General features: G+C 45.2%; 2 protein-coding genes across 3 annotated transcripts; both read right to left on the minus strand.

The window, feature by feature from the left end:
- Positions 1–29589: 29589 nt before the first annotated feature.
- Positions 29590–31205, minus strand: LOC123396579 (cysteine protease XCP1-like). Its single transcript, XM_045091476.1, has 2 exons — positions 30096–31205; positions 29590–29995 (listed from the first exon to the last, which is right to left on the minus strand). The coding sequence occupies exons 1-2, from the start codon at positions 30942–30944 to the stop codon at positions 29774–29776; spliced, it is 1071 nt and encodes a 356-aa protein (XP_044947411.1). The 5' UTR covers positions 30945–31205; the 3' UTR covers positions 29590–29773.
- Positions 31206–34839: 3634 nt separating this feature from the next.
- LOC123396577 (putative receptor protein kinase ZmPK1) lies at positions 34840–38211 on the minus strand. Of its 2 annotated transcripts, XM_045091475.1 has the most exons (2): positions 37234–38211; positions 34840–37137 (listed from the first exon to the last, which is right to left on the minus strand). In XM_045091475.1, the coding sequence occupies exons 1-2, from the start codon at positions 37509–37511 to the stop codon at positions 35067–35069; spliced, it is 2349 nt and encodes a 782-aa protein (XP_044947410.1). In that variant the 5' UTR covers positions 37512–38211; the 3' UTR covers positions 34840–35066. The 2 variants fall into 2 exon arrangements, with proteins under 2 accessions (XP_044947410.1, XP_044947409.1); XM_045091474.1 differs by having other exon boundaries at positions 34840–38211.
- Positions 38212–72089: the final 33878 nt, after the last annotated feature.

A 72089-nucleotide genomic window follows, 5' to 3' on the forward strand; every position in this document is an offset into this window, starting at 1 on the left:
ACACATGGATCCTCTCTCAGATTTCATGACCTTCGGCCAGTCGTCGGAATCCAAGCCCACCGTCGCTTCTCCATAGCTCGTAGGTTCATTGTTGTCTAGCAACATGACCTCCAAGACAGTATTACCGTACCACTGTGGAGCAGTACGCGACCTACGAGGTATGTAGTAACTTGATCCGAAGCTTCATGATCACTATCATCAGCTTCCACTTCAATTGGTGTAGGCGCCACACGAACAACTTCCTGCTCCCTGCTACACACCGGTTGAAGTGACGGTTCAATAACCTCATCAAGTTCCACCATCCTCCCACTCAATTCTTTCGAGAGAAACTCTTTCTCGAGAAAGGACCCATTTCTAGAAAAAACACTTCGCTCTCGGATCTGAGATGGGAGGTATACCCAACTGTTTTGGGTGTCCTATGAAGATGCATTTATCTGCTTTGGGTTCGAGCTTATCAGGTTGAAACTTTTTCACATAAGTTTCGCAGCCCCAAACTTTTAAGAAACGACAACTTAGGTTTCTCTAAACCATAGTTCATACGGTGTCATCTCAACGGATTTATGTGGTGCCCTATTTAAATTGAATGTGGTTGTCTCTATTGCATAACCCAAGAACGATAGTGGTAATTCGATAAGAGACATCATAGTATGCACCATATCCAATAGGGCGCGGCTACGATGTTTGGACACACCATCACACTATGGTGTTCCAGGTGGCATGAGTTGAGAAACAATTTTCACATTGTCTTCAATGTTTACCAAACTCACAACTAAGATATATTTACCTCCACGATCACATTGTAGACATATTATCCTCTTGTCACGACGATCTTCAACTTCACTCTAAAATAGCTTGAACTTTTCAATATTTCAGACTTGTGATTCATCAAGCAAATACTCCTTTATCTACTCAAATCATCAGTGAAATAAGAACATAACGATATCCACTACGTGCCTCAGCACTCATTGGACTACATACATCAAAATGTATTATTTCCAACAAGTCACTTGCTCATTCCATCTTACTGAAAACGAGGCCTTCAGTCATCTTGCCCATGTGGCATGATTTGCATGTCTCAAGTGAGTCAAAATCAAGTGGGTCTAAACAATCCATCTGGACGGAGTTTCTTCATGCCTTTATACCAATAGGCATGGTTCACATGTCTCAAACGTTTCAAAAACGAGTGAGTCAAAGATCCATCAACATGGAGCTTCTTCATGCCTTTTTATACCAATATGACTCAAGCGGCAGTGCCAGTAGTAAGTGGTACTATCATTACTACTTTTGCATCTTTTGGCACAATACCATGAACATGTGTATCACTAAGATCGGGATTCAATAAACCATTGAAGGTATTTATTCAAGCAAATAGAATAACCATTATTCTCTTTAAATGAATAATCATATTGCAATAAACACGATCTAATCATGTTCATGCTCAACGCAAACACGAAATAACATTTATTTAGGTTCAACACTAATCCCGAAGGTAGAGGGAGTGTGCGTTGTTTGATCACATCAATCTTCGAATTACTTCCAACACACATCGTCACCTCACCCTTGCTAGTATCCGTTTAATTTGTAGCTATAATTTCAAGTTACTAAAACTTAGCAACTGAACCGGTATCTAATACCCCGGTACTACTAGGAGTACTAGTAAGGTACACATCCATATCATGTATATCCAATATACTTTTGTCGACTTTGCCAGCCTTCTCATCTACCAAGTATCTAGGGTAGTTCCGCTTCAGTGATTGTTCCCCTCATAACAGAAGCACTTAGTCTCGCATTTGGGTTCAACCTCGGGTTTCTTCACTAGGGGAGCAACTGGTTTTCCGTTTCATGAAGTATCCCTTCTTGCCCTTGCTCTTCTTGAAACTAGTGGTCTTACTAACCATCAACAATTGATGCTCCTACTTGATTTCTACTTTCACGGTGTCAAACATCGCGAAGAACTTAAGGATCATCTTGTGCATCCCTGATATCCTATAATTCATTATGAAGCTACAGTAGCTTGGTGGCAGTGACTTTGGAGAACCATGTCAATCATTATCTTATTTGGAAGATCAACTCCCACTCGATTCAAGCGATTGTATTACTCAGACAATTTGAGCACATGCTCAACGATTGAGCTTTTTCTCCCTTACTTCACAGGCCAAGAATCTTGTCGTAGGTCTCATATCTCTCAACGCGGGCACGAGCCTGAAATCCCAATTTTAGCTGTTGGAACATCTCATATGTTCCGCGATGTTCAAAACTTTTTTGGCGCCTAAATTCCAAGCCGTTAAGCATTACACACTATACTATCACGTAGTCATCAAAAACGTGTATGTCAGATGTTCGCAACATCCATAGACGATGCTCGGGGTTCAGCACACCAAGCGGTGCATTAAGGACATAATCCTTCTGCGCAGCAATGAGGACAATCCTCACTTTACGGACCCAGTCCGCATAATTGCTGCTATCATCTTTCAACCAAGTTTTCTCTAGGAACATACCAAACACAATAGAACTACAACGCAAGCTACAACATAATTTGCAAAACATTTTGACTATGTTCATGATAATGAGTTCAATTAATCATATTACTTAAGAACTCCCACTCAAATTGACATCCCTCTAGTCATTCAAGGGTCACATGATCCAAATTCACTAACTCAAGTCTGATCATCTCGTGAGTTGAGTTTAGCTTGATGCACGACCTTTCGGTCTCTTGTGTTCCGAGGCCATGTCCGTACATGCTAGGTTCGTCAAGTTTAACCCGAGTGTTCTGCGTGTGCAACTGTTTGCACCTGTTGTATCTGAACGTTGAGTCTATCACACCCGATCATCATGTGCTGTCTCGAAACGACGAACTATTGCAACGGTGCACAGTCCGGGAGAACATGACTTTATCTTGAAATTTTAGTGAGGGATCACCTTATAATGCTACCGTCATCCTAAGCAAAACAAGGTGCATAAAAGGATTAACATCACATGCAAATCATAAGTAACATGATATGGCCATGAACTTGTGCATCTTAATCTCCATCACCAAAGCACCGGCATGATCTCCATCGTCACCGGCACCGCACCATGATCTCCATCATCATGATGCCATCGAGGTTGTCGCGCTAACTATGCTTTTACTACTAAAGCTACTACTAGTGATAAAGCAAAGCATCTCCAAGCGCAAAAATAATTAAAGACAACTCTATGGCTCCTGCCGGCTGCCGTAGCATCGGCGTGCAAGTCGATATTTAACTATTACAACATGATCATCTCATACATCCAATATATCATATCATGTATTTGGCCATATTAAATCACATGCATACCCTCCAAAAACAAGTTAGACGTCCTCTAATTTGTTGTTGCAAATTTTACGTGGCTGCTATGGGTATCTAGTATGATCGCATCTTACTTACGCAAAGCCACAACAGTGATATACAAATTGCTATTTAACCTTCTCCAAGGACCGCTTCAGTCAAATCCAATTCAACTAAAGTTGAAGAAACAGACACCCACCAGTCATTTTTATGCAACAAGTTGCATGTTAGTCGATCAAACCGTTCTCTCGAAAGCATACGAGTAATGTTGGTCCGGACCGTTTCGATCCAACAATACCGCTAAATGAAGAAAAGACTAAGGAGGGCAGCAAATTGAACATCAAAGCCCAAAAACTCTTTTGTGTTCTACTCGAGATATCATCTACGCATAGACCTAACTCTGATACCACTGTCGGGAAATGTTGCATGGGAAACAAAAAAGTCCTATGCACACATAATACCTATCCATAGTGATGATCATCTATGAGAGGGGAGAGTGAATCTACATAACCTTGTAGATCGCTAAGCGGAAGCGTATATAACATGTTTGATGTAGTGAAACATCTTTGCTATCCAAATCACAGCCCGTCCCGCGATCTCATCATGATCCGTCCCACGATCCCATCATGATCCATCCCGATCCAGTGCCGAACAAACGACACCTAAGCGTCCAGCACACGTACAGCTCAATGACGATCCCCGCCTTCTCAATCCAGCAAGAGGGTAGGAGAGGTATATGATTTCTCCAACACAACGGCGTGCTGGTGGTGGTGAACTAATCCAGCAAGGCTTCGCCAAGCAATGTTGAACTAGACTAGAGGAGAAACAGATCTAGATGAAGTAGAGGGAGCACGTGGCAATTAGGGTTAGCCCTCACCTCTAAAACCTCAAGTATATATAGGAGGAAGGGGAGGGGAGGCTGCCTTGGCCACTCTTCCAAGGAGGGCTTCGGGCGAATCGAAGAGGGATGAGTCCTCCCCCAACTAGGACTCCTTCCCCCACAAGGGAAGTTGAGTCTTGGGAGGACTCCTTCCCCTTTGGTCTCCTCCCTTCCAGTTTTGCATGGGCCTCCTGAGGGGCTGGTCGGCCAGCCCACCACGAGCTAGTGCGCTACCCCTTAGACCCATGTGGCCCTTGGGGTGAGTGGGCCCCTCCCGATGGAACCCCGGAACATTACCGGTGACGCCCAAAACTTTTCCTGTGACCAAAACGGGACTTCCTATATATCAATCTTCATCTCCGGACCATTCCGAAACTTCTTGTGACATGTGGGATCTCATCTGGGACTCCGGACAACTTTAGGTTACCAACACACATAACTCAATAATACGGAAACATCACCGAACCTTACGTGTGCAAACCCTGCGGGTTCGAGAACTATGCAGACATGACGTGAGATACTCTCCGGTCAATAACCAATAGCGGGTCCTGGATGCCCATATTGGCTCCTACATATTCTATGAAGATCTTTATCGGTTGAACCTCTATGTCAAGGATTCAGTTAATCTCGTACGTTGTTCCCTTTGTCCTTCGGTATGTTACTTGCCCGAGATTCGATCGTCGGTATCTCTATACCTAGTTCAATATCGTTACCGGCAAGTCTCTTTACTCATTTTGTAAAACAAGATCCCGTGACTAACTCCTTAGTCGCATTGCTTGCAAGGCTTGTTGTGATGTTGTATTATCGAGTGGGCCCTGAGATACCTCTCCGTCAGACGGAGTGACAAATCCCAGTCTTGATTCACGCCAACGCAAGAGACACCTTCAGAGATACGTGTAGAGCACCTTTATAGTCACCCAGTTACGTTCCGATGCTTGATACACACAAGGTATTCCTCAAGTGTGTGGGAGTTGCATGATCTCATGGTCATAGGAACAGATACATTGACATGCAGAAAACAATAGCAATAAACTGACGCGATCATATGCTACGTTATTAGTTTGGGTCTTGTCCATCACATCATTCTCCCAATGATGTGATCCCGTTATCAAGTGACAACCCTTGTCTATGGCCAGGAAACCTTGACCATCTTCGATCAACAAGCTAGTCAAATAGAGGCTCACTAGGGATATTGTGTTGTCTATGTATCCACACATTATCTGATTTTCTATTTAATACAATTCTAGCATGGATAATAAACGATTATAATGAACAAGGAAATATAATAATTGTTGGAAATATGCCCTAGAGGAAATATTAAATTAGTTATTATTATATTTCCTTGTTCATAATAATCGTTTATTATCCATGCTAGAATTGTATTGATTGGAAACTCAAATACATGTGTGGATACATAGACAACACACTGTCCCTAGTGAGCCTCTAGCTGACTAGTTCGTTGATCAAAGATGGTCAAGGTTTCCTGGCCATAGGCAAGTGTTGTCACTTGATAACGGGATCACATCATTAGGAGAATCATATGATGGACAAGACCCAAATTATATACGTAGCATATTGATCGTGTCATTTTGTTGCTATTGTTTTCTCCGTGTCAAGTATTTATTCCTATGACCATGAGATCATATAACTCACTGGCACCGGAGGAATACCTTGTGTGCATCAAATGTTGCAACGTAACTAGAGCTCAACAGATCGTGGGACGGATCACGGGATGGTTCGTGGGACGGTTCGTGGGGCTGATCGAGGGACGTGAAGACGTTCCACTACATCAACCGCGTTTCTTAACGCTTCCTGCTGTGCGATCTACAAGGGTACGTATATCCAAATCTCCTCTCGTAGATGGACATCACCATGATAGGTCTTCGTGTGCGTAGGAATTTTTTTATTTCCCATGCAATGTTCCCCAACAGTGGCATCATGAGCTAGGTTCATGCGTAGATGTTATCTCGACTAGAATACAAAGGGTTTTGTGGACGGTGATGTTTGATTTGCTGCCCTCCTTAGTCTTTTCTCGATTCGGGGGTATTGTTGGATTGAAGCGGCCCGGACTGACATTATTCATACGCTTACGAAAGACTGGTTTCATCGATTGACATGCAACCTCGTTGCATAAAGATGAATGGTGGGTGTCGGTTTGTTCTACTTTAGTTGAATTGGTTTTGACCGAGGCGGTCCTTGGAGAGGTTAAATAGCAATTTGCACATCTCCGTTGTGGTTTTTGCGTAAGTAAGATGAAATCATACTAGATACCCATAGCAGCCACGTAAAACATGCAACAACAAATTAGAGGACGTCTAACTTGTTTTTGCACGGTATGCTTGTGATATGATATGGCCAATGACGTGATGTGATATATTGGATGTATGACATGATCATGTTGTAATAGTTAATATTGACTTGCACGTCGATGGTATGGCAACCGGCAGGAGCCATAGGGTTGACTTTAAACTAACGTTTGTGTTTGCAGATGCATTTACTATGTTTCTAGGACGTAGCTTTAGTAGTAATAGCATAAGTAGCACAACAACCTCGATGGGACACATTGATGGAGATCATGATGATGGATATCATGGTGTGGTGTCGGTGACAAGAAGATCATGCCGGTGCTTGAGTGATGGAGATCAAGAAGCACAAGATGATGGCCATATCATGTCACTTATGAATTGCATGTGATGTTAATCCTTTTATGCACCTTATTTTGCTTCGAACGATGGTAGCATTATAAGGTGATCCCTCAGTAAAATTTCAATATAAAATTGTGTTCTCCCCGACTGTGCACCGTTGCAACAGTTCATCGTTTTGAGACACCACGTGATGATCGGGTGTGATAGACTCAACGTTCACATACAACGGGTGCAAAACAGTTGCACACGCGGAACACTCGGGTTAAGCTTGACGAGCCTAGCATGTGCAGACATGGCCTCACAACATATGAGACCGAAAGGTCGAGCATGAATTGTATAGTTGATATGATTAGCATAGAGATGCTTACCACTAAAACTATTCTCAACTCACATGATGATCGGACTTGAATTAGTGAATTTGGATCATGTACCACTCAAATGACTAGAGAGGTGTACTTTTTGAGTGGGAGTTCTTAAGTAATATGATTAATTGAACTAATTATCATGAACATAGTCTAATGGTATTTGCAAATTATGATGTAGCTTGCACTATAGCTCTACTGTTTTTATATGTTCCTAGACAAAATTTGGTTGATAGTTGATAGTAGCAACTTTGCGGACCGAGTCCGTAAAACTGAGGATTGTCCCCATTGCTGCGCAGAAGGCTTATGTTCTTAATGCACCACTCGGTGTTCTGCACCTCGAGCATCGTCTGTGGATGTTGCGAACATCTGACATACACGTTTTTGATGACTACGTGATAGTTCAGTGTGTAATACTTAATGGCTTAGAAGCAAGGCGCCGAAGACGTTTTTAAAAATGTCGTGGAACATAAGAGATGTTCTAAGAGATGAAATTGAGATTTCATGCTCGTGCCCTTGTTGAGAGGTATGAGACCTCCGACAAGATTATTTGTCTACAAAGTAAAGGAGAAAAGCTCAATCATTGAGCATGTTCTCAGGCTGTCTAAGTATAACAATCTCTCGAATCAAGTGGGAGTTAATATTTCAGATGAGATAGTGATGGTTCTCCAAAGTCACTGCCACTAAGCTGCTAGAGCTTCTTGATAAACTATAAACATATCAAGGATAGATATGATGATCCTTGAATGATTCACAATGTTTGACACTGTGAAAGTAGAAATCAAGAAGGAGCATCAATTGTTGATGGTTAGTAAAACCACTAGTTTCAAGAAGGGCAAGGGCTAGAAGGGATACTTCATGACACGGCAAACCAGTTGCTGCTCTAATGAAGAAACCAAAGATTGTACCCAAACCCGAGACTAAGTGCTTCTGTTATGAGGGGAACGGTCACTGAGGCGGAGCTACCCTAGATACTTGGTAGATGAGAAGGCTGGCGAAGTCAACAGAAGTATATTTGATATACATGATATTGATGTGTACTTTACTAGTACTCCTAGTAGCACGAGGGTATTGGATACCGGTTCGATTGATAAGTGATTAGTAACTCGAAATAATAGCTACGGGATAAACGGAGACTAGCTAAAGGTGAGGTGACGATAAGTGTTGGAAGTGTTTCCAAGGTTGATGTGATCAAACATCGCACGCTCCCTCTACCATCGGGATTGGTGTTAAACCTAAATAATTGTTATTTGGTGTTTGCATTGAGCATGAACATGATTGGATCGTGTTTATTGCAATACGATTATTCATTTGAAGAGAATAATGGTTATTCTATTTGCTTGATTAATTACCTTCAATGGTTTATTGAATCTCGATCGTAGTGTCACACATTTTCATAATATTGGTGCCAAAAGATACAAAGTAATAATGATAGTACCACTTAGTTGTGGCACTGCCACTTGAGTCATGTTGGTATAAAATGCATGAAGAAGCTCCATGCTGATGGATCTTTGTACCCACTCATTTTTGAAACGTTTGAGACATGCAAATCATACATGTTGGTATAAATGCATGAAGAAGCTCCATAGAGATGTATCGTTTGGACTCACTTGATTTTGAATCACTTGAGACATGCAAATCAAGCACATGAAACAAGATAGTAACTTGTTGGGAGTAATACATTTTTGATGTGTGAAGTCCAATGAGTGCTGAGGCACGCAGTGGATATCGTTATGTTCTTACTTCACTGACGATTTGAGTAGATACATGAGTATTTACTTGATGAATCGCAAGTCTGAAATATTGAAAAGTTCAAAGCTATTTCATAGTGAAGATCGTCGTGACAAGAGGATAATCTGTCTATGATATGATCATAGAGATGAATATTTGAGTTGCGAGTTTTGGTACACAGTTAAGACAATGTGGAAATTGTTTCGCAATTCATGCCACCTAGAACACCATAGTGTGATGGTGTGTCTAAACGTCATAGCCACACCCTATTTGATATGGTGCATACTATGATGTCTCTGTTGGAATTATGCCCTAGAGGCAATAATAAATATAGTTATTATTATAATTCCTGTATCAAGATAATCGTTTATTATCCATGCTATAATTGTATTGAATGAAGACTCATTTACATGTGTGGATACATAGACAAAACACCGTCCCTAGCAAGCCTCTAGTTCGCTAGCCAGTTGGTCAAAGATAGTTAGTGTCTTCTGATTATGAACAAGGTGTTGTTGATTGATAACTGGATCACGTCATTAGGAGAATCACGTGATGGACTAGACCCAAACTAATAGACGTAGCATGTTGATCGTGTCATTTTGTTGCTACTGTTTTCTGCGTGTCAAGTATTTATTCCTATGACCGTGAGATCATATAACTCACTGACACCGGAGGAATGCTTTGTGTGTATCAAACGTCGCAACGTAACTGGGTGACTATAAAGATGCTCTACAGGTATCTCCCAAGGTGTTAGTTGAGTTAGTATGGATCAAGACTGGGATTTGTCACTCCGTGTGAACGGAGAGGTATCTCGGGGCCCACTCGGTAATACAACATCACACACAAGCCTTGCAAGCAATGTAACTTAGTGTAAGTTGCGGGATCTTGTATTACGGAACGAGTAAAGAGACTTGCCAGTAAACGAGATTGAAATAGGTATACGGATACTGACGATCGAATCTCGGGCAAGTAACATACCGAAGGACAAAGGGAATGACATACGGGATTATATGAATCCTTGGCACTGAGGTTCAAACGATAAGATCTTCGTAGAATATGTAGGATCCAATATGGGCATCCAGGTACCGCTATTGGATATTGACCGAGGAGTCTCTCGGGTCATGTCTACATAGTTCTCGAACCCGCAGGGTCTGCACACTTAAGGTTCGACGTTGTTTTATGCGTATTAGAGTTATATGGTTGGTTACCGAATGTTGCTCGGAGTCCCGGATGAGATCACGGACGTCACGAGGGTTTCCGGAATGGTCCGGAAACGAAGATTGATATATAGGATGACCTCATTTGATTACCGGAAGGTTTTCGGAGTTACCGGGAATGACGAATGGGTTCCGGGAGTTCACCGGGGGGGCAACCCACCCCGGGGAAGCCCATAGGACTTGAGGGTGGCACACCAGCCCTTAGTGGGCTGGTGGGACAGCCCAAAAGGCTCTATGCGCCAAGGAGAAGAAAATCAAGAGAGAGAAAAAAAGGAGGAGGTGGGAAGGAAGGGGGACTCCCTCCCACCAAACCTCGTCCAACTCGGTTTGGGGGGGAGAGTCCTCCCCCTTGGACTCGGCCGACCCCCTTGGGGCTCCTTGAGCCCCAAGGCAAGGTCCCCTCCCTCCCACCTATATATACGGAGGTTTTAGGGCTGATTTGAGACGACTTTTCCACGGCAGCCCGACCACATACCTCCACAGTTTTTCCTCTAGATCGCGTTTCTGCGGAGCTCGGGCGGAGCCCTGCTGAGACAAGGTCATCACCAACCTCCGGAGCGCCGTCACGCTGCCGGAGAACTCTTCTACCTCTCCGTCTCTCTTGCTGGATCAAGAAGGCCGAGATCATCGTCGAGTTGTACGTGTGCTGAACGCGGAGGTGCCGTCCGTTCGGTACTAGATCGTGGGACTGATCGCGGGATTGTTCGCGGGGCGGATCGAGGGACGTGAGGATGTTCCACTACATCAACCGCGTTCTCTAACGCTTCTGCTGCACGATCTACAAGGGTACGTAGATCACTCATCCCCTCTCGTAGATGGACATCACCATGATAGGTCTTCGTGCGCGTAGGAAAATTTTTGTTTCCCATGCGACGTTCCCCAACAGTCTCTTATCGAATTTCCACTATCGTTTATGGGTTATGCATTAGAGACAACCGCATTCACTTTAAATAGGGCACCGCGTATTTCCATTGAGATGACAAAGTATAGTCTATGGTTTGGAGAAACCTAAGCTGTCGTTTCTTGAAAGTTTGGGGCTGCAACGCTTATGTGAAAAAGTTTCAGTCTGATAAGCTCGAACCCAAAGCGGATAAATGCATCTTCATAGGATCTCCAAAACAGTTGGATACATCTCCTATCTCATATCCGGAAGCAAAGTGTTTGTTTCTAGAAACGGGTCCTTTCTTGAGTGGGAGGGTGGTGGAACTTGATGAGGTTAGTGAACCGTCACTTCAACCAGTGTGTAGCAGGGCGCAAGAAGATGTTCGTGTGGCGCCTACACCAATTGAAGTGGAAACTAATGATGGTGATCTTTAAGCTTCGGATCAAGTTACTAAAAACCTCATAGGTCGACAAGGTCGCGTACTACTACAGAGTGGTACGGTAACCCTGTCTTGGAGGTCATGTTGTTGAACAATAATGAACCTACGAGCTATGGAGAAGCGACGATGGGCCCGGATTCTGACAAATGGCTGGAGACCATGAAATCTGAGAGAGGATCCATGTATGAAAAACAAAGTGTAGATTTTGGGAGAACTAATTGATGGTCGATTGATGACCCACAAGTGTAGGGGATCTATCATAGTCCTTTCGATAAGTAAGAGTGTCGAACCCAACGAGGAGCGGAAGGAACTGACAAGTGGTTTCCAGCAAGTAAAGATGGATCTTTAAAAGGAAGACAGACGATTCATGACCCACAAGTGTAGGGAAACTATCATAGTCCTTTCGATAAGTAAGAGTGTCGAACCCAATGAGGAGCAGAAGGAACTGACAAGTGGTTTCCAGCAAGGTATTCTCTAAAGGCACTGAAATTATCGGTAACAGATAGTTGTGTGATAAGATAATTCGTAGCGAGTAGCAAGTAACAATAGTAACAAAGGTGCATCAAGATGACCCAATCCCTTTTGTAGCAAGGGACAAGCCTGGACAAACTCTTATATGAGGTAAAGCGCTCCCGAGGACACATAGGAATTTCTGTCAAGCTAGTTTTCATCATGTTCATATGATTCGCGTTCGCTACTTTGATATTTTGATATGTGGGTGGACCGGTGCTTGGGTGTTGTCCTTACTTGGACAAACATCCCACTTATGATTAAACCCTCTTGCAAGCATCCGCAACTACGAAAGAAGAATTAAGACAAAGTATAACCATAGCATTAAACTAGTGGATCCAAATCAGCCCCTTACGAAGCAACGCATAAACTAGGGTTTAAGCTTCTGTCACTCTAGCAACCCATCATCTACTTATTACTTCCAAATGTCTTCCTCTAGGCCCAAATAATGGTGAAGTGTCTTGTAGTCGATGTTCACATAACACCACTAGAGGAAAGACAACATACATCGCATCAAAATATCGAACGAATACCAAATTCACATTACTACTTATAGCAAGACTTATCCCATGTCCTCAGGAACAAAAGTGACTACTCACAAAGCATAATTATGTTCATGACCAGAGAGGTATTGAATAGCATTAAGGATCTGAACATATGATCTTCCACCGAGTAATCCAACTAGCATCAACTACAAAGAGTAATTAACACTACTAGCAACCTTACAAGTACCAATCGGAGTCGCAAGACGGAGATTGGTTACAAGAGATGAACTAGGGTTTGGAGATGATATGGTGCTGATGAAGATGTTGATGGGGATGAGTCCCCTTCGATGAGAGGAGTGTTGGTGATGAAGATGGCGACGGTTTCCCCCTCCGGGAGGGAAGTTTCCCCTACAGGACGGCCCTGTCGGAGCTCTAGATTGGTTCTTCTCAAGTTCCGCCTCCTGACGGCGGCGATTCCTCCCAAAAGCCTCCTCTTCATTTTTTCTGGGACGAAACCCTCCTTATAGCAGAAGATGGGAGCCATAGGGGCAACAGGGGGCCCACAAGCCACCCAAGAGCGGCCAGGGGGTAGGCCGCGCCTGGCAGGCTTGTGGCCTCTTGGTGGCTCCCCTCCGGTACTTCTTCCGCACAGTATTTTGTATAAATCCAAAATAATTCCTCATTGATTTTCACGGCTTTTGGAGTTGCGCAGAATAGGTATCTCAAACTTGCTCCTTTTTCAGACCAGAATTCCAGCTGTCGGCATCTCCCTCTTCATGTAAACCTTATAAAATAAGAGAGAAAAGGCATAAGTATTGTACCGTAAAGTGTAATAACAGCCCATAAAGCGATAAATATCAACATAAAAGCATGATGCAAAATGGACGTATCAACTCCCCCAAGCTTAGACCTCGCTTGTCCTCAAGCGGAAGACGAGATCAATAAATATGCCCACATGTTTAGAGATAGAGGTGTCGATAAAACAAAATACGGACATGCAGGCATCATGATCATAATTAGAACAACAATATCGTCATATAATCTCTTATGCTAAAGTGACAATTCCTTCACAAAGTAAAGTATGGATCAAGAACCCTACTGAGAATTAACAACCAATAGCCTTTAGTCATTGAAGCAATTGCAATTTATCATAACATCGGAAAGAGTCAAATAAGAGCTTGTAAAGCAAATCCACATACTCAATCATCCTTTTGTCTTCTACAATTGCTAAAACTCACATGGTACTCATGAGATCAAAGTTTCAGTCGAACACAGAGAAAGATAGGGGCTTATAGTTTCGCCTCCCAACTACTTACCTCAAGGGTAATGTCAACAATAATAATTCATGAATACTTACTTCCAAGTTGACATATGAATATAGATCTTTCCCTAGCACATGACATTAGCCAAGATAAAGGCGAAATAAGGAATTGGTGTCGATCACCATAACTATTTTAAGGACAAAAAGTAGAGGTACAAGATAGGCCCTTCGCAGAGGGAAGCAGAGGTTGTCATGCGCTTTTGAGGTTTGGATGTGTAACCTCTTAGTGTGAAGGAACGTCACTTTATATTGCCTCCTGTGATAAGAACTTTATTATGCAGTCTGTCGCTTTTACGTCTTCCTCATCATAGGTTCGCACAAAGCTTATTTTCCACACACTAATAGATCCTACATATTTAGGGAGCAATTTTTATTGCTTGCACTGATGACAACTTACTTGAGAGATCTTCTTCAATCCATAGGTAGGTATGGTGGACTCTCATGGCAAAACTAGGTTGAAGGTTTATGGATGCACAAGTAGTATCTCTACTTAGTGCGGAAGTTTTGGCTGAGATGAGATGGAAGCAATCGTCATATGCTAAGGGATCTCTAGTCATATAACATTGTTCGGAACCAAGCAAACATAATTCATTATGTTGTCTTCCTTGTCCAATACCTACTTCTAAGCATGTAATAGTTTAATGAGTGTTCACAATCATAGACGGTGTCAAAGATGATATATTTATATGTGAACCTCTCCTTCTTTATTACTTCCAAATAATTGCAACAATGGCTAAGGTCTACGTTTGTCCACCCACAACAAGTTTCAATCAACAATCTTTTTAGATGTGAAGCCATCACTTCCCATAAGATCATTACATGATCTTTCATGCTTTTGCTCTTTTATTATTCTTTTCTTTAGATCAGGGCATGAAGCAAGGCCCTTAACTAAAACACTCTTTATTATATGACTCACGAACTCGAATACATTGGGGGAGACACAAAGCAAAATTCAATCCTAGATCATACTAAGAACTTTATTCTACTAGAGAAAGATAAAACCAAAAAGAATCTAACTAAGAAAAAGGTAAAGGCAAAAGATGTGATGGTGATACGATACCGGGGCAACTCCCCCAAGCTTGGCACAAGCCAAGAGGAGTGCCCATACCCGTGCTTAATTGTCTTCCTTCAAAGGTGATGGTGGTGGAGTTGTTGCAATCTGGGGTTGATTCTCCGTCTTCCAAGGCATAGCTGCTCCATCATGGAAAGATGATCGAGTCTCCGAAATCCTCAAATCTGCAGCCAACCGTATTGATTTAAATCTATACTCATACTCACAGGTTTGGTTCTGCAGGTCTTAGATCTGGGCTTGGAGGTGATCAATTCTGTCATAGAGCCTCGAGAGGTGCTTCCCGATGTCATTGGCATCGATCTGGGCTTAGAGGATACTTAGTTTTACCACACAAGACTTCAGCATATCTAACAATTCCCAAAGGGCATATAGTATCTCTATTGGCAAGCTGAATAGTGACATCAATAGGTTACATCTCGACAGGTGCAATCTTGTCTTTAATTTCATCATATAAAGATTGAGGTATTGCACTAACACTAGCACCCACATCACATAAACCATGATAAGAATGATCTCCTATCTTAACAGAAACAACAGGCGTGCCAACAACAGGCCTATGTTTGTCTCTAGCATGAGGTTTAGCAATTCTAGCAGCATCTTCACAGAAGTGAATATCATGCCCATCAACATTGTCGGACAGGAGATCTTTGATAATAGCAATGCTAGGTTCAACTTTAATTTGCTTAGGGGTGTAGGTGTTCTAATGTAACCCCTACATATCACAGTTGAAGCTTTAGCATGATCCTTTATTCTAACAGGGAAAGGTGGTTTCTCAATGTAAGCACTAGGAACAATAGGATCATTATAAGCAATGACTTTCTCTTCAACTTGATTGGGTTTAACTACATTGACTTCTATGGGAGGATGATAATTAAACCACTTCTCTTTAGGGAGATTAATATGAGAAGCAAATGATTCACATAATGAAGCTACTATCTCAGAGTCAAGTCCATGTTTAGCGCTAAAATCACAAAAAGTATTTATTTCAACGAAGGATTCAACGCAATCGAACTTAAGATTCATACATGAATCCTTACCTTCATCAAACTCCCAATCTTCAGAGTTGCATTTAATTCTTTCCAATAAATTCCATTTGAAGTCAATATCTCTCTTCATAAAAGAACCGGTACAAGAAGTGTCAAGCATGGTGCGATTATCATGAGAAAGCCGAGCATAAAAGTTCTGAATAATAATTTCTCTCGAAAGCTCATGGTTGGGGCATGAATATAACATTGACTTAAGCTTCCCCCAAGCTTGAGCGATACTTTCTCTATCACGAGGCCAAAATTATAAATATAATTCCGATCACGATGTACCAGATGCATAGGATAAAACTTTTGATGAAATTCCAATTTCAATCGGTTGTAGTTCCATGATCCAGTATCATCACATAGTCTATACCATGTCAATGCTTTATCCCTCAAAGATAAGGGAAAGACCTTCTTCTTGACCTCATCCTCGGGCAAACCTGCAAGCTTAAATAAACCACAAACTTCATCTACATAGATTAGATGCAAGTTGGGATGTGATGTTCCATCTCCTGTAAAAGGATTAGCCAACAGTTTCTCTAGCATACCCGAAGGAACTTCATAATAAATATTTTCATTTGGTGCAGTAGGTTGAGGAGCAACTCCTTGTGCTTCTGTTCAAGGTGAAGATACCCCGAACAAGCTCCTCAAAGGATTAGTTTCCATAGTGACAAGTGACAATAAATTTCAGCACACTATATAAATGTTTCCTTACCAAATTCCACATACCAAAGGCGCTTCACTCCCCGGCAACGGCGCTAGAAAATAATCTTGATGACCCACAAGTTGTAGCGACCCGACTCAAAACGAGTCAAGCCTCTGTGTTTCTGTGCCATCCCTGGATCAGTATGCTGGCACACACAGTACATCAATGTATATATCAAAGTGCAATCACATGTAAATAGCGTAAAACTGATATATACCTTAAAATCTCAGCGGAAGCAGTCAGAGGGAGTGGATTCCCAATAAACACCAACGGCAAGTTGAGTGTAGACCGTAACCCTGAATCGTACTCTTACTCGTCGAACAAAAACATCTGCAACATAAGACGTTGCAGCCGTGTAGGTCGGCATATTGAATATGCCGACAAGTCACATATGAGAGGGGGTAAAATATCATCAATACTATATGCATATATGGGAGGTGGTGCTGTAAGTTTTAGCGTAAAGCAAATTTTCTCCTACAACAAGAGGGGCTAAAAGCAAAATATTACTACACTGTTGGTTGTTAATGAGATGGTTCCGCCAACCAGTTCTCATACCCAAGTTATCAATATTACCCTCATCAAATATATATAATGGTGTTGAGAATTCCAGATAACTTCAGTTCCTTTGGCTCAAGTTGTCCATGACCGTGGACACGGCTAATCGATTAGGTTTGAGTACTCTGCAGAGTTTTGCACACGTTCCCCACAAGATTTGATCGCCTCCGTGTATGTCCTCGCACTTCAGGGTGTTTGAAGACCGGATGATCAAAACATGGTATTTCAACGGGTCCCTCTGAATCCCTGTCGATGCCCATCCAATCCTACCGTTCTTCTACATCTGCTGGCACCGCCTGTCCAGAGTCGCCGCGTTGTCCAACCAAGCCAGAGCGCATAATGACTTGTGGCTGTGCAGGTAAGCCTTGGGTCTTGAAAATATCCGTCCGTCTCTTTGAGCCTGGGTGAAGCTTTCCGCAAGATGTCATGGCACGTCTCCAGCATCCCGAGTCATCCACTGGTTTCTCCAGGGAGCCGATCAACCGTCCTTCACCCAGAGTTGCATTGCATCACGAGGTCTTGAAAAGTCTTGACTTAACCGGTCTTGGTTATTAAACTATTCTCGCATCACTCGTGATAAACTCTCAACCAGAATCCCGTCTACTCAAGCATAGCAATATGAAATTTGTCGTCCCGGGCCAAGTAACGGGGTTGTTGGGTGCCTACCACATGATACTACAATATGTAACCATAATTTCCAATTACCTACTCAGCATTCAATTGGGCATAGGATGGTAGAACTACGATGCATAAAACATAGTTGATACATGATCAAATGACTTGCCTGGTGATGTTGACGAAGAAGAATTTTCGTTCTCGAGGAATAACTTGATAAAACTATTCGTCACTCTCCGGTGAAATCTATATAACAAACATAGTATTCACATAAGCACTCACACTAGCAATCATTCTAGCAGTCAATTAACAAACAGCAATAAAAGTTGATGCAATCAAAAATCAATAAGAGAGAGAGGATAAAATCCAAAGGAAACTTCAAAGAAGCTAGGGAGCCTTCTACTACAACATTCACAAAAATAGTTTTGTCTAACAGAAAATAAAACACTAGAATATTCAGAGAGTAAAATATAAATTGAACTAAGATAAAATAAAGTATTTTTCATAAAACTATTTGAAAGTATTTTCAAATGGGAGTTGAACTAGTAGAGAAATCAATTGCAAGTTATTAGAGAACTAGAATTGATTTCATGATAACAAATAAAAATAAAAATTTGTTGAAAACCTACTGTTAACTAACACAAATAAAATATAAACTTTCTGAAATATAAAAGAAAATAATTTAAAAACAATTATAGAAAAAGAAATAGCCATAATCCTAAAGGAACTAAAACAGAATCTGTTTTGGTAAAAACCCCATGTAAAAATATTTTTAAAAAAATGAAACTTAAACTACTGAAAGATATGATCAATAGGAAACAGTAGCAAAAATAATTAATTTAAAAGCTATTTTTAAACTCCCGGTATAAGCAAAACAATATTTAAATCAAATCTGATCTAATTCAAATTTTATAAATCCAAACATAGACAAATTATATATCTACAGAAACTACATAAAAATTTTGATCCAACGCAAAAAGAATCACCTAATTCGGAGTTATAGACTAATAGATATAAATTTTCTAAGATTGCAATTTTCTGAAAAAACTGCAATACGGGATTTCGTGAATCTCACCGGAGTTAGTCGCCGGAGTTGGAGAAGACGGCGGGAAGGTTGCTCCGGTGGCCGGCCGAGGCGGTGGAGGGGTCCACGCGATGGGGGAGGGCTCGGGCCGAAGGTTGGTGGCGTCGGCGGGGCGTGGGGGCGACGGGAGGGAGCAGCAAGAGCTCCAGCGAGTTCCTGTTGGAGGCGAACTCCGGCGAGGTGGGGGCTGCGTTCCGACGAGGGGAGGGACTGGGCTACGGGGAAAATGGGGAGAGGAGGTTGAAGGGAGTATTTATAGGGGCTCGGGGTGCTCGGAGAAGGAAGGAACGAGGAGATCGGGCTCCGGATTCGAATCCTCCATGGAAGGCAGGAAGAGCACGTACAAGAAGGAAGGAGATGATCTCGAGGTTGAAGAAAAAGATTTGGGCCAGATTCGTTACGGGCCCATTCCAGTTTTTCCTAATAAATGTGATTTATTTCCTATTATACAAAAATCGGAAAGAAAACTAAATAAAAGAAAATCTATAATACTTTTATATAGACATATTATATATCAAAATTTGCAGAAAAAGATTTCCTACGAGATGAACATATTTTCAAGACCAAATAAAAATCTCACAAAATCAGAAAATTCAAACAGTGCTACTGTTTTAAATAAAAGGCAAAGAAAACATTTTCAAAATACTAAAATGGATTCAAGTTAATTTCTCTCCATTTTTATATTGAAGGGAACCCTTTTACCCTATTTTACATGCATTTTATTTTTGGAGAAAATAAATAAATTTGAAAACCACTTCAAAATTGTTTTTGAACCCTTATATAAAACATTTTTCAAAATAGTCTTGTGAGTTTCATATGTTCAAATAAAATTTCAAATAGCCCCTGGTTTGGAGTGTCATATCGCTCCTCTCAAGATTATGAATATGGTCAAGGGGATTTAAATTCATTTAAACTTTCAAATAGGACCAAAATATGAAATAGATTGCAAAAGGAATTATTTTCACAAACCACCCTTTTTCCAAGTCCTTTATTTTGAAGAAGTCATGTTATCTTCTCTCAGTGATTTGTATTGGATGAATTTGAAATCACGGGAAAAAGGGGAAACTCATTTTATTCCCTCTCATTCTAAAAGTTTTAAAAAGTTTCAAATTTCACTCAAGTTTCAGTCACTCAAACAAACAAGCAATCAATCTAATAATTGTATTAACATTCCAAAATTTGGGATGTTACACAAGTGTAGGGGGTCTATCGTACTCCTTTCGATAAGTAAGAGTGTCGAACCCAACGAGGGCAGAAGGAACTGACAAGTGGTTTCCAGCAAGGTATTCTCTGCAGGCACTGAAATTATCGGTAACAGATAGTTGTGTGATAAGATAATTCGTAGCGAGTAGCAAGTAACAATAGTAACAAAGGTGCAGCAAGATGGCCCAATCCCTTTTGTAGCAATGGACAAGCCTGGACGAACTCTTATATGAGGTAAAGCGCTCCCGAGGACACATAGGAATTTCTGTCAAGCTAGTTTTCATCATGTTCATATGATTCGCGTTCGCTACTTTGATATTTTGATATGTGGGTGGACCGGTGCTTGGGTGTTGTCCTTACTTGGACAAACATCCCACTTATGATTAACCCGTCTCGCAAGCATCCGCAACTACGAAAGAAGAATTAAGACAAAGTCTAACCATAGCATTAAACTAGTGGATCCAAATCAGCCCCTTATGAAGCAACGCATAAACTAGGGTTTAAGCTTCTGTCACTCTAGCAACCCTTCATCTACTTATTACTTACCAATGCTTTCCTCTAGGCCCAAATAATGGTGAAGTGTCATGTAGTCTACATTCACATAACACCACTAGAGGAAAGACAACATACATCGCATCAAAATATCGAACGAATACCAAATTCACATGACTACTTATAGCAAGACTTATCCCATGTCCTCAGGAACGAAAGTGACTACTCACAAAGCATAATTATGTTCATGACCAGAGCGGTATTGAATAGCATCAAGGATCTGAACATATGATCTTCCACCGAGTAATCCAACTAGCATCAACTACAAAGAGTAATTAACACTACTAGCAACCTTACAAGTACCAATCCGAGTCGCGAGACGGAGATTGGTTTCAAGAGATGAACTAGGGTTTGGAGATGATATGGTGCTGATGAAGATGTTGATGGAGATGAGTCCCCTCCGATGAGAGGAGTGTTTGTGATGACGATGGCGACAATTCCCCCCTTCGGGAGGGAAATTTCCCTGGCAGGACGGCCCTGCCGGAGCTCTAGATTGGTTCTGCTCAAGTTCCACCTCGTGGCGGCGGTGATTCCTCCCAAAAGCCTCCTCTTCATTTTTTCTGGGACGAAACCCTCCTGATAACAGAAGATGGGAGCCAGAGGGGCAATAAGGGGCCCACAAGCCACCCAGGCGCGGCCAGGGGGGTAGGTCGCGCCTGGCAAGCTTGTGTCCTCCTAGTGGCTCCCCTCCCGTACTTCTTCCGTCCAGTATTTTTTATAAAATCCAAAATAATTCCTCGTTGATTTTCACGGCTTTTGGAGTTGCGCAGAATAGGTATCTCAAACTTGCTCCTTTTTCAGACGAGAATTCCAGCTGTCGGCATTCTCCCTCTTCATGTAAACCTTATAAAATAAGAGAGAAAATGCATAAGTATTGTACCATAAAGTGTAATAACAGCCCATAAAGCGATAAATATCAACATAAAAGCATGATGCAAAATGGACGTATCAACGATGATGGTGACTATTCACCATTAAGAAAAGCTCGACTTGTCGCAAAGATGTTTCCGACAAGATCAAAGAGTTGACTATGATGAGACTTTCTCACTCACAGCGATGTTAAAAGTCTGTTGGAATTACGTTATCAGTTGCTGCATTATTTATGAAATATTGCACACAGGATGTCAAAACATTGTTTCCTCGACGGTTTCCTTGAGGAAAGGTTGTATGTGATACAACCAGAAGGTTTTGTTGATCCGAAGGATACTAACAAGTATGCAAGCTCCAGCGATCCTTCAATGGACTGGTGCAAGCATCTCAGAGTTGGAATATACACTTTGATGAGATGATCAAAGATGTTGGGCTTGTACAAGGTTTATGGGAAACTTGTATTTCCAAAGAAGTGAGTGGGAGCACTATAGAATTTCTGATAAGTATATGTGGTTGACATATTGTTGATCAGAAGTAATGTAGAAATTCTGTGAAGCATAAAGGTTTTTTGAAATGGGGTTTTCAAAGGAAGACCTGGATAGAGCTACTTGAACATTGAGCATCGAGATCTATGGAGATAGATCAAAATGCTAAACAGAACTTCCAAATGAAATGCATGCCTTGACAAATTTTTGAAGGAGCTCAAAATAGACCAGCAAAGAAGGAGTTCTTGGCTGTATTGTAAGGTGTGAATTTGAGTAGGACTCAAAATCCCGACCACGGCAGAAGAAAGAGAAAGGACGAAGGTCGTCCCCTATGCCTTAGCCGTAGACTCTACAGTATGCCATGCTGTGTACCGCACCTGATGTGTGCCTTGCCACAAGTCTGTTAAGAGGTGCAGACAGTGATCCAGGATTGAATCACTGAACAACGGTCAAAGTTATCCTTAGTAACTAATGGACTAAGGAATTTTCTCGATTATGGAGGTGGTTAAAGAGTTCGTCGTAAAGGGTTATGTTAATGCAAGCTTTGACACTAATCCGAATAACTATGAGTAGTAAAGCGGATTCGTATGGTAGAGTAGATATTTGGAGTATTTCCGAATAGCACGTGGTAGCAATATCTATAAGATGACATAAAGATTTGTAAAGCACATACAGATCTGGAAGATTCAGAACCGTTGACTAAAACCTCTCTCACGAGCAAGACGTGATCAGACCCCAGAACTATATGGGTGTTAGATTCGTTAAAATCACATGGTGATATGAACTAGATTATTGACTCTAGTGCAAGTGGGAGACTGTTGGAAATAGCCCTAGAGGCAATAATAAATTAGTTATTATTATATTTCCTTATTCATAATAATCGTTTATTATCCATGCTAGAATTGTATTGATTGGAAACTCAAATACATGTGTGGATACATAGACAACACATTGTCCCTAGTGAGCCTCTAGTTGAGTAGTTTGTTGATCAAAGATGGTCAAGGTTTCCTGGCCATAGGTAAGTGTTGTCACTTGATAACAGGATCACATCATTAGGAGAATCATGTGATGGGCAAGACCCAAATTATATACGTAGCATATTGATCTTGTCATTTTATTGCTATTGTTTTCTGCGTGTCAAGTATTTATTCCTATGACCATGAGATCATATAACTCACTGGCATCGGAGGAATTCCTTGTGTGCATCAAACGTCGCAATGTAACTTGGTGACTATAAAGGTGCTCTACAGGTATCTCCGAAGGTGTCCGTTGAGTTAGTATGGATCAAGACTGGGATTTGTCACTCCGTGTGACGGAGAGGTATCTCGGGGCCCACTCGGTAATACAACATCGCACACAAGCCTTGCAAGCAATGTGACTAAGTGTAAGTCATGGCATCTTGTATTACGAAACGAGTAAAGAGACTTGCCGGTAACGAGATTGAAATAGGTATGCGGATACTGACGATCAAATCTCGGGCAAGTAACATACCGAAGGACAAAGGGAATGACATACGGGATTATATGAATCCTTCGGAGAATATGTAGGATCCAATATGGGCATCCAGGTCCGCTATTAGATATTGACCAAGGAGTGCCTCGGGGTATGTCTATATAGTTCTCGAACCCGCAGGGTCTGCACACTTAAGGTTCGATGATGTTTTAGTATAGTTGAGTTATATGTGTGGTTACCGAATGTTGTTCGGAGTCCCGTATGAGATCATGGATGTCATGAGGGTTTCCGAAATGGTCCGGAAACAAAGATTGATATATAGGATGGTTTCATTTGGTTACCGGAAGGTTTTCGGGCATTACCGGCATTGTACCGGGAGTGACGAATGGGTTCCGGAAGTTCGCCGGGAAGGGGGCAACCCACCCGGGGGAAGCCCAATGGCCTTAGGGGTGGCGCACCAGCCCTTAGTGGGCTAGTGGGACAACCCAAGAGAGCCTTGGCGCCATAAGAAGAAAACCAAAGAAAAAAAGGGGAGGTGGGAAGGAAGAGAAGGACTCCACTTTCCAATCCTATTTGGAGTAGGATTGGAGTAGGAATCCTCCTCTCCTCCTGGCCGCCGCCCCTTGGGGACTTGGTCCTCAAGGCAAGCCTCCTTCCCCTCCCTCCTATATATAGTGGTGATTTAGGGCTGATTTGGGACAACTTTGCCACGTGCAACTCAAACCTACACCTCGTAGTTCTTCCTCTAGATTAGATTTCTACGGAGCTCGGGTGGAGCCCTGCACGAATAGATCATCACCAACACCGGCGCGCCGTCGCGCTGCCGGAGAACTCATCTACTTCTCCGCCTTGCTTGCTGGATCAAGAAGGCCGAGATCATTGTCGAGTTGTACGTGTGCTGAACGCGGAGGTGCCGTCCGTTCGGCACTAGAGTGCAACGGATCGTGGGATGGATCGCGGGACGGTTCGTGGGACGGTTCATGGGGCTGATCGAGGGACGTGAAGACGTTCCACTACATCAATCACGTTTCTTAACGCTTCCTGTTGTGCGATCTACAAGGGTACATAGATTCAAATCTCCTCTCGTAGATGGACATCACCATGATAGGTCTTCGTGTGCGTAGGAATTTTTTTGTTTCCCATGCAATGTTCCCCAACAATAATAACTAATTTATTATTGCCTCTAGGGCATATTTCTAACAGGCTTCCCGTCGTAACACGGACTTGCAGCGGCGGAAAAAGTGTTTCGGGAGTGCTCTTAGGGTTTTCGGAATATTTGTGAATTTATAGGCCACAGAGGGACGTCGGGAGGCATCCAGGGGGCCAGAAGCCATCAGGGTGCAACAAAGCCCTGGGCCATGCCCTGTTGGCTTGTGCCTCCCTCGTGCGGCCTCTCGTCCACTTCTGATGCTTGCAGGTCTTCATATAGTCCAGAAAAAATCATATTAAAGTTTCGTGGCATTTGGACTAAGTTTGATAGGGTAAACCTGCAAAGCAAAAAGCACGCGGAAAACAGGAACTGGCACTCAGCACTGGGTCAATAGGTTAGTTCTCAAAAATATTATAAATTGGTATATAAATGCCAGAAAAGTATCCTAGAATGATAACATATCACCATGGAACAATCAAAAATTATAGATGCGTTGGAGACGTATCACCGACGCGCCTCGCTCACGCTGCTGTTGCCTTCCCCCGCTACCACCCTTGTCGTGCCTCCCTCGTGTCGCCGCCGATTCATCCACCCGCCACCGTCGCACCTCCCTCGCGCCTCCGCCGCCGCTTCATCCACCTGTCGCCGCCATGATTCCCTTGCACTGCCGCTACACAACCATTCGCCGATGTCATGCTCCCAAGCACCGCCACCACCACACCCTCCTCATGGCTTTCGACACCTCCGCAGGCTCCCACCTGTTCGCCGATGCCAACCCTCTCGATACCGCTGACATCTGCAACCTCAACATCCATAAGCGGGTTTTGGTCCGTCTTGCCCAAACAGACTCCTCCTATTACGCTTGGAAGGCCTACTTCTCCCTTGTGTTCCGGGAGTACAACCTCCTCGGTCACGTGGATGTCTCCGTTGACTCAAGCCTCGTGACCGCACATCACAAGTGGTCTGCCATCGATGCCACACTCATCCGATGGTTCTTCCTCACCATCTCGCCCGACCTGTTTCATACGGTTGTGCACGACGGTGATGATGCATGTGCTGTGTGGACCAAGCTGAACGGCCTATTCATCGACAATCGCCTTCAACGCTGCATTTTTCTACAACAAGAGTTCTTTGGGTGCCATTGGGATAACTCCTCCGTCGGTGACTACTGTCTCCGAGTCAAGACCCTTGCTATCAAGCTCCGCGACATTGGCGTGAAGATTGATGATGACACCCGTCTTAGCATGCTCATTGCCAGCCTCGACAAGGACTTTGGCAACGCCGCGGCCAACCTCTCCCTCATCACCGAGCCCTCCTTCACCAAGTTTGTGGCCTATCTCTAGCTGGAGGAACGCCGTATGAAACAGGTCAAGAGCCGAGCCATGCATATTGCCCTCGGCGCCGGCGTAACTCGTGGCGGCCCTTCTCCATCGCTCGCTGCTCCTCCACAACAATGGCCCCTACGCCCTTCCAGCCGCCGCTGGTGCCCCTGCTACCGACACTCTTCGGCATGCCTCCGCCTACTCTCGCTCATCACCGGGGCGACCGGCATGGTGGCCGCGAGCAGCAGCAGCAACCGGCGGGTGGCGCCCCTCGTCCGCAACAGCAACAGGCGCAGCAACCCACTCCTCCTTGGGCCGGTGGCTACAACCCATGAACAGGTGTCGTTCACGCGTACACCATGTCGGTCACTCGGGCACCGGCACTCACTTCTCCCGTGTTGCGATCCCTGGCTCATCAGGCACATGTTGCCGCACCGCAGCCGTACGGCGGGTACCCTCCTCCACCATCGCAGCTCACCGGTGCCTACAACTTCCCCATGGCGCCTCCATCACTTCAGCCCGTGCTGCCTCCGGCACCATGGGACCCGAAGCTTCTCGCCGCGCTGCACAATGCTCCTTCACCTAATACTTATACCGGTGGTGGTGACTGGTACATGGACAATGGGGATACTGCTCACATTTTCGCTAATCCTGGTAATCTTACCTCTTTCTATCCCGTCAACACCACCACCCGTATAACTGTCGGTGACGGTTCCACCCTCCCGATCACACATGTCAGGCACATCTAGTTTCCTTCTAATTCCATGCCATTGTCTTTATCGAACATTCTTGTTTAACCCGGCCTCATTAAAAACCTTGTTTCCGTTTGTTATCTTGCTCGTGAAAATCCTGTGACTATTGAGTTTGACAAATTTGGTTTTTGTGTCAAGGACGCTCGAACCAATATGGCACTTCACTGATCTGATAGCCCCGAAGAATATCTCTATTCGGTCCACCCGAAGTCCTCCGCCACCATCGCTCTACACGCTCCAATGCTTTGTTGTTTGTCTATCACCAGGGCGTCGATACTGCGTATCTGCTCCTCTACGTCGATGACATCATTCTAACAGCATGCACGCATGGACTTCTCAGTTAGCTCACTGACCGTCTTCGCGTTGAGGTTGCCATCAAGGACTTGGGTGTGTTGCACTACTTCCTCGGTGTTGAGGTGGTGCGTTGTCCTGATGGTTTCTTCCTTCACCAGCGGAAGTACGCTCATGAGCTCCTTGACCGTGCTGGAATGCTTAATTGCAAAACCGCGGCCACGCCTATCGACACGAAGGCCAAGCTCTCTGCCACTGATGGTTCTCCTGCATCGGATGTTGCGTTCTACCGCTCCATTGTTGGTGCTCTACAGTACCTCACCCTTACTCGACTGGAGCTCCAGTATGTCGTCCAACAGGCCTGTCTTCATATGCATGCTCCTCGGGATGTTCATTGGGCCTCCGTCAGGTGGATCCTCCATTATATTCGTGGCTTTGTGGATCTTAGCATCATGTTGTATGCCTCTGTCTCCACCGACTTCACAGCCTACACCGACGCTGATTGGGCCGGCTGCCCCGACACACGGCGAACCACTTCGGGTTACCGTGTCCTCCTTGGTCCATCACTCATTTCGTGGTCGTCCAAGCGGCAGCCTACAGTCTCCCGATCTAGCGCTAAGGCTGAGTATTGCACGTGGCGAATGTCGTCGTCGAGTGCTCATGGCTTCGTTAGCTTCTTCTTGAGCTCTCATGCCCTGTCAACATGGCGACGATGGTCTACTACAACAAGTCTCGGCCGTCTACCTCTCTGCCAACCCGGTCCATCATCGCCGCACCAAGCACATTGAGCTTGATATCCATTTTGTTCGGGATCAGGTGGCCCTTGGCAACGTTCGTGTTCTACACGTTCCCACGTCCCAACAATTTTTGGATATCATGACCAAATGCTTACCGACAACGTCCTCCGAGGAGTTCCGATCCATTCTTTGCGTTACCAATGCCGACGCTTTGACTCCGGGGGTGTTGAGTATATATGTTGTGTGCATATTGTGTATTTGGCCCACCTCCTAGTCCTTGTATAGTTGAGGTCGTGGCTCACCTTGTACATCATATATACGTGCGATTGCACCTGGTCAATACATCGTGCAATTCCATCATCATACAAAAACTTCCCAGCTACGATCCACATCAAAGTTGACCCAATACCTTCACCACAGTCCCTGCTCCTGCATATGAACGTTCCCCTATAATCTTCTATGGACTCGTCTTGCAGGTTTGCCTAACTTAGTCAACTGAGGACATGGGTGGTGGGTAGGATGAAAAAAATGTTTGATTCTGATAGCTCCGCGATCCGATATGACATATAGATCAGGAGAACTGGTGTCTACTGCACCAACATCTCACTCATATTCTCACTGCCTTCCCTTTCCTCACCCGTATCTTCTGAATTTGATTCAACTTCCTCTTCACCCGTTACACGTGCGTTGTCACAATCTCTCTCATCCTCAACATGATATGTGCCACCGTTATCTTTCGTATCGTCATGCTCCGTTGCATCCTCACCTACGACGTCCAACGTGTATAACCATTAGTAAAACCCTCTTCATCAAATGATATTGCAAGTCATCTTTCATTTGAACCATTCTTGTGTTGTCACATCTACATCGTGGACAACACATCTTTCGTCAGCAATTGACCTCCATGCGTTGGAGGGCGACTTGAAGAAACACTTCCAACTCCTCAACGACATCATTGGTCTCCCTATTCTCATACATCCATCTTCGATCCATCTATACCAAAAACATGTATTATTAGCACTTCCATATGTACGATGATGCTTCATTTATATTGACAAAAGTAACAATGGCTACATAACCGACCTTGGACACACATGTAATTTGTGTTCCCGATATAATGCATTGATCAAATTAACGCTCAAGGGTGGATCAAGAGGCTTCGAAGAAGCCGTTCGGTTTTATAGTTGCTTTCTAAAAGATTTTGTTTTTTTACAATGGAAATACCTAAAAGTTTTGTTTCTGTTATCATTTTGAAGACTATATGTTTTGGTCTCGCACGAGAGAAAGGGAGGGAGCGAGAGATGGCAAAAATCTTCACTGATTGGATTGTTTTTGTTATTGAAAAATGATTTCTCGTCGTCAAATGATAGTGGATGATTGATCATACATACGCCTTTGTTGAAATTTGTAGGCGCATCTATAGAGTTGTTGGGAGGATCCATGTGCGAGATGTGGGGGTTGTTGGTCTCCATTTGCAATAGCAATAGCAGTACCAGTAGCACCTACCCAATCGCCGATATGCAGGAGGAAATAGAATCGTTGAACAATGACTTGGGGTTTTAGTTCAGTGCACAGCTGGAGTAATATTTCCGTGAGCACAACCGGGGACCGACATTTATGCTTTTTTTTATTGTTGAGAAGAATCATGCTTAATTTAACTGTGAGTGCAGGTGGACCGACATGCTGTTGTTGCAATATTCCAACCGATGTTTCTAGACCATATTTTTCTCGAGAACATTGGACAACTGATCCCAGTGTCTTTCCGAACATGTTACAAAATGTCTTCGGTTTCAGTTCCGAACATGTTACAAAATGTCTTCGGTTTCAGTACAGTGCTCGCGCTCACGTTTACCTCTGGAGTTTCAGACATATTCTCTCCATTTTTAAATATAAGTCTTTTAAAAAAATTCACTATAAACTATATGCTCAACAGAAACTGGGAAACAAATTTTATTATTTCAGTCCATGTTCGTCGTTTTAACCGAATTAAAGGAACTCTTGAGATAAGAAAAAAAGTGAAAGAAAAAGCAGGGAAATGCAAAGATCGGGAACAAGGACTCTCAAGGATGGTTCAAATCTTCAATCCTCTGGATGGATGCAGCATCTGAGCTTGGAGCATCAGTTGTCCTTGGTTGGGTAGGAGGCCATCTTGTTGATGCCGCAGAGGCCCTCGCCGTTGCTGGTGCCCCTCTTCATCCTGATGTAACCCTTCTCGCCCCACTGGGCGCCCCACGAGTTCCTCACGATGATGTAGTCGTGGCCCTTCCCCTTGTCCGACCCGTACCCGACCGCCGCCACGCCGTGATCTAGCTGCGCGCCGCATGGACCGTCGAAAACTCCCTGCAACAACCAAGAAATGGTGTCATATCGCAGCTTCTTTCCAAAAGAAATGGTGTTTTCTTTTCCGTTGCTAGAATAGAAAGACGATATGCATGCTTACCCCGCTGTAGAACTGGAAGTGCCTGCCGGAGGCCTCGATGGCCACGGACACGGGCTGGTGGGCGAGAGCCTTGATCAGCGCCTGCTCGTCATTGGCCGGCACATCCTCGTAGCCGCTGATCGTCACCGCCTCCGACTCGGCCTTCTTGCCGTCGCCGCAGCTGCCTTCCTCCATGAGGTAGGGGTACGCCTCCTCGGTGTGCAGCCCGCCACTGGACGCGATGTAGGAGAAGGCGTAGTCCATCAAGCCGCCATTGCAGCCGCTGTTGCCATCGACGCTGCAGTCGATGAGCTCCTGCTCCGACAGCGCGGTCAGGTTGCCTGTCACGATGGCGTTGATCCCTTCCACCGCCGCCACCGTCGAGAAGGCCCAACAGCTGCCGCACTGCCCCTGGTTCTTCACCTCTGTCACCGCGCCCTTCTTCCTCCAGTCCACAGACTTGGGCAGGTCGCTGGCGCTCACGTCCTCGTACCTGAAGCTCCGGCTGCTGCCCCGGCGAGCCGGAGCGGCATCGAGGCCGAGGTAGGCGGCCTTGAACTCGTCATGGGTGAGGTCGGCAAACTCGTTGAGGCCGAGCCAGTAGCTGGTCACTTCCCGGTTGATCTTGTCGATGTGCTTCAGGTTGTCCTTGAACACCTCGAACCTGTGCAGCTTCTCCTCGAAGCTCGCGTACGCCTTCTGGTGTTTGGCCAGCCACTTCTCAAACAGCTCGACGAGTCTTTCGTTGGACGACAGGTCCTCCTCCGAGTAGCCAACAATGGAGAAGTCACTGTTGCGGGCCACACACGCGCCGACGCAGAGGAGGAGAAGAGCACCCGAAAGCTTCATCAGATGCTGAGGAGAAGCCATGCTTGATGCCAGGAATGCAAGTGTTGGCGGTCAGTTAGTTGCAGGATGGAGGACAGGATGCATGTATTTGTAGTCTCAATTTGGGCATGCCATTGAATTGCTTCAAAGCAAAGTCAAATGGAGAGAAGATAAGATGCACCATTGAGTGTTTTTTCTGGATCATGCCAAGGCTTTAAGCTTTGATCTCTGACGGCGAGACTTGGCTTCCAAGCATGTATGCTAGGTTCAGAGTGAGCATCTCTTTCTGTTTGTGGTGCCTGCAAGAAAGTTCAGACGAAATCTTAGTGCCTCTGGACCTCACTGAAAGCAAAATCTTAGTGCATATACCTAAAGAAGAAGAAGGTACATACAACCTGATGGGTGAACTATCAGTGTCAAGAGGTTGTCATGAGTCTTTTCCAGGGAAATGCTTCTTGTCACAGCAAGCTGAAAATAGTGAAGTACAATGTTTTCTACTATATGTGTTCACCGAGAAAATTGGCTATTTGCCATTTTCGATATGGGGCTTCGTAAAATTGCCACTTTTAACATTGAATTCGTAAAAATGCCACCCAACTCGTGTGCATTTTGATTAAGAAGCCATTTCGCCTTTTTTCATTGATTTTATTTTTCTTTTCCATTTTCTGACACCTGAAAGAACCAAAGTATCCCTGGTGATATCTACTGCTATCTTCACGTATTTAGCATCATATAAGAGCGCTTAAAGCGGATGAGTTCGTGCTTGCCGCATCCCTGATCGCCTGCACGTCTTGCTTCAATCGCTGGACACCGCCGACCGCCACTGTTGCTAACCCACGCCTCCACACACCATCATGGCTCGCCATCTTAGCTGGAGCATGCCCATGTGAGGTACCACCGGTCGCCGCAGTTGCTAGCCCACGCCTGCGCGCAGCATCGCGGCTCGCCGCCCTAGCTTGACCATGCCTGTGTGAGCAACCGCTGCTCGCCCTTGTCGAGCTGATGCCTGCACCCTGCAGCTCGTCGGCGGTGCTCGCCCTTGTCGCGTTCATGCTTGCAGCTTGCCGTCGGTGCTAGTCCACGTTTGCACGGGCCGGTGCAACCTGGCAGATGCCTGTGCGCGAGCCACCGCCTCTCGCCGCTGCTGCTCGTCCACACCTATATGCGCGCCAGCGCAGCTTGCCCTTTTGGCGTGTTGGCGGCAGCAGTTGCAGGAGGAGACGGATGCGTGCGTGCAAGTTGTGAAGACAGATAATGCAAGCAATCTGACGACAAGGATGTGCTAGCCACCAGCAATCCATCCAAACCAGGCCACAAACACATCGAGTAAGGCTGTAAGATCTAAGGGCATTTTGGTCCTTTCAGCTGCCAGAAAATGGAAAAGAAAAGAAAAATAAATAGGAAAAGGAAGAATGGCATGTTAATCAAGGTGCCCACGAGCTGGGTGGCATTTTTCCGAAGCCAATGTTGACAGTGGCAGTTTTGCGAAGCCCGGTTTTGAAAATGGCAAATAACCGATTTTCTCTGCGTTCACCAGATTGTTTCAGAAAAGTACCGTGGTCGTGTGTGCCTTTCCTTAAAAAAACATGTACCTTTTGAAAGAAAGTAAGGAAATGTTATCTCTTGGTGATTACACTTGCTACTTGGAGTAAAAGAGGGGCATCATGCTCATCATACTCTGTCATGTGCATACAGTGACATCATTTCGTGACATATACTTATTTCTCTTTTTAGACCACAGAAAAGCCAAAGCAAGCTAATGCATGTAAGTTTTTTTTTGTTGGTTGCTTTTAGCTTTGCAGGAACATTTTTCTTTCATGCACAATGCTGTACTATAAACATTCAGGAAAAGGCATAAACTGATCTTCTGCTGATATTAGTTTGCTGTCAAGCAGTTCAACATGTGTATATCTATACCCTTGGTTATCTATCACGACATCTATACTATGGGTAAACTTTCTTGTGGATCCGCTGATGATCCGCTTGGGTGCCAGATCTTCATGAATTGGTGTAGTGATTGTATGAATATGAATTTCAATATGGATTTGTAGTGCGACTACGACTTGTTGCTTATGTATGTGTGATCTTGGATTTGTAGTGTGACTACGTTCTTTTCAGATTGCCTGATGGACCCTTACATAATGTATTAATTTTGCTTGTGATGAAGTGTAACTTCAACTTCAAAGTAGGAGTATATTGGAAATTTAGTGTTGCCAAAATCGTAAGGAGAGCAAACAACCTATGATCTTGAAGGACCAGAAATCTGAACCGCGGTGCATTTAGGCATTTCTTACGTTTTGCCCGTAGCAACATAGGTATTTTGCTTGTATGGTAAGAGTATCTGTGGCAAACTCCAGCCATCATACTGGGATGCTGATCGATATCAGTATTCTTCACACACTATGGACGCGTTTGGATGGCTGCATACAACCCAACCAGGCCCGGGCGGGATGAAAATGGGTCGTTTGGTTGCCTGCAGGCCGGCCTGGCTCGCATTTGCATGAAACTTAAAGCACCCCAGAGCCTGGCTCGCTGGGAACGGCCGAATCGGCCATTTTCAGCGAGCCAGGCTGAGTCGAGCGGAAAATGAAGAAGCGGCGTAGGGCGCGGTGCAGGGGGGAAGCAGGCGGAGATGGCGGGAGGGGAAAATCGGCCGAGGCGGGGTGGCGTCAAATATACCCTCACCACCCCATTTACTCGCTCACCTCAAGCTTTAGAACAAACCCTCCTCTGTTGTTGTTGACACCGGCGGCGGTGGCGACTCAAATATGCGGCTGCGACGGCGGCGGTTGCTCGGATCTGACCTGCAACGGCAACACCACTCCCTGGTAGCGGCAACTTCTTCTCCCCTTCTTCCTCGACTCCGTCCGGCCATCCTCGTCTCCGCCATGTCTCCACCGACATCGAAGTTGGTAAGCTACCCCTCCCCCTCCTCTGTTATGTGATAGGTCGTTCGATAGGAGCGTTTAGGGTCGATAGCGCCTACCCTGACCGCACCATGGATGTGGCTTAGGTTGTGGATGAACAGACGAAGCTTCTAGTTCAGGCAGCATCGCTGATAGCTGTGGTTCAGGCCTGGATCATGTTGGTCCATAAGAGAGTTGTTCATCAGAATGAGAAACATCTCATCCGGTATGGTCCGATGTTAATCCGGGATCAGGAGAGGATGGCCAATCTGAACTACATCTACAACTGCAACGGCACAGAGGCTTTGTGGATGCTTAGAATGAAAAGTGCTCCTTTCAACAGACTTGTGCAGGCTTTTAGGAGCAAGGGGCTGCTACAAGATAGCATCAACACCACTGTGGATGAGCAAGTGGCCATGTTCCTCCATGTTGTTGGTCATAACCAGAGGTTCAGGGTTGTACACAACACCTTGAGGAGATCAAGGGAGACCATCTCCAGGTACTTCAAGCAAGTGTTGTATGTTGTTGGGGAACTCAGAGGAGAGATGATCAGGTCACCAACCGGTCGGACTCCTACCAAGATTCGCACTAGCCCAAGATGGTACCCATACTTCAAGGTCTGATTCCCTCATGCAGAAAGCCCAATGCAGGCAACCACTACATGCTGATGTTGGTTTCTAGCCTCATTTGCCCAACCAGGTCCAACTGGGACAAGTATGCAAAGTGCCCTCAAACAGAGATGTGAACCGAACACGCCCTATATTCCGTTGACAACCTTCAGCATCTTGTAAACTCAATGACTTCTAGGAGTTCATCTAAAAGAGGACTTCTATAGGACTGAAAGTATATATGTAGATACGTGGGTGTAACTAAACTAATGCTAAATTATATGGTAACGGTATCCCGCGACAACAAAAAAGAGCACACGATTTGGTGGTTCACCTTAAACTATATTGAAAATCAGCCAGGAAAAATGGGAGCAGAGTAAACAGAAGAAGCATAAGCATTACAAGTATCTTTTAGCAAGGACATTGTTCCCAAACTATGTCAAACTTTTGTATTCACATGATATCTGCAAATTCCAAATTAGCATGAAAAACATGGAAATTTCACCACTGTGACCTAGATGGCTGGACCCAATCTATCCAACGTTCAAATGCATCACAGTGACAACTGACAACTATTTTACATCCTTTACCTTGCAATCAAGTACCCTTCACCTTATTCATACATTCCACAAACAATGGTAGTCCAAACACTAACCACTAGCTTCGTCAAACGGCAGGAGAGTCTGGACTACAGATTCCATGGTTGGCCTCTTGTTTCTGTCTTCCTGCAGGCAGGAAACAGCCAACTTGATCATTGTTCTTGCTTGGACATAGCTGAATTGTCCACCCAATTCAGGGTCAACAAATTCATTAATCGATGATTCTTCAAGTCCTCCCAGTTTATCAGCAAGCACCCTGACAAGCTTCTGCAGCTTGCTATGCACCTCTGAACCTGAACCTACAGCCAACTCTGAAACTCTTGTCCCAGATAAAAGCTCAAGCAAAACAACTCCGTAACTATAAACATCGACTTTCGCCGTGATTGGGAGGCTTGAAACCCACTCAGGAGCTATGTAACCTATCGTTCCTCGCACCTGCGACATGTTCTGTGTGGCTCCGCCTCTGTTTAGTAACTTTGTCAACCCAAAGTCAGTGATCTTAGGCTCAAAGTTTGTGTCCAACAGTATATTCTCAGGTTTCACGTCACAATGGATGACCCATTCTAAGCACTCATGGTGAAGATAGGCCAACCCTTTTGCGATACCCAATGCGATATTAAACCTTTGCTTCCAGTCCAGCACGATAGCTTTTTGGTCATTGAACAAAATGTTTGCCAGAGATCCGTTCTCCACATACTCACAAACCAACAGCCTGTGTGACCCTTCTGAGCAAACCCCCCATATTCTGGCCAAATTCATGTGGTAGATCCTCCCAATTACGCTCAGCTCAGCTTGAAACTCTTCCTTGCCTCGACTTACATTTTCCAGCTTCTTAACAGCCACTGGCCTTTCATCTTCTAGGACACCTTTATACACAGTGCCTGAGCTTCCCCTTCCTAGCTCAACTCTGAACTTTCTTGTTGCCTCAACAAGCTCTCTGTAACTGTATCTTCGAAAATGACTAGTCATCACCCTGTAACCTTCCTCAGCTGCCCACATTTCTGATGGTCTCAGCTCTCTTCTCAAGACAAAGAACCATGCAAATGTTATGAAAGAAACCTCAAAAACAAAAATTGCAACTATGAAACTGTAGAAGTACAACCAATTTAATTCTTCATCGCCAGTTTTGTGCAAATCTGGAAATGGATATCTGATTCCTCTGCTCATCTGATTGCAGTCGAGACGAGGAGGCGCAGGATCCAATACATTGGACTGAGGAATAGGTGTATCTGAAACATTCAACCTGGCAGGAATTTTGAGATATATTGTACGCACGCTGCGTGTCGCGCAGCTCTTTCCATTGAAAAGAAGAGCTTTCGGGTAGCATGACCCTGTACCTTGTTGGTATTGAAAGCCTTTGCAGGTGCAGTCATTGATGCAACTGTTCCTACAAGCCTCAAAGGAAACTCCCAGAAGGCGCTTCTGATCCGATCCCCAGAAATCCGTGTGTGGGAGTTTTACAAACTTCATAGGTTCCTGATCATGACATGGTATGTTGAAACTAGCCGTGCAACCTTGGGTCCAGTTACCCGGGTTGGTCATCACATAACCCGGTGGGCATGAACACGTAGGTTCAGGTGAGTAATGACAAATTCCATTCTGACCGCACAAACCATGGATAGTGCAAGGTTGGGAGATTGCTACCATTGAAACTGACCACATCCCATCTGAGTCGTTCAGGCTGTACAAACGGAGATTACCATCAGGATCAAGAGTTAGCCTTCTCTTAGTCCCCGACGCTGCATCAGAGGCCTTAAGTAGCACTCCATCAGCAAAATCACTAGATGCAAGGACCCCATTGTTGTCTAGAATCGCCAATCTAGTACTGTTATACCGGCTTCTGTTATTGTCGTACACACTGTTATCAGGGTTTGGCCAGTATATATCCGAAACCTCGGGGACATCATATATAAGTGACAGCAGTGATATATCATTGAAACGGAAGATGTAGTTACCAGGAGCATGCGACTGGGTTGTTGAGACCAACTTTGTCGTAGCCGTGATGTACTGGGCTGGTAGGAGCGTGTCTGTCGGTGAATCAAAACTTTGCCATATTGTCGCGCCGCTGGTGTTCTTCATTACGAGATTCCCAGTGTCCAGCAGCTGAGCATGCTGAATATTTCTGTGGTAGTTGCCATCATGATCAGCTTGCCACACAACCGAGTCATCATAATCTGTGAGGACCATGTTACCATCCTTGTGCAAGGTCAGGGCTGACCTCCTGGAGTGGACGGGGCGGTGGCGGTTCGCACTCCAGACGACGGTCCTGTTGGCTGCCTTGGAGTACCATATTGAGAAGGTGAAGGCGTTGTCGTAGACGCCGTAGAAGCCACAGGAGAAGGTGCCATCCGGTGATTGCAGGATTTCACTTTGGTAGGCTTCGACGGTGAGGGAGGTTCCCGGTCGCAGTATGTCTCGATTTGCAGCGCTCGAGACAAGTGCGAAAAAGGAGAGGAGGTAGATAGTGGCAAGGCGTGTTGGAAGAGCAGGAACCATGGTTGCAGAGATAGCAGCGCCAGATGACGGCTGAACAAGTACCACTCGTCTATTTAAGGTAAATTTCTGTCTCAATCCTGAAAGGAAAATATTAATCTAAAGACAAAATCAGGATGCTACGGAGTTTCAACTCCTTAAACATCTAAAAACGTCAGGGCTGTAATCATGCCAGTGCCTTTGCCTCACAGCCTCACAGGCAGTCAAAGTCAGACTTGCACCCACCGGAGGCAGTCCAGGTAGAGAGTGACACATCTGACCAGATAATCAAAACACTATGCCAGCATCAAAACCACCAATAAAGATGGGGACACTTGTGTCCATTACAGCTAACTGATTGATGCTTCGATGGTGACTTCTGCATTTGAACATTCAAAGGAATTGACCATGGATCAGGCCAGGGTGGTCACTTTCAGGGAACTGATGCCCACGCTCTAATCCACATAATAGAATCTGCAGCTTCCAGGAATGGAGGCAGTTGACGAATACCACGTTGAGGGTCCAATATGCCCAATAAAGGGCTCAATCTAGTTTACCAATATTCGTTAAAAACAACTTTCCTGCAGCTTAACTAATAAAAGGAGTTTCTAAATAAGCACCTACTCCCTCTATCCGCGAATAAGTGTACATCTAGCTTTTGTTCTAAGTTAAAGTTTTAAAACTTTGATCAACTATATAGGAAAAAAGTAGTAACATATATGACATCAAATTGATATATTGGTAGAGGCTAGGGTTCTACCAGCGTAGGTTGTGGGGGTGGAAGTGCGGCCGGCGCGGCTGGGGACGCAGGCGCCGACAGTTGGGCGCCGTCGCTGCGAGAGAGAGAGAGAGGCGGCTAGGGTAGGGCGGCTAGGATTAGGGTTCCGGCTCCTCTGGGAGCCGGGCAATAGAATTGTCTTATTGCTTAATTCCGAAATAATTGTTTACATCTGTTTATATAATCTCAATAACTTGGACTCTAAGATAACTAAGATAACTTGGACTCTAAGATAGCTAAGATAACTTGGGCTAAGCTCGTAAATAACCCTGCCCATTGGGCCTCCTCCGTTGGTACGTCGTACCGGTCATAACATTTCTCCCCGCCTTCTCAAACAGCTCGTCCTCGAGCTGAACATCAGGAAACTGCTGGCGGAAATCGTCGAGCTTCTCCCAAGTCGCTTCCTCCTCTGGCAGGCCGGCCCACTATACCAAGACATGCCAGACGCCGCGGCGCTGCTGCGCCTTCGCCACCTGCGCGGGAGCTGGAAGGAGGCGGCCATCCGAAGTAGGAGGAAGGGCCGGCGTCGCTGCAGGAGGGTCCCCGCGGTAGGCCTTCAGTAAGCCGACATGGAAGACGTCGTGGAGGCGAGAACCAGCTGGCAGCTCCAAACGGTATGCGAGTGTGCCGACACGCTCCAACACACGAAAGGGACCGGCGTAGCGAGGTCCCAATTTGCGCTTGGAGCGCGGGTCCAGAGACTGCGTTGTCCTGTGGAGGAGGCGCAGCCACACCCAATCGCCCACCGCGAACTCCGCCTCGCGATGATGAGCATCGAGTACTTCCGGGCCAGCTGCTGTGCTTGGAGAAGACGCTGGCGCGCCTCAGCGAGAATGTCGTCGCGGGTGCGGAGTAAGTCGCCCGCCGTCTCGGACCGAGCCGTCCCAGGCTTGTAAGGGAGCATCGCCGAAGGTGGGCGCCCGTAGACCACCTCGAAAGGCGTGGTGCGCAGGGCGGAATGATAGGAGGTGTTGTAGCAGTACTCCACCCACGCCAACCAGTCCACCCAAGCTTGTGGACGATCACCAGTAACACAGCGCAGGTACATGGCGATCACCTCGGATTGGCCGTCCGTCTGAGGGTGGAACGCCGTGCTCATGCGTAGCTTCACTCCCGCCAGTCGAAAGAGATCCCGCCAGACATGTCCCGTGAACACGGAGTCACGATCGCTGACGATGGACGAAGGAAAACCGTGGAAGCGGACGATGCCGTCGAAGAAGGCCCGCGCCACGGAGGCGGTTGTATATGGATGACCCAGGGCGATGAAGTGCACGTACTTGGAGAAGCGGTCAACCGTGAGGATGACGGACTTGTTGCCCACCTTGTGAAGGCCCTCGATGAAGTCCATGGAAATATCCGCCCACACCTGGGAGGGTACGTCCAGCGGCTGGAAGGACGTGGATGTCGCCTAGAGGAGGGTGAATAGGCGCTTTAAAATAATTACGGTTTAGGCTTGAACAAATGCGGAATAAATCTAACGTTTAATTTGTCAAGCACAAAACCTACAACAACTAGGCTCACCTATGTGCACCAACAACTTATGCTAAGCAAGATAAACAACTAAGCGATAGCAAGATATATGACAATAAACAATATGGCTATCACAAAGTAAAGTGCATAAGTAAAGGGTTCGGGTAAGAGATAACCGAGGCACGCGGAGACGATGATGTATCCCGAAGTTCACACCCTTGCGGATGCTAATCTCTGTTGGAGCGGTGTGGAGGCACAATGCTCCCCAAGATGCCACTAAGGCCACCGTAATCTCCTCACGCTCTCGCACAATGCAAGATGCCGTGATTCCACTAAGGGACCCTTGAGGGCGGTCACCGAACCCGTACAAATGACAAACCTTGGGGCGGTCACCGATACCCGTACAAATTGCTCGGGGCAATCTCCACAACCTAATTGGAGACCCCGACGCTTGCCCGAAGCTTTACACCACAATGATTGAGCTCCGAGACACCACCAAGCTTCTAGAACACCAAAGCATCCACGAAGAACAATATCTAGGGTACTAAGTACCAAAGGTAATAAGCTTCTCAACTTCTCACTTCCACGTATCACCGTGGAGAACTCAAACCGATGCAACTAATGCAATGGCAAGAACACACGAAGTGGTCAAGTCCCTCACACTCAAATCCCTCCACAACAACAAAAGCTATGGAGAAATATGAGAGGAAGAACAAGGAGCTCACAAAGAACTCCAAGATCTAGATCCAAGGGGTTCCCCTCACATAGAGGAGAAAGTGATTGGTGGAGATGTGGATCTAGATCTCCTCTCTCTTTTCCCTCAAGAACAAGCAAGAATCATTGGAGGGATTGAGAGTTAGCAAGCTCTAAGAATGTCAACAATGGAGGTAGAACATGAGCTCAACAGATGGAAAAGACCAAGGGGGAAGATGACCCCCTTTATATAGTGGGGGAAGGAATCAGACCGTTACCCCCACTTACAGCCCGAGCCCGGCGGTACTACCGCTGATCCTCTGGCGGTGCTACCGCTGACTGCAGCGGTACTACCGCTGACCCTCCAGCGGTACTACTGCTGAGCCCATGGTAGCGCAAAGATACTACCGGGCCAACCACCGCCAAGAAAGTCTTCGCAAAAAGTCCGACGCAGTACAACCGCAAAGATGACGGTACTAAAGTCCTGGAGCGGTACTACCGCTGACCAGAGGCGGTACTACCGCTGGGCCAGCGGTACTACCGCCAGCTCTAACGGTACTACCGCTAGGGCCAGCGGTACTACCGCCAGCTCTAGCGGTACTACCGCTAGGTCCAGCGGTAGTACCGCTCGCCACTGAAACAGCCATAACTTTCGCATACGAACTCCGAATCGAGCAAACCCAAGCTTGTTGGATTCAGGACGACAAGAGCAATCCAAACAGCGACCTAGAGATGTGAGACCTCCATGAATGAAGAACCGGCAAAAACTCCAACATCGAAAACATCATAGTAGTTGCATATGGACTCCGTTTTGGGTGAACTCGAGCTTGTCATGAAGATGACCATAAGCTCTAAAACTCACAAAGAGAAACACCAAATAAGAACCAAGAAGTATGATGCAAGGATGCAAATGGTTTGAGCTCTCAACGAATGATACGATCAAGCTAATCACTTGAGAGCCCCCCCTTGACAGTACATCATTCTATCCTAAACAGAAAACCTATCAAGGGCAAACCTATACCTTGCACCTCGACCTCTTGAGCTAGATGATGATGATCTTGGCTTCCTCAAGATGGACCACCTTTCTTGATTGCGTTGGCTTGATGAAGACTAGTTGATTGCTCCCCCATACTCACTATGGTTGAGCCACTCTTCAGCATACCTTCACAAGTCCATTGCCACCACAATGGACGCCAAGCTTCAAGCACGATATATTCGTGTTGATCCTCTTGAACTTGCACACCGCAATCTTGATGACGATCACCACTTGACGTCATCCTTCATGGGTTGTATGAGATCTTCCTTTTGACGCAAGCCCATGGAAACACACCTAACCCACACATAGAACTCTCACGAAGACCATGGGTTAGTACACAAACACGTAATGGACAATGCTTACCATACCATGGGATCACTTGATCCCTCTCGGTACATCTTGTACGCTTTGTGTGTTGATCATCTTGATTTACTCTTTGTTTGAGATCTTGATCAACCTTGTGTCTATGACCATTCTTTGGATAATACCTTGAATACCATCTTGGTCATCATATAAACTCCTTGAACCCACCAGATGGATTTCAAGAAGTGCCTATGGACAAATCCTATAAATATAACTTAAGGCAACCATTAGTCCATAGGAATTGTCATCAATTACCAAAACCACATATGGAGATATATGCTCTAACAGCGGCTGCAGTAGACCCGCGGGTCGTAGTGTCTCCGTCTTGTTCCGCTGGCACGTCACGCACGACCGCACCCAGTCGCGGACTAGCGCGCCATCACCGGGGATGTAAAAATCAGCACGGAGACGATGGAGAGTCTTCTGCACGCCCTCGTGCCCTGCAGAGTGCGCCAAGGTCGGGACCTGGTGGCGCAGGTCGCCATGGTCGGGCACGAAGATGCGGCGGCCATGGAGGAGCGGCCCCTCATCCAGGCGCCAGGGCGCTGCCAGCTCGCCGGCGTCAAGGCGCTGGCGCAGGCCCTGCGCGTCCGCGGCCGTTGAAGTTGCCCGGCGAATGTCGTCGATGAAGGCGAAAGATGGCCCGGAGCGGATGCACATGATAGTGCCAGCCGTGGCGACGTCGTCCGCAACATCCTCAGTATCGCGGCGGGACAAGGCGTCGGCGATCGTGTTGAGACGGCCGGGGCGGTACTCGACGGTGAAGTCAAAGCCGAAGAGCTTGCTGATCCACTGGTGCTGCGGGACGGTGGAGAGGCGCTGGTCTAGCAAGAACTTGAGGCTGTAGTGGTCCTGCGCACACGGAACGACCGGCCCCAAAGATAAGGCCACCAGTGGCGCACCGCCTGAACCAGCCCAATAAGCTCGCGCTCGTAGGCCATGAGCCTGTGATGGCGAGCGGCGAAGGGGCGGCTGAAGAAGGCGAGCGGTCCCTCACCCTAGTGGAGGACGGCGCCGAAGCCGATGCCAGAGGCGTCGCCGTCCACCACGAACGGCATATCGAAGTCCGGCATCTGGAGGACGGGTCCCGTCGTGAGCGCCTGCTGGAGAGCCTCGAATGCCGTAGTTGCCTCCTCGTCCCAGGAGAAGGCGTCGCGTCGAAGGAGACGCGTCAGTGGTGCGGCGATGAGGCCGAAGTCCCGGATGTACTTCCGGTAGTAGCCGGCGAGGCCCAAGAAGCCGCGGAGCGCCCGCGGTGACCGCGGGGTCGGCCACGCGGCGACGGCAGCGACCTTGTCCGCGTCCATCGCTACCCCGTCCGCCGAGATGACGTGCCCCAGGTACGTGGCGGAGGTCATGCCGAACGAGCACTTCGAGCGCTTGAGGTGAAGACGATGCGCTCGAAGCTCGTTGAAGATGATGGCCACGTGTTGTAGGTGCTCCACCCAAGATGAACTGTAGATAAGAATGTCATCAAAGAAAACAAGCACAAAGCGGCGCAAGTATGGCTGAGTACGTCGTTCATAAGGGCCTGGAAGGTCGCCGGCGCGTTGGAGAGGCCGAACGGCATCACCAGGAACTCGAAGTGGCCATGGTGAGTGCGGAACGCCGTCTTCTCGATGTCGTCAGGGTGCATGCGCACCTGATGGTAGCCCGAGCGCAGGTCGAGCTTGGTGAAGAAGCGTGCTCCATGTAGCTCGTCCAAGAGCTCATCCACGACGGGGATGGGGAACTTGTCCTTGGACGTCAGGGCGTTGAGGGCGCGGTAGTCGATGCAGAAGCGCCATGTGCCGTCGGCCTTGCGCACAAGGAGCACCGGGGCGGAGAACGGCGATGTCGAAATCCGGATGATGCCCTGTGCGAGCATGACCGCCACCTGACGCTCGAGCTCGTCTTTCTGCAGCTGAGGGTACCGGTACGGGCACACGGCGACAGGCGCCGTGTCCGGCAGCAGGTGGATGCGGTGGTCACAGGGCCGCGCGGGAGGGAGGTCCTGTGGCTCGTCGAAGATGTCGTTGTGCTGCTGCAGGAGGTTGGCCAGGAGGGGATGCGCCTCGTCCAGTGCGGCCGCCATCAGCTGGAGCTGCGGAGTCGCGGCGCCGGAGCTGCTGATGCCCGTCCACTGAACGTGACGGCCGCCCTCACGCCAGAAGATGAGGGACAACACATCGAGGTCCCAAAGGATGGGGCCGAGCGTGGACAGGAAGTCGATGCCGAGGATGAAGTCGTAGCCGCTCAGGTCGATGCCGACGCAGTCGATGGAGAACGGCTCGTCGCCGATGAGGATGGGAACCTGCCGCGCTACGCCCTGGCAAGCAAGGCGGTCCCCGTTGGCGACAGTGACGCTGAACTTCTCCGAGCCCGCCGGTTGGAGTGAGAGGCGGCGCATGGCGTCCCCGGACAGGAAGTTGTGCGTCGAGCCCGTGTCCATGAGCGCGGTGAGACGCTCCCCGTTAATTGTCACCGGAAGCAGCATCGTCTTTGCCATCTTGATGCCAGCCATGGCATGAAGGGAGACGACGAAGGCGGTCGCATCGACCAGCCCGTAGGTCGTGACGCCGGCCTCGGAGAGTTTGGTGGCGTCGAGCTCCGCGGTGAGGGCCTCCACCTCCGCGTCATCGACGGTCTCCAAGTAGAACAGGCGGGCGCACGTATGACCCGACGCATACGGCTCGTCGCAGTTGAAGCACAGGCCCTTGCGGCACCGCTAGAGCTGCTCGGCCGACGTCAAGCGCCGGAAGGTGCATGTCGGCGCGGGAGCAGCCGCAGTAGTGGCCGGCAGGGTGGGGCGTGTCGGGGTGGCGGCCGCCAGGGCGGGGCGGGTCGGGGGACACGTGCCGCGGCCCAGGAACGCCTGCTGCAGGGCGTTGGCGCGCTGCTCGTACGCGCGCGCGTAGTACATGGCCATCTGCAGGTCCTGGGGGTCGCGCATCTTGACGTCGATGCAGATGTGTGGTCGGGAAGGCCGCCGACGAAGAGCTAGGCGCGTTGGCGAGCCGTGACGTCAGGCGCATGGCAGGCCAACGTCTAGAAGCGGTCGGCGAAGTCCTGCACCGAGGTGGTGAAGGGGAGGCGACCGAGCTCGGCCAGGCGACTCCGACGTATGGGGGGCCGAACCGAAGGAGACACAGGTCGCGAAAGCGCTCCCACGGAGGCATCCCGCCCTCATCCTGCTCGAGGGCGTAGTACCATGTCTGTGCGGCGCCACGGAGGTGGTAGGAGGCGATCCATGTGCGGTCAGACGCCATGGTCTGTTGCCCCCTGAAAAACTGATCGCACTGATTGAGCCAGTTCAGGGGGTCGACGGTACCGTCGTAGGTGGAGAACTCCAGCTTGGTGAAGCGGGGCGGCTGTCCCACGTGTGGCGAGGCCGCGTAGGCGCCCTCGTGGCGACCCAGCACGGCGGAAGGAGGGTGCTGCGGCACCACGTAGCTCCCGACGTATGGGTCAGTATACCCGCCGAACCCCCCGAAGGTGGTGGCGGGCGGCTGCAACACCGTCGGCTGGAGCGCGCCGTCGTGTAGGTCGGCGTGTCGAGCTACGTCGGCAGCGGGGACGGCGACGACGATCACGTGACCTGGTTGATTGGCAGGCCCTGGGGCACGACGGTGGCCGGGGGCGGTGGCGCGAAGGGCGCCGTCGGCGGGGACGGTGGTGGCGCGATCGCGTACGGAGCCTGGAGGAAGGTTCGGAGGTTGGAGACCGCCAGGGTGAGGTCGCGGATTGCCGAGGACATCTCCGTCGGGGAGAGGACGGGGGCAGCTTCGGCCGCCAGGGCCGTAGTACCGGAGGCGGCCGGACCTGAGGTGGCCGGCGGCGGCGACTAGTGCGGCGGCGGCGGTTGCTGCGAGGTGGCGGGGAAGGCGATGGTGGTGGCGGCGGTGGTGGTGGGAAGATCCGACAAACTCATCGAACCCAAGCTATCAAATACCAAATTGGTAGAGGCTAGGGTTCTACCAGGTCTCGGGCGTAGGTTGTAGAGGTGGAAGTGCGGCCGGCGCGGCTGGGGACGCAGGCGCCGGCGGTTGGGCGTTGTCGCTGCGAGAGAGAGAGAGAGAGGCGGCTAGGGTAGGGCCGCTAGGGTTAGGGTTGGGCTCCTCTGGGAGCTGGGCAATAGAATTGTCTTATTGCTTAATTCCGAAATAACTGTTTACATCTGTTTATATAATCTCAATAACTTGGACTCTAAGATAACTAAGATAACTTGGACTCTAATATAACTTGGACTCTAAGATAGCTAAGATAACTTGGGCTAAGCCCGTAACTAACCCTGCCCATTGGGCCTCCTCTGTTGGTACGTCGTACCGGTCATAACATATATCATCAAAATACATTTCAAAATGGATCTGCTAATACTAATTTAGTGCCATAAAATGCTGCTACTTTTTCCTATAAAGTTGATCAAAGTTTTAAAGCTCTCCCTTAGAACAGAAGCTAGATGTACACTTATTCATGGACGAAGGGGGTAACAAGCTAGCGAGGGTTCAATTTGTTAGGCTTCATGCACTAGCCAACGAACCAAAAGTCCAAACTGATGAAAAGGGCTGGGCAATCCACATATACACTTCAGCAACCCCTCTCACGTGTGACGCGGAAAGTCAACACATGAATAGACTCAGAGGTATGGCTCAAGAGGCTGATACGTGGACACAAAGGGGGGCACGAGCAATTTTTGAATAAATTGCGAAAGCCAGGACTTGAACTCGAGACCTTAGACTTTGATACTCTGTTGATCATAGGCATCGACCGCAGCATCATCGAGAGCCTTGGCTGCATCCCGATCAGCCCGGGAAGCATCAGCGGACAGAACAGGCAGCACCGGTGGGGTAGGAGCCACAGGAGCAACGGGGCATGACGGACAGGGGAGCTCACCAGAAAGAATGCCCTACAGCAGAAGACTGCGCATGTGGATACGCATGAAACCCACAAACTCAGCATAGTTGGTGCCATCGAAGATCACCGAGCACCGAGGAACAAGGACATAGCTTGAAGAAGACATGCTGATCTCGCTATCTCTCACTCTTTTTTTTGGAGAGTCAACTCGGACCGATCCCGATCTGGATCAGGCCCGAGCGGAGAGCGGCAGTGGCGACGGCGGCTAGCAGGCGAGCGCCAGACGGGCGCCAAGCTGCAGCAGCCTCGGCCGGCCGAGGGCTGGAGGCAGCAGCTGCGGCCGGACAAGGGCAGGAGGCGGCCGGTCGGCGACAAATCCGGACGAGGCCGAGCTGCAGACGGCCAACCGATGGCGGATCCGGGAGAGGACGGGGGGAGACGGCCTGCCGACGGCAGATCGTGGCGAGGCCGAGCAGGAGACAGCCTGCTGGCGGCGGATCCGGGCGAGGCCGAGCAGGGGACAGCCTGCTGGCGGCGGTCCGGGCGAGGCCGAGCAGGAGACAGCCTGCTCGCGGCAGATCCGGGCGAGGCCGAGCAGGGGACAGCTTGCTGGGAGCTGCGTCTAGCAGCATCGGCGGCGATGGGGGAGGCAGAGAGCGCACGAAACTGCCGCGTGCGGAAGGAAAAACGGACATCTGATACCATGTTAAGCTTCATGCATTTGCCAACATAACCAAAAGTCTAAACTAATGAGAAAGACTAGGTAATCCACATACACATTTTAACACAATTAAGTTTGTTATGCAAGCGATACCCAATACAAGCAATCCAGAGAGTATGATAAACTAGTTAGAGGCATACGGTGGCATACAATTAAACTGCTTGCACAAGAATGTTGATAATGTTAGCTATGTCATGCTTATAAGACCGGAGGAAAATAAAAGAAAAAAAACTCATCAGCTATGAAATTGATTGTCCAGATCCTCCTTTCTGTTGATGAAGGTAGAAGTACAATGAAGCAACGCTCTCGGAATAAAGTTCATGTTTGATCTATAGACACTTATATTTGGCAATTTTATACGGAGTATACTTTTCTTTTCTTTTTTATACGGAGTATACTGTGACAGGAAGCAAGAAGTTGGTTCTTCTTTCCCAATGATAAATCTTGTGCGATGTTTTGTGGCACGTGATCATATGGTGTCCATTATCCTAATTGACGACATAATTCATGAAAAATGAGCGAAAGAAAGAAAGAGAGGGACATTAAGCTTCATAGTCAATACATCGAGCAGGACGCGTGCAGCATGGCCGAAACGAGCTCCATCCATCGTGTCCCCTGGACCGCGCTCTTGCGTGAAAGGGGCGGAGGAAGAGAGCGGCCATGGCTGGGTGGTCGGGGGAATTGTTGTACGTATCTGGTAAGTACGAGCGCGACGGTGGTCAGTCAAGCCGGCCGGCGGGAGGAAGGGTATGAATGAAGAAGCAAAGGCCTCGATTGGGTAAAGCGCATCCTGTCAGCTACTCGCACGGGATTTTTTCACTGTTTTAACATTTTTTCTAAACGTGAACACAAAATGAACCAGAGCTGAAACCATTTCACGATCTGACCCTTTTAGAAACGCCACAAGCCGTGGCGTTGCTGCCCCACTATGCAACGCCTGTCTACCGTGGCGTTGCTGCCCTACAGTGATACGCCTGTCTATCGTGGCGTTTTTTCTTTTTTGCAACGCCAGTCTACAGTGGCGTTGCAGACCCACTGTGGAACGCCAACAGTGCTGGCGTTGCTGCCCTACAGTGACACGCCTGTCTATCGTGGCGTTTTTTTTTCTTGCAACGCCAGTCTAATGTGGCGTTGCAGGCCGATTGTGAAACGCCAACAGTGCTGGCGTTGCAGACCCATTATGGAACGCAGCGACGACATCCAGCCAGCCCACGGCATGCTGCGAGCAACATGTGTACTGCTGAAACGCCATGGACCATGGCGTTTCACTCGTGGCCTGCAACGCCACATTAGACTGGCGTTTCTATGTGCGTCTGCAACGCCATAATGGACTGGCGTTTCTATGTGCGTCTGCAACGCCACGGGCTGTGGCGTTTCAAAAAAGGTCAGATCGTGAAATGGTTTCAACCAGAGTTCATTCCGTGAAATACTTTCATCCCATGGGTCAAAATCGTGAAAAAAAGCTGCATTTTCTTTCTATCGCGACGTACGCCTCAGCCCCGTCTTTTTCCGGCAGATGAGGGTGAAACAGAGAGGTCGGCTGTCAATTTATTTTCATGATAATACGCGTCTCCTTTGTATCATATCAGTGTGAAACCAAACGCGTCAGGACCAGCAGCATGACATGAGTAAGCTAGTTTTCGACCATCTCCTCGTGCGTGTATAGATCGACCGGTGAGGTGTTTGGCCGGAGCCTAGGGGTCAAAGTCAACTTTTTATAGGGGTGATGGGTAGGTAGGGTCGCGGAGGCAGGGGTGTTGGTGGGGGCGTTGGCCCCCTATGCTCTCACAAATACATCTATATGTACTCATAATATTTTATTTATCGAACAAAATTAACTAGGTTTAGGTGATTTGATCTTCTTTAATATTATACTAGATCATTGATGATGTGCATTGCCGCATCGGTCCATTTTACCAATAGAATGAAAACAAAAATTCTAATGATAGCATGAGACATAAAAGTTGGATGTAAAATGAGTTGATTGAAAATTAAGAACGACAAAAAACTAAACTTTCTGGATGGCAAAACAAAACAGAGCACCAATACTTGATTTTAGGAGAATAATACACTGAAAGAGATATTTGTAAATGTGTCTACTTTACAAAGTAGATTCTAATCATCCAAGATTCCTAGGTTGGTTCTGATGGTTGATGGCAGTTGTTTGCTAAGTGTTGGAAATATAAACAATTTACCATAAGATTTTATTGAAAGAAAAGCTAGGAAAAATATAACCACCATAATAAAAATGAAACAAGACATGCAATATAGAGATGAGATGACAAAAGACATGTGCACATATGATCTAGAAAAGAACATATGTATAACTTTTCTATATACAGAAGGCATCATATGAAAGGATGAGCAGAAATAAAACATATCTAGAAGTGAAACTAGAGCAAGTAGTTGCGGCAGAAACTCAAAAAAAAGAACATGAGCACGTACTGGGTAGCAGCAGCAGTAGGATTGTTGTTGGCGTTGTTGTTTGCCATGTTACGAAAGAGGTGGTCGACGTCGGGGAAGAAGTCGTCGTCCGGGAAGAGATCGTCGATGTCCGTGATGGAAGCCAGTAGTCGCGCTGAGCGCTTCCCAAAAAACTTATCGCCCTTCTCCCTTACAGGCCTCGAAGAGACGGAGTTTCGGAGGCCTACTGTCCCGACCTAAGGTGCATGGCGCAAGTCGGGATGGGGAATAACGTAGCAGCAGCACAGAGAAAGGAACCGGTGGCGAGAGGAAGTTCTGATGCGTCTCTCTGGAGAGGAGCGACCTCTCTTTTATAGGCGCAAGAGAAGGAGGTGAGAGGCCAGCGACGAGACAACAGCCGAAGGGTGCAGCGTTCGTGTTCAATATCCACTACAGCAAAAACGTTCAGCTTCCGAGTGACCTTTCGTATACCAGTCGTGCGTGGCAAAAATTTAGTTCGGCTCATTCCCATAACCCGCGTCGTGACGAGGCGAGGCGGGCGGCGGAGGAGGAGAAGCGCGCGTGTATGTCTCTCTTGTTCTCAAGCTCATACACGTGTGGAAACATCCTTCCTTATAAGGAGGTCCAACTCCCACTAAACTAGCAATGTGGGACTAAACGTTTCCACCTCTTACCTTGCACAAATGGGCTACATGGGCCTCTGAAATTTATTAGGAATTTCTGAAATTATATATTGGGCTGGCCCAAAATAGATAAAAATTCCAGCAATCCCCCACCAGATCCAAGAGGCACACAAAATTTGTCTTTGGTTCCAAAACACTGTTTTATATACCGATACTGTAGTGGAGACTGTTAAGTTGAACTTCCACCTAGAACTCTATGTTACACTAGTAAGCAACTTGAACAGTGGGCTAGGCCTTGAACTGCAAGTTTTCTGCGAATCTAGCTTCACACAAAGCCTTGATCGATAATAGGCTGCCGTGGGACTTCCCCGTGGGTGGAGCTTATGCGTCATACTCCGAGACCTTTCATGAGTTTACTAGACAGCACCCTACTCTCATAGATTGCTACGTTAACAATCAGACTCATATAGGTACGTTCTTCAAAAGATGTTCTGCAGGATAACATCTTTGCTTCAATAAGCCACTTAAAACATATTAAGATCTATATAAACCTGCCATGCAGTTTAAGAAAGTATTGCATCTTCATGGAATGGTATTATCAATGATAAGGATACTTTCCTCTCGGTTGACCAACAACTTGTCTTCCACATCTAATTCACGGGATCTCCGATCACAAAGAATAGGTCACCATTGTGAACAACTCAAATTGTGGGTCTCATACCCATCTCCCTCGATGCATTATCTATCACATTACGTGATAGACCCTTAGTAAAAGGATCTGCCAGATTTTTAGATGTTTGGATATAATCCAATGCAATAACTCTGGAGTTTCTCATTTTCCTGACAGATTGCAACCTTCTCTGAACGTGTCTTGATGACTTCATGTTATCCTTTGAGCTACTCACTTTCGTGATCACAGTTTGATTGTCGTGGTTCATAAGGATACCCGGTACAGGTTTTTCGACAACCGGTAAGTCACTCAAGAGCCGGCGAAGCCAATCTGCTTCGACCATAGCTGTATCTAGTGTTGTGAGTTCTGCTTCCATTGTTGACCTTGTTAAGATCGTTTGCTTGCAAGACTTCCAAGAAACAGCGCCACCTCCATGAGTGAATACATATCCGCTCGTGGCCTTTATCTCATCAGCATTAGAGATCCAGTTTGAATCACTACACCCTTCAAGCACCTTTGGGTGTCCAGTATAGTGAATTCCATAATTTGTAGTGCCTTTCAAATAACGCAAAACTCTCTCTAGAGCTTTCCAATGCACATCTCCTGGTTTTAAGACAAACCGACTCAGTTTGCTAACAACAAAAGAGATGTCAGGTCTTGTAGCACTGGCTCAGTACATAAGCAAGCCAATAATCTGAGAATATTTCAATTGGTCTCTAGCAATTCTTCGATTCTTTCGAAGCAGCACGCTGGCATCATATGGTGTGGGAGAGGGCTTGCAGTCACTATATCCAAAGCGACTCAAGATCTTTTCCACATAGTGAGATTGAAGCAACGTAATCCCACCATCATCGTCTCTCAACAACTTAATGTTCAAAATGACATCAGCCACTCCTAAATCCTTCATCTCAAAAGAATGAGATAGGAAATCTTTGACTTCCTTAATAACATTCATATTTGTTCCGAAAACCGGTATGTCATCAACATACAAGCAAAGGATAACTCCCTCGCCCGCACCATGGCGATAGTACACACATTTATCAGCTTCATTTACAACAAAGCCTGCAATTGTTAAAGTTCTTTCAAACTTCTCATGCCACTACTTGGGTGCTTGCTTAAGTCCATATAAAGACTTCATCAACTTGCACACTTTTCCTTCCTGACCATCTACTACAAACCCATCTAGTTGTTCCATGTAAATTTCCTCATCCAACTCTCCATTTAGGAAAGCAGCCTTAACATTCATTTGATGAACGAGAAGACCATGTGAGGCGGCTAGTGAAAGTAGTACTCGAATAGTGGTCAGTCGAGCCACAGGTGAGTAAGTATCAAATAAGTCTTCACCTTCCTTTTTGGTATAACCCTTAGCCACGAGCCGTGCCTTGTACTTTTCAATAGTACCATCAGGCCTAAGCTTCTTCTTGAATACCCATTTGCATCCTATAGGTTTGCACCCATAAGGACGATCAGTGATCTCCCAAGTTTCATTTGACAAGATGGAATCCATCTCACTACGGATTGCTTCCTTCCAGTAGTCAGCATCTTCAGATGCATAAGCCTCTAAAACAGAACTGGGAGTGTCATCTATGAGATACACAATAAAATCATCACCAAAGGACTTTGCAGTCCTATGTCTCTTGCTCCTGGTAGGAACTTCGTTGTTCTCCTCCACGGTATTTTCAAAATGTTCCATCGAAATGATAGGTTCAGTAATTGTAACTAATTCATGATTCGATGAATTAGACATCTCCTGATTATATGAGGTAGCCATATCCTTCATGGGAAAGATATCTTCGAAGAAAGCCGCATCATTCGACTCCATGATAGTACCGACATGCATGTCAGATACCTCAGATTGTACAACCAAGAATCTATATCCAATGCTATGAAAAGCATATCCCAGGAAAACACAATCCACAATTTTTGGTCCTATCTTGCGCTTCTTTGGGATTGGCACATTGACTTTCGCCAAACAACCCCAAGTTCGTAGATAAGAGAGTTTTAATTTTTTTTTCCTTTCCCATTCCTCGAATGGAGTTATCTCTTTGTTCTTTGTGGGAACCCGGTTTAGGACATGACATGCACTCAATATCGCCTCCCCCCACCATGCCTTGGAGAGACCCGATGTGTCTAACATGGCGTTAACCAAATCAGTTAGAGTATGGTTCTTTCTTTCAGCTACCCCATTTGACTGAGGTGAATAGGGAGGCGTACTCTCATGGATTATACCATGTTCCGCACAGAAGGAATCAAATTCATTTGAAAAATACTCTCCACCATGATCGGACCTAAGCCTCTTGATCTTACGATCAAGTTGGTTTTCTGCTTCAGCTTTATAGATCTTGAAAAAGTTCAAGGCCTCATCCTTAGATTTCATAAGATACACTTGGCAGTATCTAGTGGAGTCATCAATTAATGTCATGAAATATTTCTTTCCACCTTTTGTCAAAATACCATTCATTTCACATAGATCTGAATGTATGAGCTCTAGTGGTGCACAATCTCTCGCTTCGACGGTCGTATGAGACTTACGAGGTTGCTTGGCTTGCACACAGACTTTACACTTAGATCCCTTGACGGTGGTGAAGCTAGGGATTAAGTTCAATTTGGCTAGTCGCGACATGCAACCAAAATTAACATGACAGAGATGTGAATGCCACACATTCAATTCACTATTGTTGTAAACATGATCAACAATTTTATTGCAAACATCTGCCAAGGATAAACGGAACAGGCCTCCTGACTCATAGCCTTTACCAACAAAAGTTCCATACTTGGATATTAAAAATTTATTCGACTCAAAGACAAGCTTGTAGACATCTCTACATAAAAGAGATGCGCTAACAAGATTTTTATTCACGGAGGGGACATAATGCACGTTCTTCAGCCGCACGACCTTTCCCGAAGTAAACTTCAGATCGACTGTGCCAACACCACGAACAGAAGCACTTGAACCGTTGCCCATCAGCACAGTGGAAGTGCCTGCGGACTGATAAGACGAAAACATGGAAATATCACCGCATACATGCACATTAGCACCCGTGTCAATCAACCAATCGGGAAAATGACATATTGAAAGGATAGTGGGAAATTGATGGGGAACGTTGCATGGGAAACACAAAATTTTCCTATGCACACGAAGACCTATCATGGTGATGTCCATCTACGAGAGGAGATTGGATCTACGTACCCTTGTAGATCGCACAGCGGGAAGCGTTAATGAATTTTTACCGACCATAAGGAGTATTCCACAAGAAAACGGAGTCCGGGAGACACTCGAGGTGCTCACGAGCCCCCGAGGCGCGCCCAGGGGGGTGGGCGCGCCTGGCAGGCTTGTCACCTCCTCGTGCGCTTTCTGAACTACTTTAAAATTTTCTATTTTTCTAAATATTCCAAAATGGAGAAAAATTGCTATTGAAAAAGTTTTGGAGTCGATTTACTTACCGTATCACATACCTCTTCGTTTTTTGAGTCTGAAACAAGCTGGTAAATATCCCTTATGTACTCCTCCGGAGTTATGGTATTAATAATATTGCTTTCAACATTTATGGGAGTACCTGGGATATAATGCTTGATTCTTTGCCCATTTACAACTCTCGGAAAATTACCTTTCGCGTTGTTGATTTTTATGGCACCGGAACGATATACTTCCTGAACAATGTAAGGTCCTTCCCATTTAGAGAGAAGTTTGCCTGCAAAAAATCTTAAATGAGAACTGTATAGCAAGACATAATCACCTACATTGAACTCACGTTTTTGTATCCTTTTATCATGCCACCTTTTAACTTTTTCTTTAAACAACTTGGCATTTTCATATGCATGAGTTCTCCATTCATCAAGTGAGCTAATATCAAATAACCTCTTCTCACCAGCAAGTTTGAAATCAAAGTTGAGCTCTTTGATTGCCCAATAAGCCTTATGCCCTAGCTCAAGAGGTAAATGACATGTTTTATCGTAAACCATTTTATACGGAGACATGCCCATGGGATTCCTATAAGCAGTTCTATAAGCCCACAATGCATCATCAAGTTTCTTAGACCAATTCTTTCTAGACCTATTAACAGTCTTTTGCAAAATTAATTTAATTTCTCTATTACTTAACTCTACTTGACCACTAGACTGAGGATGATAAGGAGATGCAATTCTATGCTTGACATCATACTTAGCAAGCATTTTACGGAAAGCACCATGAATAAAATGTGAACCATCATCAGTCATTAAATATCTAGGGACTCCAAATCTAGGAAAAATGACTTCTTTAAGCATCTTAATAGAGGTGTTATGATCAACACTACTAGTTGGAATAGCTTCTACCCACTTAGTAACGTAATCAACAGCAACTAGAATATGAGTATACCGGTTGGACTTTGGAAAAGGTCCCATATAATCCAAACCCCAAACATCAAATGGTTCAATAACAAGTGCATAATTCATAGGCATTTCCTGACGTTTACTGATATTACCTATTCTTTGACATTCATCACAAGACAAGACAAACTTACGAGCATCCTTGAAGAGGGTAGGCCAATAAAAAACGGATTGCAATACCTTGTGTGCAGTTCTATCTCCTGCATGGTGTTCTCCATAAGCCTCGGAGTGACACTTCTGTAGGATATGTCCTTGTTCATGCTTAGGTACACAACGTCTAATAACACCATCTACTCCTTCTTTATAAAGTTGAGGATCATCCCAAATGTAATGTCTCAAATCATAAAAGAACTTTTTCTTTTGTTGGTATGTGAAACTGGGTGGTATATATTTAGAAACAATATAATTAGCATAATCAGCATACCATGGTGTACTACGTGAAGCATTGATGACATTGAGTTGTTCATCGGGAAAGCTATCATCAATAGGTTGTGGGTCATCAAGAACATTCTCTAACCTAGACAAGTTATCTGCTACGGGGTTCTCAGCACCCTTCCTATCAACAATATGCAAATCAAATTCTTGTAGCAAGAGAACCCATCTAATAAGTCTAGGTTTAGCATCTTTCTTTTCCATGAGATATTTAATAACAGCATGATCAGTGTGAATAGTAACTTTGGAATCAACAATATAAGATCTGAACTTATCACATGCAAACACAACTGCTAAAAATTCTTTTTCAGTAGTAGCATAGTTTCTTTGGGCTCTGTCTAGAGTTTTACTAGCATAATGAATAACATTTAATTTCTTATCAACTCTTTGTCCTAGAACAACACCAAGAGCATAATCACTAGCATCACACATAATTTCAAAAGGTAGGTTCCAATCAGGTGGTTGGACAATAGGTGCAGTTATCAAGGCCTTCTTAAGTATTTCAAATGCTTCTTCACAATCATCATCAAAAACAAATGGAATATATTTTTGCAAGAGATTGGTGAGAGGCCTAGAAATCTTAGAGAAGTCTTTAATAAACCTTCTATAGAAACCAGCATCACCAAGGAAATTTCTTATACCTTTAATGTCTGTAGGGCATGGCATTTTCTCGATCGCATCAACCTTAGCCTTGTCAACTTCAATACCTCTTTCAGAAATTTTATGTCCTAAGACGATGCCTTCATTAACCATAAAGTGGCACTTCTCCCAATTCAAGACAAGGTTGGTGTCTTTACATCTCTGCAAAACTCGATCAAGGTTGCTGAGGCAATCATCAAAAGAAGACCCGTAAACGGAGAAGTCATCCATGAAACCTCAACAATATTTTCACAAAAGTCAGAGAATATAGCCATCATACATCTTTGAAAGGTAGCAGGTGCATTACATAAACCAAAAGGCATACGTCTATAAGAAAAGGTACCGAAAGGGAAAGTAAAAGTGGTTTTCTCCTGATCAGATTGTGCAACAGGTATTTGGGAGAAACCAGAATAACCATCTAGAAAGCAAAAGTGTGTATGTTTAGACAATCTTTCTAGCATTTGATCAATAAAAGGTAAAGGGTAATGATCTTTCTTAGTAGCTTTATTTAACTTCCTACTATCAATTACCATCCTATGGCTCGTAACAATTCTTTGTGGGATCAATTCGTCTTTATCATTAGGGACAACGGTAATACCTCCCTTCTTAGGGACACAATGCACCGGACTTACCCAATCACTATGAGCAACAAGATAAATAATACCTGCTTCCAGGAGCTTTAGTATTTCTTTTCTTACCACCTCTTTCATATTAGGATTTAATCTTCGTTGGTGATCGGCAACTGGTTTGGAATCAGGATCAGTTTTAATTTTATGCTGACATAGAGTGGGACTAGTGCCCTTAAGATGATCAAGAGTATATCCAATAGCAGCACGGTGCTTCCTCAAAGTTTTCAATAATTTCTTTTCTTCATGCTCTGAAAGGTTAGCACTAATAATAACATGATATATCTCTTTTTCATAAAGATAAGCATACTTAAGAGTATCAGGTAATTGTTTAAGCTCAAACATAGGATCACCCTTTGGTGGAGGTGGATCTCCAAGTAATTCAACAGGCAAATTATTCTTAAGGATAGGACGTTGTTCAAAGATAACTCTATCTATCTCATTCCTTTCATCCATATGCACATCATTTTCATGTTCAAGCAAGTATTGCTCTAAAGGATCAGTAGGAGGCACAACAATAGAAGCAAGAGCAATAATTTCATCCTTACTAGACAATTATTTTTCATGAGGTTGTCTACCAAACTTAGAAAAATTAAATTCATGTGACACACCTCCAAAGCCAACAGTAACAGTTTGTTTCTCACAATCAGTTTGAGCATTAACAATATTGAGGAAAGGTCTACCAAATATGATGGGACAAAAGCTATCTTGTGTGGTAGCAAGAACGAGAAAATCAGTAGGATACTTAGTTTTACCACAAAAACTTCAACATCTCTAACAATTCCCACACCGTAGATAGTATCTCTATTAGCAAGTTTAATAGTAACATCAATAAATTCCATCTCGACAGGTGCAATCTCATCTTTAATTTCATTATAAAAAGATTGAGGTATTGCACTAACACTAGCACCCATGTCACGTAAACCATGATAACAATGATCTCCTATCTTAACAGAAACAACAGGCATGCCAACAACATGTTTATGTTTGTCTCTAGCATGAGGTTTAGCAATTCTAGCAGCAGCTTTAGAGAATTGAATAACATGCCCATCAACATTATCGGCCAAGAGATCTTTAATAATAGCAATACTAGGTTCACTTTAATTTTCTCAGGGGGTGTAGGTGTTCTAATGTAGCCCTTACGTATCACAGTTGAAGCTTTAGCATGACCCTTTATTCTAACAGTGAAAGGTGGTTTCTCAATGTAAGCACTAGGAACAATAGAATCATTATAAGCAATAACGTTCTCTTCAACTCGATTGGGTTTTACTACATTAACTTCTATGGGAGGATGATATTTAAACCACTTCTCCTTAGGGAGATTAATATGAGGAGCAAATGATTCACATAACGAAGCTACTATCTCAGAGTCAAGTCCATGTTTAGCGCTAAAATCATGAAAAGTATTTGTTTCAATGAAGGATTTAACACAATCGAACTTAAGATTCATACCTGGCTCCTTACATTCATCAAACTCCCAATCTTCAGAGTTGCGTTTAATTCTTTCCAATAAATCCCATTTGAAATCAATATCTCTCTTCATAAAAGAACTGGTACAAGAAGTGTCAAGCATGGTGCGATTGTCATGAGAAAGCCGAGCATAAAAGTTCATAATAATAATTTCTCTAGGGATCTCATGGTTGGGGCATGAATATAACATTGACTTAAGCCTCCCCCAAGCTTGAGTGATACTTTCTCTATCACGAGGCCAAAAATTATAGATATAATTCCGATCACGATGTACCAAATGCATAGGATAAAACTTTTGATGAAATTCCAATTTCAGTCGGTTGTAGTTCCATGATCTAGTATCATCACATAGCCTATACCATGTCAATGCTTTATCCCTCAAAGATAAGGGAAAGACCTTCTTCTTGAACTCATCCTCGGGCAAACCTGCAAGCTTAAATAAACCACAAACTTCATCTACATAGATTAGATGCAAGTCGGGATGTGATGTTCCATCTCCTGTAAAAGGATTAGCCAACAGTTTCTCTAGCATACCCGAAAGAATTTCATAATAAATATTTTCAGTAGGTGCAGTACATTGAGGAACAACTCTTTGTGCTTCCGGTCGAGGTGAAGATACCCCGAAAAAGCCCCTCAAAGGATTGGTTTCCATAGTGACAAGTGACAAGAAATTTCAGCACACTATATAAATGTTACCTTACCAAATTCCACTCGCCAAAGGCGCTTCACTCCCCGGCAACGGCGCCAGAAAAGAGTCTTGATGACCCACAGGTATAGGGGATCTATCGTAGTCCTTTCGATAAGTAAGAGTGTCAAACCCAACGAGGAGAAGAAGGAAATGACAAGTGGTTTTGAGCAAGGTATTCTCTGCAAGCACTGAAATTATTGATAACAAATAGTTGCGGGATAAAATAATTCGTACCGGGTAACAAGTAACAATAGTAACAAAGGTGCAGCAAGATGGCCCAATCCCTTTTGTAGCAAGGGACAAGCCTGGACGAACTCTTATATAAGGTAAAGCGCTCCCGAGGACACATGGGAATTTCTGTCAAGCTAGTTTTCATCATGTTCATATGATTCACGTTCGCTACTTTGATAGTTTGATATGTGGGTGGACCGGTGCTTGGGTGTTGTCCTTACTTGGAGAAACATCCCACTTATGATTAACCCTGATGACCCAGAAGTATAGGGGATCAATCGTAGTCCATTCGATAAGTAAGAGTGTCGAACCCAACGAGGAGGAGAAGGCTCTAATAAACGGTTTTCAGCAAGGTAATAACTGCAAGCACTGGAAGTAGCGGTAACAAGTGATGGTGTAGTGAGGTGAAACGTATCAAGCGAAAAGTAACAAGTAACAAGTAGTAGCAACGGTGCAACAAGTGGCTCAATCCCTTTTGTAGCAAGGGACAAGCCTGAACAAAGTCTTATAAGAGGAAAAACGCTCCTGAGGACACACGGGAATTTCTGTCATGCTAGTTTCATCATGTTCATATGATTCGCGTTCGTTACTTTGATAGTTTGATATGTGGGTGGACCGGCGCTTGGGTACTGCCCTTACATGGACAAGCATCCCACTTATGATTAACCCCTCTCGCAAGCATCCGCAACTACGAAAGAAGAATTAAGACAACGTATAACCATAGCATTAAACTAGTGGATCCAAATCAGCCCCTTACAAAGCAACGCATAGACTGGGGTTTAAGCTTCTGTCACTCTAGCAACCCATCATCTACTTACTACTCCCCAATGCCTTCCTCTAGGCCCAAATATGGTGAAGTGTTATGTAGTCGACGTTCACATAACACCACTAGAGGAAAAACAACATACAACATATCAAAATACCGAACGAATACCAAATTCACATGATTATTATTAGCATGACTTATCCCATGTCCTCAGGAACAAAAGTAACTACTCACAAAGCATAATCATAATCATGATCAGAGGTGTAATGAATAGCATCAAGGATCTGAACATAAACTCTTCCACCAAGTAATCCAACTAGCATCAACTACAAAGAGTAATCAACACTACTAGCAACCTTACAAGTACCAATCGGAGTCGCGAGATGGAGATTGGTTACAAGAGATGAACTAGGGTTTGGAAAGGAGATGGTGTTGATGAAGATGTTGATGGACATGCCTCCCCTCCGACGAGAGGAGTGTTGGTGATGACGATTGCGATGATTTCCCCCTCCGGGAGGGAAGTTTCCCCGGCAGGATCGTCCTGCCGGAGCTCTAGATTGGATCTGCTGAAGTTCCGCCTCGTGGCGGCGGAGAATCCACGAAAAAGCTCCACCATGATTTTTTTTCCGGATGAAACCCTTCATATAACAAAAGAGGGGGGCACTGGGCCACCAGGGTGCCCGCAAGCCCTGTTGCCACGACCAGGGGGTAGGCCACGACAACCAGACTTGTGGGCCCCTGGTTGCTCCCCTCTGACACTTCTTTCACCCAATATTTTTTATATATTCCCAAAAAAATCCACATTGATTTTCACGGCAATTGGAGTTGCGCAGAATAGAGGACTTAGACTTGCTCCTTTTCCAGTCCAGAATTCCAGCTGCCGTATTCTCCCTCTTCAAATAAACCTTGCAAAATAAGAGAGAAAAGGCATAAGTATGGTTCCACAAAGTATAATAACAGTCCATAAAGCGATAAATATCAACATGAAAGCATGATGCAAAATGGACGTATCAACTCCCCCAAGCTTAGACCTCGCTTGAACTCAAGCGAAAACCAAAACCCAAAACATGTCCACATGTTTAGGGATGAAGGTGTCGATAAAACATAATACGGACATGAGGGTATCATGATCACACATAGAACAGCAATACTTCATAGAGATTCTTATGGAAAAGTAACAATTCCTTCACAAAGCAAAGTATGAAACAAAAACCTTACCGAGAAGTAGCCAACAACAGTCCATAGTCATTGAAGCAATTGCAATTTATCATATTATCAGGAAGAGTCAAATAAGAGCTTGCAAAGCAAATACACATACTCAATCATCTCTTTTGTTTTCCACAATTGTTACAACTCACGTGGTACTCATGGTATCAAAGTTTGAGTTGGACACAGAGAAAGATAGGGGCTTATAGTTTTGCCTCCCAACCATTTACCTCAAGGGTAAAGTCAACAATAATAAAGCATAAGTACTCAGCTCCAAGTTGATATATGAATATAGATCTTTCCCGAGCATATGACGTTCACCAAGAAAAAGGCTAAATAAGGATGTGGTGAAGATCACCATGACTCTTACAAGGGCAAAAAGTAAAGGTACAAGATAGGCCCTTCGAAGAGGGAAGCAGAGGTTGTCATGCGCTTTTGAGGTTTGGATGCGTGTCCTCTTAGTGCGGAGGAACGTCACTTTATATTGCCTCCTGTGATAAAGAACTTTATTATGCAGTCTATCGCTTTTATGTCTTCCTCATCACAGGTTCGTACAAAGATTATTTTCCACACACTAATAGATCATACATATTAGAGAGAAATTTTTATTGCTTGCACCGATGACAACTTACTTGAGGGATCTTATTCAATCCATAGGTAGGTATGGTGGACACTCATGGAAAAACTGGTTTGAAGGTTTATGGATGCACAAGTAGTATCTCTACTTGGTGCGGGAGTTTTGGCTAATATGAGGTGGAAGCAATCGTCACATGCTAAGGGATCTCTAATCATATAACATTGTTTGTAACCAAGCAAACACAATTCATTATGTTGTCTTTCTTGTCCAACATCTACTTCTAAGCATGTAATAGTTTGGTGAGGGCCCACAATTATAGAAAGTGTCTAAGATGATATATTTATATGTGAACCTCTCTTTCTTATTACTTCTTATTAATTGCAACAATGACTGAGGTCTATGTTGGTCTACTCTCAACAAGTTTCAATCATCATACTTGTTATATGTGAAGCTATCACTTTCCATAAGATCATCTCATGATCTTTCATGCTATCGTTCTTTTCATACTTTTGATCACGGCACAAAAAAAAGCCCTTGACTAAGATACTCTTTATTATATAGCTCGCAAGCTCGAATACATCGGGGGAGACACAAGGCAAAAGACTCAAACTAAAACACTAAAGACTTATTCCACTAAGAGAAGAAATAAAAACTGAAAAGGAAAGAACTAAAACAAAGGTAAAAGCAAAAGATATAAAGATGATACGATACCAAGGCAACTCCCCCAAGCTTGGAAAAAGCCAAGGGGATTGCCCATACCAATGCTTAATTGTATTCCTTTGGTGGTGATGGTGGTGGTGCTGTTGAAGTAGTCGGATCCTCCGTCTTCCAAGGCATAGGTGCTCCATCATGGCAGGATGAACGAGTCGCCGGAATCCTCAAATTTGCAGCTAACCGTATTGATTTAAATCTATACTCATACTCACAGTTTTGGTTCTGCAGGTCATAGATCTGGCCCTGGAGTTGATCAACCCTGTCATAGAGCCTGGAGAGGTGCTTCCCAATGTCAATAGCATCCATCTTGTGATTGCTGGTGAACTCCGTGGTCATCATGTGGTTGGCGTTGAGTCCACGCTCCACCATCCCTTAGCACTTGAAGACTTGTTGCTCCATTGCTTTGAGCCTCGTCTCCACGCTTCCGGTCTTCTTAGGCCCCTCAACATCACGGATGTGCAACATCCCCTCACTCATCTTAATAGATTGAGGGTGTTTCAGCACTTCCGTGAGGTAGGGATTGATGACCTTCTCGAAGATCTTGTCCTTAGGAGATTCTGGGGAAGTCATGATGGTCTAGATCTGCGACAGAAACAAGCTCGAAACGAAAACAGAGGAAAACTACGCGATACGGAGATCAAAACCCTCGGGCATATATATAATGATTTTTCTGGACCAGAAGGAGTGCTCCGCAAGAAAACGGAGTCCGGGAGGCACACGAGGTGCCCACAAGCCCTGTTGCCGCGGCCAGGGGGAGGCCGCAACAACCAAGCTTGTGGACGCCTCGTGCGCTCTCCGGACTGCTTTTTATTTTTCTAATTTTCCATAAATTCCAAAACGGAGAAAATTTCCTATTGGAAAAGTTCCGGAGTCCAATTACTTACCGAAACAGATACCTCTTCGTTTTCAGGGTCTGAAGCAGGCTGATAAACATCCCTTATGTATTCCTCTGGAGTTATGATATTGATGAGATTGGTCTCAACATTTATGGGAGTACCAGAGATGTAATGCTTGATTATTTGCCCATTTACCACTCTAGGTAAATTACCTTCCGTGTTATCGATTTTGATGGCACCGGAACGATATACTTCCTCGACAACGTAGGGACCTTCCCATTTAGAGAGAAGTTTGCGTGCGAAGAATCTTAAACGAGAATTGTATAGCAGGACATAATCACCTACATTAGACTCTCGTTTTTGTATTCTTTTATCGTGCCACCTCTTAACCTTTTCCTTGAACAACTTGGCATTCTCATATGCCTGGGCCCTCCATTCATCTAATGAGCTGATATCAAACAACCGCCTCTCACCGGCAAGTTTTAAATCAAAGTTGAGCTCTTTGATTGCCCAATAATCTTGTGTTCCAGCTCAAGAGGTAAATGACAGGCCTTACCGTAAACCATTTTATTCGGCGACATGACCATGGGATTCTTATAAGCAGTCCTATAAGCCCATAGTGCATCGTCAAGTTTGATAGACCAATTCTTTCGAGATCTATTGACGGTCTTTTGTAAGATCAATTTGATCTCCCTATTACTCAACTCCACTTGACCACTAGACTGAGGATGATAAGGAGATGCAACTCTATGGTTAACATCATACTTAGCGAGCATCTTGCGGAAAACACCATGAATGAAGTGTGAACTGCCATCAGTCATCAGATATCTAGGGACTCTAAATCTTGGGGAAATGACTTCTTTAAGCATCTTAATAGAGGTGTGGTGATTAGCATTTTTAGTGGGGATAGCCTCTACCCACTTAGTAACATAATCCACATCAACTAAGATGTGAGTATACCCATTGGAACTCGGGAAAGGTCCCATATAATCAAAGCCCCAGACATCAAATGGTTCAATGACAAGTGAATAGTTCATAGGCATTTCCTGACGCTTACTGATATTCCCTATTCTTTGGCATTTGTCACAAGACAAGACAAACTTACGGGCATCCTTGAAGAGAGTGGGCCAATAGAAACCTGATTGCAATACCTTATGAGCAGTTCTGTCTCCAGCATAGTGTCCTCCGTAGGCCTCGGAATGACACTTCTGCAGGATCTGTCCCTGTTCATGCTCAGGCACACAATGTCTAATAACACCATCTACTACTTCCTTATAAAGGTGAGGATCATCCCAAAAGTAGTGTCTCGAATCAAAGAAGAATTTCTTCTTTTGCTGGTAGGTGAAACTGGGTGGTATGTATTTGGCTACGATATAGTTTGCGTAATCAGCATACCACGGTGCACTATGTGAAGTGCGGATGACATTCAATTGCTCATCAGGAAAGCTGTCATCAATAGGTCGTGGGTCATCAAGGACATTCTCTAGCCTAGACAAGTTATCTGCTACAGGGTTATCAGCACCCTTTCGGTCAACAACGTGCAAATCAAACTCCTGTAGAAGGAGAACCCATCTGATTAGTCTAGGCTTAGCGTCCTTCTTCTCCATAAGGTACTTAATAGGAGCATGATCAGAGTGAATAGTGACTTTGGAGTCAACTATATAAGATCTGAACTTTTCGCATGCAAACACGACTCCTAAAAACTCCTTCTCCGTAGTGGCGTAGTTTCTTTGGGCACTGTCTAGAGTTTTACTAGCGTAGTGAATGACATTCAACTTCTTGTCAACTCTTTGTCCTAAAATAGCACCAACGGCATAATCACTAGCATCGCACATGATTTCAAAGGGCAAGTTCCAATCAGGTGGTTGAACAATAGGTGCGGTTATTAAGGCCTTCTTAAGTATTTCGAAAGCTTCCTCACAATCCTCATAAAAAACAAAAGGAACATCCTTCTGCAAGAGGTTGGTAAGAGGCCTAGAAATCTTAGAGAAGTCTTTAATGAACCTTCTATAGAAACCAACATGACCTAGGAAACTTTGTATACCTCTGATATCTGTGGGGCAAGGCATTTTCTCAATTGCATCAACCTTAGCCTTATCAACTTCAATGCCTCTCTCAGAAATTTTGTGTCCTAGGACGATATCTTCATTAACCATAAACTGGCACTTCTCCCAATTCAAGACGAGGTTGGTTTCTTCGCATCTCTGTAATACTCGATCAAGGTTGCTAAGGCAATCATCAAAGGAAGACCCGTAAACGGAGAAGTCATCCATGAAAACCTCAACAATCTTTTCACAAAAGTCAGAGAATATAGCCATCATACATCTTTGAAAGGTGGCAGGTGCATTGCATAAGGCAAACGGCATACGTCTATAAGCAAAGGTATCGAAGGGGCAGGTGAAAGTAGTTTTGTCCTTATCAGATTGCGCAACAGGTATTTGCGAGAAACCTGAATAACCGTCTAGAAAGCAGAAGTGTGTGTGTTTAGATAGCCTTTCTAGCATCTGGTCGATAAACGGCAAAGGATAATGGTCTTTCCTGGTTGCCTTGTTCAGTTTCTGGAAGTCTATCACCATCCTATAGCCAGTAATAATCCTCTGTGGGATTAGTTCATTCTTATCATTAGGAACGACGGTGATACCTCCCTTCTTAGGTACGCAATGTACTGGACTTACCCAATCACTATGAGCAACAGGATAGATGATTCCTACTTCCAGAAGCTTTAATATTTCTTTTCTCACGACCTCTTTCATCCTCGGATTTAGTCTCCGTTGATGATCAACAACTGGCTTAGAATCAGGATCGGTTTTAATCTTGTGCTGACATAGAGTGGGACTAATACCCTTAAGATCATCAAGAGTATATCCAATAGCAGCACGGTGCTTCCTCAAAGTTTTTAATAACTTCTTCTCTTCGTGATTCGAGAGGTGAGCACTAATAATAATAGGATATATCTCCTTCTCATCAAGATAGGCATACTTAAGAGTATCTCGTAACTATTTTAGCTCGAACACAAGATCACCCTTTGGTGCAGGGGATCCCCAAGCAGTTCAACACGCAAATTATTCTTGAGAATAGGATATTGTTCTAAGACAAGTTTATCTATCTCATCTCTTTCATCCATATGCATATCATTCTCATGCTCAAGCAGATATTGCTCTAAAGGATCCGTAGGAGGTACGACAATAGAGGCAAGAGCAATGATTTCATCCCTACCAGACGACTCTTTTTCATGGGGTTGTCTTCCAAACTTGGAGAAGTTAAATTCATGAGACACACCCTCGAAACTAACAGTTACAGTCTGTTTAATGCAATCAATGTGAGCATTGACAGTGTTGAGAAAGGGTCTACCAAATATGATGGGACAAAAGCTATCTTGTGCAGTAGCAAGGACGAGGAAATCAGTAGGATACTTCGTCTTACCACACAGGACTTCTACGTCTCTCACAATTCCCAGGGGACAGATAGTGTCTCTATTAGCTAGCATAATAGTGACATCAATGGGTTCTAACTCAGCAGGTTCAATCTCATCTTTGATTTCATCATATAGGGACCGGGGGATTGCACTAACACTAGTACCCATATCACATAAACCATGATAACAGTGATCTCCTATCTTGACAGAAACAACGGGCAGGCCAACTACAGGTCCGTATTTGTCCTCGCGTGAGGTTTAGCTATTCTAGCGGAGTCCTCACGGAATTTGATAACATGCCCGTCTATGTCTTCGGCTAAGAGATCTTTGATAATAGCAGCACTAGGTTCAACTCTAATTTCCTCAGGGGGTGCAAGTGGTCTAATGTAACACCTACGTATCATAGTTGGAGCTTTAGAATAATCCTTTTTCCTAGCAGGGTAAGGTGGTTTCTCAGCGTAGGCACAAGGAACAATAGGATCACTAAAGGCAATGACTTTCTCTTCAACTAGATTGGGTTTAACTATGTTGATTTCTACAGGAGGATGATACTTAAACCACTTCTCTTTGGGAAGATCAACATGAGCAGCAAAATATTCACATAGAGAAGCTACTATCTTAGAGTCAAGTCCATACTTAGCGCTAAAATCTCTAGAAGTGTTGGTTTCAACAAAAGATTTAACGCAATCAAACTGGAAATTCATACCTGACTCCTTACCTTCTTCAAGCTCCCAATCTTCAGAGTTACGTTTGATTCTTTCCAATAAATTCCACTTGTGATTAATATCCTTCTTCATAAAAGAACCGGTACAAGAAGTGTCAAGCATGGTACAATCTTCATGAGAAAGCCGAGCATAAAAGTTTTGAGTGATAATTTCTCTCGAGAGCTCATGATTGGGGCATGAATATAGCATTGATTTAAGCCTCCCCCAAGCTTGAGCTATGCTTTCCCTGTCACGAGGCCAAAAATTATAAATATAATTCCGATCACGATGTACTAAATACATAGGATAAAACTTTTGATGAAATTCCAATTTCAACCGATTGTAGTCCCATGATCCAGTATCATCACATAGCCTATACCATGTCAACGCCTTATCCTTCAAAGATAAAGGAAAGTCTTTCTTCTTTACCTCATCCTCGGGCAAACCTGCAAGCTTAAATAAACCACAAACTTCATCTACATAGATTAGATGCATGTCTGGATGTGATGATCCATCTCCTGTAAAAGGATTAGCCAGTAGTTTCTCAAGCATACCCAAAGGGATTTCATAAAAGATATTTTCAGTAGGTACCTCAGGTTGAGGAACAACTCCTCGTGCTTCTGTTCATGGTGAAGATACCCCGAACAAACTCCTCAAAGGAATAGTTTCCATAGTGACAAGTGACAATAAATTTCAGCACGGTATATAAATGTTTCCTTACCAAAGGCGCTTTCCTCCCCGACAACGGCGCCAGAAAAGAGTCTTGATGACCCACAAGTATAGGGGATAAATCGTAGTACTTTCGATAAGTAAGAGTGTCGAACCCAACGAGGAGGAGAAGGCTCTGATAAACGGTTTTCAGCAAGGTAATAACTGCAAGCACTGAAAGTAGCGGTAACAAGTGATGGTGTAGTGAGGTGAAACATAGCAAGCAAAAAGTAACAAGTAACAAGTAGTAGCAACAGTGCAGAAAGTGGCCCAATCCCTTTTGTAGCAAGGGACAAGCCTGAACAAAGTCTTATAAGAGGAAAAACGCTCCCGAGGACACACGGGAATTTCTGTCATCCTAGTTTCATCATGTTCATATGATCCACGTTCGTTACTTTGATAGTTTGATATGTGTGTGGACCGGCGCTTGGGTACTGCCCTTACTTGGGCAAGCATCCCACTTATGATTAACCCCTCTCGCAAGCATCCGCAACTACGAAAGAAGAATTAAGACAACGTCTAACCATAGCATTAAACTAGTGGATCCAAATCAGCCCCTTACGAAGCAACGCATAGACTGGGGTTTAAGCTGTGTCACTCTAGCAACCCATCATCTACTTACTACTCCCCAATGCATTCCTCTAGGCCCAAATATGGTGAAGTGTTATGTAGTCGACGTTCACATAACACCACTAGAGGAAAAACAACATACAACATATCAAAATACCGAACAAATACCAAATTCACATGACTATTATTGGCATGACTTATCCCATGTCCTCAGGAAAAAAAGTACCTACTCACAAAGCATAATCATAATCATGATCAGAGGTGTAATGAATAGCATCAAGGATCTGAAGATAAACTCTTCCACCAAGTAATCCAACTAGCATCAACTACAAAGAGTAATCAACACTACTAGCAACCTTACAAGTACCAATCGGAGTCGCGAGACGGAGATTGGTTACAAGAGATGAACTAGGGTTTGGAGAGGAGATGGTGCTGATGAATATGTTGATGGAGATGCCTCCCCTCTGATGAGAGGAGTGTTGGTGATGACGATGGCGACGATTTCCCCCTCCGGGAGGGAAGTTTCCCCGGCAGGATCGTCCTGCGAGAGCTCTAGATTGGATCTGCTCAAGTTCCGCCTCGTGGCGGCGGAGAATCCACGAAAAAGCTCCACCCTGATTTTTTTCCGGACGAAACCCTTCATATAGCAAAAGAGGGGGCCAGTGGGCCACCAGGGTGCCCACAGGCCCTGTTGCCGTGGCCACGGGGTAGGCCGCGGCAACCAGGCTTGTGGGCCCCTCGTTGCTCCGCTCTGACACTTCTTTCGCCCAGTATTTTTTATATATTCCCAAAAAAATCCACGTTGATTTTCAGGGCCATTGGAGTTGCGCAGAATAGAGGACTCAGACTTGCTCCTTTTCCAGTCCAGAATTCCAGCTGTCGGTATTCTCCCTCTTCAAATAAACCTTGCAAAATAAGAGAGAAAAGGCATAAGTATGGTTCCACAAAGTATAATAACAGTCCATCAAGCGATAAATATAAACATGAAAGCATGATGCAAAATGGATGTATCAAACCCCTCTCGCAAGCATTCGCAACTACGAAAGAAGAATTAAGACAAAGTCTAACCATAGCATTAAACTGGTGGATCCAAATCAGACCCTTGCGAAGCAACACATAAACTAGGGTTTAAGCTTCTGTCACTCTAACAACCCATCATCTACTTAATACTTCCCAATGCCTTCCACTAGGCCCAAATAATGGTGAAGTGTCATGTAGTCGTCGTTCACATAACACCACTAGAGGAAATACAACATACAACGCATCAAAATATCGAACGAATACCAAATTCACATGACTACTTATAGCAAGACTTGTCCCATGTCCTCAGGAACAAATGTAACTAATCACAAAGCATAATTATGTTCATGATCAGAGAGGTATTGAATAGCATTAAGGATCTGAACATATGATCTTCCACCAAGTAATCCAACTAGCATCAACTACAAGGAGTAATTAACACTACTGGCAACCTTACAAGTACCAATCGGAGTCGCGAGACGGAGATTGGGTACAAGAGATGAACTAGGGTTTGGAGATGAGATGGTGCTCATGAAGATGTTGATGGATATGAGTCCCCTACGATGAGAGGAGTGTTGGTGATGACGATGGCGATGATTTCCCCCTCTGGGAGGGAAGTTTCCCCGACAGGACGGCCCTGCCGGCACTCTAGATTGGTTCTGCTCAAGTTTCGCCTCGTGGCAGCGGCGTTTCTTCCCGAAAGCTCTCTCTTGATTTTTTTTTTCTGGGACGAAACCCTCCATATAGCAGAAGATGGGAGCCGAAGGGGTAACAGGGGGCCCACGAGCCCCCCAGGCGCGCACAGGGGGTTGGGGCGCGCCTGGCAGGCTCGTGACCTCCTGGTGGCTCCCCTCCAGTATTTCTTCCGCCCGATATTTTTTATATATTCCAAAATAATTCCTCGCTGATTTTCACGGCTTTTGGAGTTGTGCAGAATAGGTATCTCAAACTTGCTCCTTTTCCAGCCCAGAATTCTACCTGTCGGCATTCTCCCTCTTCATGTAAACCTTATAAAATAAGAGAGAAAAGGCATAAGTATTGTACCATAATGTGTAATAACAACCCATAATGCGATAAATATCAATATAAAAGCATGATGCAAAATGGACGTATCACCTAACTCGGTGACAGTCTGGCTACGACAGCGACGGCGGTGAAGAATCCGTCGGTGGCGGCGATTCCCAGCGGCTGAGATGCACGAGGAGTCAAGGGCGACGACCAGGGGTCAGGGGGGCAGCGTAGGGCTTGAGACAAAATGACTTTGACGAACTTAAATCAAAGATTCAGTCTGCTGGAATATATACCCTTTCGTTGTCGGTGTCACCGAGATGATGAAATCGGTATCATCGAGTTCCTCTACTGTGAGTTGACAGGGAAACTCGGTGTAACCGAGTTTTTGATTTCGGTGGTACCGAAATGGAAAAACCAGATTAGCTTTGGAAATTTGGTGGAAGCGATTTTTTGAAGTTGGTCTCACCGAGATTTTCAAAGAGGTTTTGGATGTCGGCCTTTGACGATACGGAACTCCGAGTGCACCGTCACACAAAGGGATCGTCAAGTGCTTGTTCATGTTTTGTGATGAAGCATGAATAGAACTTGAGATGAGATGGCATAGATAGCTAGAGAATGCTCCTAGGCATTCTTGTCCATCCAATTGGCAAAAGATAAATCAAGAGCCAAATAACAACAACTGGATGTCCTCAAATGAGCAAACACATGCAAACCAACATGCTCACATGGTAAGAATGATAGAGAAAATATGGTGATCATGCAAAAACATCCTAGCAGCTATCAAGCACTTGGGCGATGACAAAGTCATTATATATGAGTATATTGACTTAGGAGCCAAGTAAGAATACTTGATCATAGGTCATACTCATCGTTAAGCACAAGTGGGGTTACCACTTTAACATAAGCATCAATGTGTTCATATCCTTAGGAGATGCTTATACTCAAGATTTAGAGTAAAGTTCCCCCTTGATATGACATCCCCCCCTTAACAGGGATCAACTAACCTTGGG

This window comes from Hordeum vulgare, chromosome 5H (assembly GCF_904849725.1).
Source record: "Hordeum vulgare subsp. vulgare chromosome 5H, MorexV3_pseudomolecules_assembly, whole genome shotgun sequence".
NCBI classification, from domain to species: Eukaryota; Viridiplantae; Streptophyta; class Magnoliopsida; order Poales; family Poaceae; genus Hordeum; species Hordeum vulgare.

Coding starts and splice junctions, on each gene's coding strand:
- LOC123396579 (XM_045091476.1), bottom strand. CDS start 30,944: ATGGCTTCTCCTCAGCATCTGATGAAGCTTTCGGGTGCTCTTCTCCTC. Junction 29,996..30,095: donor ACTTCCAGTTCTACAGCGGG/GTAAGCATGCAT, acceptor TGGTTGTTGCAG/GGAGTTTTCGACGGTCCATG.
- LOC123396577 (XM_045091474.1), bottom strand. CDS start 37,511: ATGGTTCCTGCTCTTCCAACACGCCTTGCCACTATCTACCTCCTCTCC.